General features: G+C 36.0%; 1 protein-coding gene, 1 long non-coding RNA gene and 2 other non-coding genes across 4 annotated transcripts; 2 read left to right on the forward strand and 2 right to left on the reverse strand.

Annotated features, from left to right (window-relative positions):
* Positions 1-29,667: 29,667 nt before the first annotated feature.
* LOC121231100 (small nucleolar RNA R71) lies at positions 29,668-29,774 on the reverse strand. Its single transcript, XR_005929168.1, has one exon. It is a non-coding gene; the product is annotated as a small nucleolar RNA R71 (small nucleolar RNA).
* A 29,169-nt stretch (positions 29,775-58,943) lies between these two features.
* LOC121231182 (small nucleolar RNA R71) lies at positions 58,944-59,050 on the forward strand. Its single transcript, XR_005929249.1, has one exon. It is a non-coding gene; the product is annotated as a small nucleolar RNA R71 (small nucleolar RNA).
* A 4,850-nt stretch (positions 59,051-63,900) lies between these two features.
* On the forward strand, positions 63,901-64,962 carry LOC107963589 (uncharacterized). Its single transcript, XR_001701985.2, has 2 exons — positions 63,901-64,387; positions 64,644-64,962. It is a non-coding gene; the product is annotated as an uncharacterized lncRNA (long non-coding RNA).
* Positions 64,963-66,997: 2,035 nt separating this feature from the next.
* Positions 66,998-69,397, reverse strand: LOC107962927 (deSI-like protein At4g17486). Its single transcript, XM_016899495.2, has 3 exons — positions 68,915-69,397; positions 68,294-68,581; positions 66,998-67,472 (listed from the first exon to the last, which is right to left on the reverse strand). The coding sequence occupies exons 1-3, from the start codon at positions 69,051-69,053 to the stop codon at positions 67,216-67,218; spliced, it is 684 nt and encodes a 227-aa protein (XP_016754984.1). The 5' UTR covers positions 69,054-69,397; the 3' UTR covers positions 66,998-67,215.
* Positions 69,398-72,089: the final 2,692 nt, after the last annotated feature.

Below are 72,089 nucleotides of genomic sequence, written 5' to 3' on the forward strand. Positions count from 1 at the left end.
ATGCCACCAACCTTTGACTTTTCAATTTTTTTGTCTCCATGTTCAACCACTAATAACTTTGGGGTCTATTTATTCAATAAGGACCTCTAATTTAATGCTTCATAGCCATTTAACACTTTTAGCTAGTAAAACAAATCTTTCGCACCTTATGCGTTTAGTCCCTTTTTTTTCGAAATTAAGCAAGCAATCGCTAAAATTATTTCACCAAAATTTTCATGCACTCATATAATCATGCTATAACACATAAAATAATATTAAAAATAATTTCTCCAGTCTTGGATTAGTGGTTTCGAAACCACTATTCTGATTAGGCCCAAAATCGGGCTGTTACAATTCTCCCCCTTAGGGATTTTCGTCCCTGAAAATCTTACCGTTAAAAAGGTTTGGGTATTGGTCTCTCATAGTCTCCTCGGGCTCCCATGTGGCCTCTTCTATCCCATGTCTATGCCATAATACTTTCACAAGTGCTATATTCTTATTTCTCAATTGCTTAAACTCCCGAGCTAAAATCTTAACCAGATCTTCGCCATAAGTCATGTCTGATCGAATCTCAACCTTTGTTGGTGAAAAAACGTGTGAAGGGTCAAAATGGTAACACGCAATATCGACACATGGAAAACATTGTGGATCTTCTCTAACTCGGATGGCAAGGCTAGTCGATAAGCTACCGGTCTAATTCTATTAGTCACCGCATAAGGTCCAATAAAACGTAGACTTAATTTTCCTTTCTTACCGAACCTGAGGACTTTCTTCCACGGGGATACTTTCAAAAACACCTTATCATCGACTTGAAACTCAATTTCTTTTCGTTTCAAATCCGCGTAGGATTTCTGTCTATCCAAAGCGGCCTTCAAACAATCACGAATTACTTTTACTTTCTCTTCGACCTCTTTAATTAAGTCAACCCCGTGAATCTAATTTTCTTTAAATTCGGTCCAAAACAAAGGCGTTCGACACTTACGCCTGTACAAAGCCTCATAAGGCACCATTTTCAAACTTGACTGATAGCTATTGTTGTAGGCAAACTCTACCAGCGGTAAATACTTTTCCCAACTGCCTTCAAATTCAAGGACACAACACCGTAACATGCCTTCAAGAACCTGGATTACTCTCTCCGACTGACCATCGGTTTGAGGATGGAAAGCCGTGCTAAAATTAAAGTTTGTCCCTAAAGCTTCTTGTAACTTTTTCCAAAATCACAAGGTGGATCTCGAATCCCTATCCGAAATAATCGACAAAGGTACTCCATGAAGTCTCACAATCTCAGAAATATACAACTCAACTAGCTTATCGAGTGAGTATTTAGTACGAATCGAAATGAAGTGAGCCGATTTCGTTAAGCGATCAACTACAACCCAAACAACATCTTTCTTTCTTGGTGACGACGAAAATCCCGCCACAAAATCCATAGTAATCCGATCTTACTTCCACTCGGGAATCATCACAGGTTGAAGTAAACCCGAAGGTACTTGGGGCTCGGCTTTTACTTGCTGACAAATTAAGCATTTCGAAACAAACTCTGAATCGCCTCTCTTCATTCCCAACCACTAATAAATTTTCTTCAAGTCATTGTACATTTTCACACTACCCGGATGGATGGACATACAATTGCTATGTGCCTCATGCAAAATTTTCTGAATAAGCTCATCAGTTTTAGGTACACAAATTCAGTCTTGAAACGTGAAACAACCATCTAAACCAATCCGAAAGTCTGATTCTATACCCATCTTGCACTGAGTTATCTTAGCTTGCAATTATTTATCACCTTTCTAAGCTTCGTAGATCTCTTAAAAAAACATTGGTTTCGCTCTCAACTCGATTAAAATTGGACCATCGTCGGTTATTAACAACTGAGTGTTCATAGCACTCAAGGCAAACAATGACTTCCTACTCAAAGCATCGGTGACGACATTCGCCTTCCCCGGGTGATAGTCGATCACCAACTCGTAATATTTTATGAACTCTAGCCATCTCCGTTAGCAAAGGTTCAGTTCCTTTTGAGTCATCAAATACTTTAGACTTTTATGGTCGGTGAATACTCGACATCTCTCGCCATACAAATGGTGTCTCCAAATCTTCAGTGCGAACACTATGGCTGCTAACTCTAAGTCGTGTGTCGGATAATTTTTCTCATGCGGCTTCAGTTGTCTCAAGACATATTCTATTACCTTGCCTTCTTGCATGAGAACGCATCCCAATCCATTCAAGGAAGCGTTGCTATGCACTACGAATTCTTTCCCGGTTCCGGTTGCACTAAAATTGGGGCTTCAGTCAACAATGGCTTAAATTTCTCAAAGCTCTGTTGGCATTTTTCTTTCCAATCGAACTTGACATCTTTCTGTAGCAACCTCATCATCGGAGTAGCAATCATGGAGAATCCTTTAACGAATCGTTTGTAGTAACCCGTTAAGCCTAGAAAGCTTTTAATTCCCGACACATTCCTCAGCGGTTTCCACTCAACAATAGCCGAGATCTTACTCAGGTCAACTCTAATTCCCTCACTCGACACGATGTGTCCTAAGAATCTGACCTTTCGGAGCCAAAACTCACTTTTGCTAAACTTGGCATACAATTGCTTATCTCTCAAAGTTTACAAAATAGTTCTCAAATGCTCCGCGTGTTCACTTTCATCACGAGAATAAATTAAAATATCATCGATAAAAACAACAACAAAGTTATCCAAGTACGATTGAAAAATACGGTTCATTAAGTCCATAAATACCGCATGAGCATTTGCTAAGCCAAAGGGCATGACAAGGAACTCATAGTGCCCGTTCCTCATATGAAACGCGATTTTCAGTACATCTTACTCCTTAACTCTTAGCTGGTAATAGTCGGATCTTAAGTCTATCTTAGAAAACACTGTGGCTCCTTTCAATTGGTCAAACAGATCATCGATCCTTGGCAAAGGATACTTGATCTTCACAATCACCTTGTTCAGCTGTTTGTAGTCTATACATAACCTCATTGACCCATTTCTCTTTTTCAGAAAAAGGGTCGGGGCACACTACGGAGAGTAGCTCGGTCTCACAAAATTCTTATCCGTTAACTCTTGTAGCTGAACCTTCAACTCTTTTAACTCCAACAGTGCCATCCTATATGGGGCAATCGATATAGGCATAGTACCAGGGACTAATCGATACCAAACTCGACTTCCCTAGTTGGAGGCAATCTGGGCAACTCATTCGGAAACACATCCAGAAACTCACATACCACTGGTACTGACTCAATCTTTACTTTTGACACTGGGGTATTCAACACAAGTGCGAGATAAGACGCATACCCTTTTCTCATATATTTATTAGCTGTCATAGAAGAAATCACTACAGGTAAGCTATTCGATTCACCTGATTCAACCCGAAGAATATCCCCATTTTCACATTTCAGTTCAATGAGTTTCTTTCCACGATTCACTATAACATCATAGGTAAAAAACCAATCCATACCAAGGATAATGTCAAATTCATAAAACGGAAATAACATGAGGTTAGCTGGAAAACAATGACCTCTAATTGTCAAGGGACAATTTCCACATACTTGTTCAACTAATACATGCTTGCCTAATGAGTTTGACACCTTTACCACAAATTCTGTAGACTCAACAGGCTTATTCATACTAGGCACCAGTTTCACACAAGCATACGAATGAGTAGACCCCGGATCAATCAAAGCAACAACAGAAATATAATGAAGAAAAAAGTACCCGTAATCACATCCGATGACGATGCCTCTTCGCGAGCGCAAAAGACCCCTTACATTGAATTCCCTAGGTGCACCTCAGTTGCTATCTTGAGCTCTTCTATGGTATACCCCTCGAAGGGGCATTACTTGCTCTCACATATTGCTTTTTTCCTTTCTCATCCATTTCAGGACGGTTTCGGATGAAATGATCTAGTGAACCACACTTGAAACAACCTCTATCATTTCCTCAACACTTACCGAAATGACACCTACCACACTGCGAACACTTCGGCCTATTTGGCCGAGCACTACCAACACTCGCGGTAGAAGTGGCTTGAGCTTTAGAAGCCATGTACTACTTATTATTATTTCTACTTGAGAATCCCACTGAAGCATTCGATCGAGTAGGAAACTCTCTCGATCTCTTGGATGAGGTCTGATGTGATTTCCCCATCTGCCTTTTCTTTGAGTCACGAGACTCCATATAAACTTTTATTTTCTCTTTGACCAATTCTTCTGCCTTGCAAGCTCTCTCAACAAGCATCAAAAACTCCCTTAACTCTAAGATACCAACTAATTCTAACACCCCTTACCTGAGTCCGAGGCTAAGACAGGGTACGAGGCATTATCAGACTTAAACATACACAACTAAGTAAAATCGGGCCATAAAAAAATTTCGTTCAAATTAAAAATATTTATTCATATACATAATGTCTTTTATACGGGCTTTTGAGGCCTAAAACATACATTGGGAGTGGTTCGGGACTAAACCAACAACTTACGACTTTTTACAACACTTAGAAAATTTTCTAGTTTTGAAGAGTCACACGCCCGTGTGGGTAGGCCGTGTGGTTACACATGCCCGAGTGGCTCGGACACGCCTGTGTCCTCAACCCATGTAACTCTCTGTTTATGTTGTCAGCAATATTTTAAGGTCACAAAACCAAGACACACGCCCGTGTGCTAGACCGTGTCTTCCACACTGCTGAGACACACAGCCGTGTCTCTGTCCGTGTGGCCAACACTAGGCTATTTTCCAAGCTTTGGTCAACCTTAATCCCTTACACACTTATACAACATCAAAAGCATAGAACATGGTATCCAATTAAAGATTAAACAACCTCAATTAAGTTACAAACATAACATTTGAATGTCATCATACTTGTGTTTTCATACTCATTTGGCCTTTTCTATTATAATACCACTTATACTTTTATACCACGATTATTATCATACTAATTAACTTCAACTTAATTATAGCAAACAAGCATAACCACATCACACAAGATCTCGGTACATATAAGCACTTGATCACATTTCAAGGTGTTAGCACGTTGCACATGGATAAATAGATTTGCAAACCCATAACCAATATAAGCCACATCTCATGGCTATATACACTTGAATCAATACAAGCCAATACATTTGGCCCAACCATTAAACACATAACACAAAGGAATAAGTCCCTATACATTCCACTCACTTGAAAACATTTAAGTTTTATCGATACTCCAAAATTGATAATTTGATAGTATGATGCTGCCTCCAACGATCTCCAACCCCGAGCTAACCTGGCAACACTAAAGAAATGAAAAAGAGGGGGTAAGCTATATAGCTTAGTAAGTCCGTATGAAAATAATAAGCAATTTATTAACTTGCTTCTACCAATTCTCACATCATGATCTCAAGGTAAAACAATCATAATTGCACATTTTACCTATGTTCATGTCAAGCCGTTTACTCACGTCGTAGTCACTAAATTATTAATATCTTGAGCTACAGAATTCTAAATTAAGATCCATTAAAATAATTTGAAACTATACTCATATATCTTTCTACCATAAAATTTTAAAATTTATGGATTAGCCAATAAGTACAATTTATTCTTAAAATTTACCCTATTCTGCTGTTTGACAGCTTCGACCTTTCTTTACTAAAAATTAATTATCTCACAGTACAGGATTCGGATAATGTTCCCGTCTATTTATCTTAAAAATAGACTCAGTAAAGGTTTATTCATATGAATTATAACCCGTAATCATTTTCATACAATTTTTAATGATTTTCCAAAGTTAAGACAGGGGAGCCCAAAATCACTCTGACCCTATCTCAAAAAAATTAAAATATCTCATAATATGAAATTCTTTTGCTTACACGTTTCCTTTATGTGAAACTAGACTCAATAAGATTTAATTTCATATTTTATTCAACCTCCAACTCAATTTCTACAATTTTTGGTGGATTTTCAAAGTCAGACTGCTGCTGCTATCCAAAACTGTTTTAGTATAAAGTGATGATACTAAGTTTATAACACTTTTACAAATCATTTCCACCATCATGGTAGAAATACATTTTTTTTATACATCACAAGCCTAGACCCATAATCATAAGGTCATCACAATTTCAATCTCATAAGCATGACTTTCTTATTTGCATCCTTACCAAAGGTGCATCATAAACTGAAATCATTTCTCATGAGTTTTGCATGCATACTGTACCACTTCGTAACATAATAATACATTATCACAACTTTGATATAATCTTTGAACTACCCGTTGAACCACTTGGAATATTAAAGGATAATCGAAAATCTTATACACATGAAAATATGCCAATGCCATGTCCCAGACATGGTCTTACATAGGATCTCACATCGATGCCAACAGCCCAGTTATGGTCTTAAACGAAGTCTCATAACGGTACTGATGCCATGTCCCAGACATGGTCTTATACGAGACCTCATATCGATGCCAATGTCATATCCCAGATATGATCTTACATGGGATCTCATACTAATGCTGATGCCATATCCCATATATGGTCTTATACGTGATCTCTTATCAATGCCGATGCCATTTCCCAGATATGATCTTACACGGGATCTCAATACTCACATGTCGTGATATTCGTATCTTAGCTATTCCTAGGGTTCAACCGAGATTTCTGATACACCAACTTTTGTCGAGTCATCATTGAGACATCATGAATCAATTTCATAAAGAAAAATACATATACATATACATATACATATACATTTCATGCAGTATTTAAGCATTAAACATATAATAATATTATTTCCATACAAACTTACCTCGATACCAAAATGGAAAAAAGGGACCTAACTGTCAATTTCTCGTTTTTCCCCCGTTCTAGGTCTGAACCTCGTTTTCTTTGATCTATAATATCACATTTAGTCTATTTATTAGTCACATTAGTCAATGTGATCCAAAAATCATACTATGACAAAATTACATTTTTGTCAGTAAAGTTCCACATATTTACACTTTTGCCCCTAGGCTCGTAAAATATTTTTTCATTTAATTTCTTTGCACGTTAAGCCTAGCTGAATCATTTTAATAACTATAGCAGCCCAAAATTTTCACTAAATCACACTTTTATGACAAATTTTATAACTTTTATAAATTAGTCCTTTTTAGTATTTTCACCGAAAACTACATAGAAAAAGTCGTTTAACACACAACAAACATTCATATTCCTCCCTTAAACATCAAAATACACACATGTAGCACATGGGTAAATTTTTAAACATCAACCCTAGCTCAAATGATTGGTAGAAATAGATAGATCTTGTTACGGAGATTGCAGAAACGTAAAAATCATTAAAAACGGGGCTAGAACGGACTTACAATCGAGCTTGGAAGCTTGAAAAACCCTATCCATGGTTTCTCCATGAAATTTTCTGCTACGGCTTGAAGATGGACAAAAATTGGCTTTTAATTTTAATTTATTTTATTTACTAAATGACCAAAATGCCCCTAATTTAAAAAATTCTAATTCACCTATTTCATGTCCATTTTTGACCAACAAATTAACCAATGGTTTAATTACCATTTAAGGACCTCCAATTTAAAATTTCATAACAAGTGGACACCTCTAGCATGTAGAACTCAACTTTTGCACTTTTTACGATTTAGTGCTTTTGACTAAATTGGGTGCCCAAACGTCAAAGTTTTCAAAAAAAATTTCCAAAAAATCATTTTGTGAAATTGTAGACCATAAAAATATAGTAAAAATAAATTTTTTTATATCGAATTTGTGGTCTCGAAACTACTGTTCTGACTAGGCCCAAAATCGGGCTATTACACTAATAATCGGATGTCTTCGTTCAATCATTCTTCAAATCTCTTGCACATGATGGCTTCGGTAGATACGCACTCCCTATCATATTTTGTAAGCCTTATGAACTCACGCTCATACTCTGTTACTGTCATTCGGTCTTGCTTCAATTCTAGAAATTCATTTCTCTTCTAGTCTATAAACCTCTGACTAATATACTTCTTTTAGAATTCCTTTTGGAAAAACTCCTATGTAATCGTCTCCTTTGGTACAACTGACACAAGGGTGTTCCACCACTGGTAGATCGAGTTGTGCAGGAATGACACAACACACTCCATGCACTCCTCAAGTGTGCAAGACAATTCATCGAATACCCTAATGGTATTTTCTATATTCGTTCTAAATTCTTTGGCCCCTTGTTTCTGAATTCTATCAACCGAAGGTTTCTCCCTTCTAATCATCTCTACAGCTTGGGGAGCTATAGGGGCAGGTTGGGGGATTGGAGGGGGTGGAGGAGGTGGAGTGTTCAGGTTTGAATGAATAAACTCCGAATACCATGCGTTCATCATGTAGAGGTAAGCTTCTCTAGCCCCTCCGCCCTGACTAAATGTCACGGGCCCACCCTCGACTGGCATGGTCCCTTCAGTGGGAGCTGGCATATTACTCTCTACATCGTCCGTCACTGCTCCGTCGGGATCCATTTACTATATGAAAACACATTTTAAAAGTCAAGAGTCGTCACACTATCACAATGTATTTATGGCATGTATAGCCAAACTTGTACACTCGCTATGTTAGTCTGAGAATCGACTAAACCGTAGCTCTAATACCACTAAATGTAATACCCCTTACTCGTATCCCACGCTAGGGCAGGGTACGATGTGTTACTAGACTTAAACACATGCATACAAACATTTTCGGGACATAAAATTTTGCTTAAAATTAAAAAATTTCAAACTTCCTCTTAACGTCCCTAACATGGACCTACAAGGCCCAAAACACGCTTTGGAAATAGTTCAGAAATAAACCAAACACTTTTGAAAACTTTGAAAATTTTCAATGCAACCAGGGGCACACGCCCGTATGTCCTCTTAACATGGCCATGTTGAAGGCTCGTGTAGCTCACATGGCCTAAACCTATTAGGACACGCCCGTGTCCCTATCCTGTGTAGATTTATTTCTCAATTCGAACATACAAGGGTTTTCACACGCTTGACATACATCCGTGTCCATGGCCCATGTCCTTCACAAGGCCATGACACACCCGTGTCTCAGCCCGTGTACAAAAATCTTGACATTCTGTTTCTGACGTCATCAACCCTTTAGGGGTACACGGCCATAGTACACGTTCGTGTACTAGGCCATGTCCTCCACACGGTTGAGACACACGGTCATGTCTCCGCCCGTGTGGTTACTACTAGGCATTCTGTTTTGCCAAATTTAGGTGCAGGGGACACATGGCTGGACCACATGCCCATGGGGTAGACCGTGTGTTATCTAGACACACGCCCGTGTGTCTACCCGTGTGGACAAAACAAGGCTATTTACCAAGCCTTTTTTTCACCCCTACTTACACCCACCTACAAAAACATAAAACACTACCAATACCACATAAACACATGACCAAATCAGCCAATACCTAGGCATCCATACATCAATTCCAAGCTATTTCCTATCACATACAACATCTCCTACTTATCAACACAAGCCATGAGAATTTTCATCAAATGCATTTAATAATAATCAATATTAACCATCATCCATGGCCTTATACAAAATGAATCACCCTTCATGACAAGCCAACATGTTTGGCTAAAACAATATGACACTTAGCAAAAAGACCAAGTCCCTATACATGCTATGCTCAAAACATTTAAACTAACTATACCAAAAACTTGAGGTGATAGTGTGATCAATGCCTCCAACATCCCTTGATTCTTGAGCTAGCTTGGTGGCGCTATAAGAAAAATGGAAAAGAGAGGAAGTAAGCATAAAGCTTAGTAAGTTACAAGTAAATAATTAACATCACTTTGCCAAGTAACATCATACTCATAACATATCATACACTTGCACAAGATTCTTGAATGGCTATAGACATAACTTACTCATTTCATCCTTACTATTCATACACATAACCCGAGCTCATTCTTATGAGTTTTATGTAGGTACTTGTACCACTTGCAACGTAATCATAACTTTTTTCAATCATGATACAACCTTTAAATTACCCGTTGAACCAGTTGGAAAAATAAATGGATACCCGCTAAGCCTCATACAAAAGGGTAAGATGCCTATGCCATTTTCCAGACATGGTCTTACACTGGATCTCATGTATAAGTGCCGATGCCATGTTCCAAACATGGTCTTACACTAGCCCACATGTCGAGGCCGATGCCATGTTCTAAACATGGTCTTACACTAGCTCTTATATATCGAGGTCGATGCCATGCTCCAAACATGGTCTTACACTAGCTCTCGTATATCGAGGTCGATGCCATGTTCCAAACATGGTCTTACACTGGCTCACATATCCCTAGTATCACGGCATGGATATCTGATCTATTCCTACGGTTCAACCGGGAGTTTCACCACATCAAATTTCGTCATGTATATTCGTAACAAAATCAAACATTTCATGCAATATCAATAATTTAATGCATAATAACAATAGAATTGTAATATTTACGTGCAACTTACCTCGGTATACAAAAAGTGAACGACTAGATTGACTTAGTCTACTAGCTTGGTCTTCCCCTGGTCTAGGTCCAGATTTCATATTTCTTGATCTAAAATGATAAAATTCACTAATTTAATCATTACATTAATCAAGACATTTCACAAACCATATTTTGGCTAATTGACCATTTTGCCCCTAGACTTTCACAAAATTACAATTTTACCTTTAGGCTTGTAAATCGATTTTCATCAAATTTTCTCACTAACCAAACCTAGCCAAATTCTTTGTATGTTAGAAGTATCCCACAATTCCAATTATTTCACACATTTACCACATAATTTATAACTTATACAAAATGGTCCTTAGTTAGGGTTTTCATGAAAACTACTTCACAAAAGTTGTTTATTTAACAACCATAACTCATTTTCTTCCATAATATTCCAGCAAAAAACACAAAAGCTTTCATGGAAAAACCCTAAACTTTCAACCATTTGCAAAATAGCCCCCATTAGTTAGCTTATGCTACAAGGGTCCCAAAAGTACAAAAATTATCAAGAAAAGCCATCAAAATCACTTACTTGCAAGAGTGAAGAGTGGCTGAAATTTTGAGCTCTCAAAACCCCTATGTTGGCTGAAATTTTTGGTGGATGGAGAAGGAAGATGATGGCCTTTTTCTTTTTGTTTAATTTTATTACTAAATAAGTCACCTAATGCCACCAAACTTTGACTTTTCAATTTCTTTGTCTCTATGCTCAGCCACTAATAACTTTGGGGTCTATTTATTCAATAAGGACTTCTAATTTAATGCTTCATAGCCGTTTAATACTTTTAGCTAGTAAAACAAATCTTTCGCACCTTATGCAATTTAGTCCTTTTTTTTCGAAATTAAGCAAGTAATCGCTAAAATTATTTCACCAAAATTTTCATGCACTCATATAATCATGCTATAACACATAAAATAATATTAAAAACAATTTCTCTAACCTCGGATTAGTGGTTCCGAAACCACTGTTCCGATTAGGCCCAAAATCGGGCTGCTACATGTTACACCATTTTTACAAATGTAACTAAAAATTTCTTTCTTCTTCATTGATGTAAACATCTATCTTTATATAACAGAATCTCTGATGGGTGTACATTGTATAGTTACACTTACATTTCGCCTATGTACAAATTGCTATATATGGTTACTACAGAATTTCTTGTAAAAATACAATGTATGGTTACTATCTCGACTCAATAAAATTTTAGGCTTTTCTACTTTATCTCTTTTAGTCTATTGAGTACATATTTCTTTGCTACTTATTAACTTATGTGTAGACTTTAGCTTGCCACTTATTTATTTTGGGATACTACTTAATGAACTTCAGCGTAGACTTGAATACACCATTTTACTTCCTCTGTATGCATAACTGCCCAATGCACCACTTCCTTGGCGTAGCCCTAACATCGTTAAATCACATAGGCTGCGCACAATACTTATCACTAGTCTTATCATTATCTTCGGGCGGGGTAGATTGCGCCCAATACTTATCACTAATCTTATCTGTAATAGCCTGATTTAGGGCCTAGTCTGAATAGTGGTCTCGGGACCACAAATTCAGAGTCAAATAAATTATTTTATAATTATTTAGATGTTGTAGCATGTTTTTAAGAGTGCATGAAAAATTTGGTGAGTTAATTGTGACGTTTGTTAGCCCAATTGTGAAAAAGGACTAAATCGCAAAATGCCAAAGTCCTATTTTGATAGCTAAAAGTGCCAAATAGCTAGAGAACCTAAATTGGGGGCCTTTAAAGGGCAATTAGACCCTTTAAGGAGGCATGCCCGGCCATAGGAGACAAAGGTAGTCAAATTTTCAAAGTTTGGTAAGTTAGGTGGCTTATTTTGACTAAAATAGGAGTAAATAAAGGAAAGATGATATCATCCCTTTTTCATCTTCTTTCTCCATCAAAAATTAGACATTGAAGAGGGTTTGAAAGCTTGATAATTTTAGCAACTTGTAACCCTCACAAGTAAGTGATTTTGATAGTTTTTCTTGATGATTTTTACATTTTTGAGACCCTTGAAGCATGAGCTTTCAAATGAGAGAACTATTTTGTAAAATGATTAAGAGTTTAGGGTTTTTCCATGAAAAGATTTGTAATGTTTGCTGAGTTATTAAGGAAGAAAATGAGTCTTAGGTGTCTAATAAACAATTTTTGTGAAAGGTGTTAGCATGAAAACACCTAAAAGAACTATTTTGCATAAGTTGTAAAATAGATGATAAATGTGTGATATAATGGGAGTTTGGAGTTGCTATAAGAGTAAAAAGGGTTTGGCTAGACTTAAGATAAGAAGAAATTTGATAAAAATCAATTTTCGAGTCTAGGGGCAAAATGGTCATTTTGTCAAATTCTAGGGGCAAAATGGTCGTTTTGCCAAAGATATGAATTTTTGATTGCCTAATTTCAATTAGTGACTAAATAAGTACATTTTGCTATTATAGATCAAAAAATACCGAATTCGAACCTAGAGCGGGGGAAAAGGCAAGCAAATCGACTAGTCGCCACATTTTGTAATTCAGGGTAAGTTGTATGTCAATAGTACAACTACATTAATAATATATGTATTTGAATTGTACTGAAATTATTATAGCATAAATTTCTTGATTGTGGAAATGAAAAAATGTGATGAGAATAGAGATAGTAGAATTCCCGGTTAAACTTTAAGAAATAAGTCGAATATTCATGCCATGACGTTTGGGTCACTTGTGTGAGCTAGTGTAAGACATGTCTGGGACATGCATCGGCCTCGAGACGTAAGCTAGTGTAAGACATGAATGGGACATGCATCGGCTACAAGATGTGTTAGTGTAAGACCATGTCTGGGGCATGGCATCGGCACAGATTTGCTAAAACTTGTGTAAGACCACGTTTGGGACATGGCATCAGCATCCGACCCCATGTTTGAGGCTAAATGAGTATCCAATAATGTTCCAAATGGTTCAACGGTGAAAGTATAATTTCAAGTTAACAAGGAAAGTATAACCATGTTGTGAGTGGTACAGGCACCTAAATGGTATGTATGAGATGTGAGCTCAGTATATGCTATATGAGGTGTATTGAATATTGATGAGTAAGTTTTGCTTATGCCACTTGTGTATTATGATACTTGTTGACGAATGGTAAAGTTATGTTGTATATTTATTTATGTGCAACTTACTAAGCTTTATGCTTACTCCCTCTCTTTTTTCATTTTTTTTATAGTGTCACCTATCTAGCTCAAGGACCAAAAGAAGTCAGAGATATCGATCACACTATCAATCAAAGCATTCGGTATAGTTTGATTTATATTTTTGAATATGGCATGTATAGGGCTTAGACTTTACTATTTTTGTGTCATTGAGAATTGTCCAAATATGTTGGCTTGGGTTGGAAACCCTTCATTTTGTATTAAGCCTTGAACGATGGAAAATATTCATTTTGATATAAGCAAATGAAGTGGCTCTCATAAATGAGTAATTGCTTAATTGATATGTAGTCTATTGTGGCTGATTGGTTTAAATAAGTTATTTTTGTATTGGTTTGGTTGCTTTTGTGTAGGTTGTGTAAGTAAGGGTAGCAAAGAGGCTTGGTAAATAGCCTTATATCGTCCACACGGGTAGACACATGGGCGTATGTCTAGGCCATGTGTGACACACAGTCTGCCCCATGGGCGTGTGGTTCGGCCGTGTGTCCTCTGCACATAAAAAAATTCAAGTCAGTATACATGGTAGTAAACACATGGGCAGAGACACGACCGTGTGTCTCAGTCGTGTGATGAACACGACCTAACACACGGGCGTGTGCCATGACCGTTTGACATTTTGGCGATGCTGACGTTAGAAATAGAATGTCCATGTTTTTGTACACGGGCTAGGACACGGGCATGTCATGGCCGTGTGAAGGACATGGGCCAGGGACATGGGCTTTGCCAGGCCGTGTAAAAACCCCTGTAGGTGTGCATTTAGAATTAATTCCATGCGGGTGGAGGACACGGGTGTGTCCCTGTATTTCTTAGGCCGTGTGAGCCATACGGGCCATCAACACGACCATGTTGAAATGGCCACACAGGTGTGTGCCCTGTTCCAAAGTCAAATTTTTTATAGATGGTTTAAGGACCTGGGTTGATCCAGAATAGTTTCTAATAGTCGATTTGGGGATCGTAGGCCCATGATAAGAAGTTTAAAGTAGAAATTGAAAAAGTTTTAATTTGAACGGAGTTTTGGTAACTCAAAAATATTTGAAAGCATGAGTTTAGTTAGGTAATGCCTCGTACTTCGTCCCGACAAAGGGTACGAGTGTGGGGTGTTACATTATCATTACCTTAAACCCTTTCTTTGAAACCTTTTTCTTGATGGTTATTGTTTTATCAATTAGGTCACTTATCACAGCTTTTATATGAGAGTTTGTCAAATCATTCCTTTGTGATGCCATGTTAATGTTCAGATCCTCCATAACCACCACCGCCTTGTTTAAGGTGTTATCCAATGAGACTTGTTGTTCAAAAATAACCTTTTGCTGGGCTATTGTATAGTTTATTTTTTTCATGGTTCACCATCAAGTCCTATGCAGGCTTTAAATTTTCACTCTTTTCAGCTATTTAGTTAACCATCCATTTCCCTTTGGCTTAAGTCTTTACACTTACTACCTCTTTATTCCTATTATCTTGGTTCCCAAAATTAGTTTCCTATTTTTCATGTGTAGAAGGGGAATCATCATCCATAATATCCTCAAAAAAATCTCCTCGTCCATATTTTAAAAGGCATCAAAATGATTTTTCTGGGATTTATCCATATTTCCTATCTCATTATTTTTGCTTTTGGAATATTTTCTCAAATTAGAAGGTTTCCTTTGTCGGTTGGAAGCTTGCGTCCATGGTACGAACATGGCCTCCTTCCCCGAGTTTCCTGAGTTACCATCATTTAACTTACTCACTTTTTAGCCCCTTGTGTTGTCGCTACTTAAATCCCTTTATTTATACATATTTCCTTAGTATGACCATAATGACCACATTCATAACAAATGGCGGGTAATCCTTTGTACTCAATAATTTGGGGCCTGCCATCGATCCCTACATATGGAATGGGAGGCTTATTGATATCCACAACGATGACAACATAAGAAAAATTCTCTCGATTCCCCATATTAACATTGTAATCAATACGAATAATTGTTCCAATGACCGTCGCAATAGCTTGAATAAGTTCTTTTGTATAATACTGATACGATAGCCTCCGCAACCTAATCTAAGCAACAATTGGATGGTGCATTCCCAATAGTCGAAAAATCTCTACTCCAAGGCTAGATGATCAAATAGTGCCCGTAGATCATCCAAGGACCTTCAGAAAGAGATTTGGTATAGTCCTTCACACAATTGAACTTAACACCATAGTAGTTGTTATCCAAGTCCACCACTTGGAGGGATCCTTCTGGTTGCCATAATAGAGTTAAACAATTCATTGAATCCTTGTATCCAATCGCCCTACCCAAAAGATAGAGTATGACAGCATTGCCCATAGTTTTATAAATGACGTCGTGTACTCAATTTGAGAAATAGATCTCCATATAGGGTTCATCTATATCCATAAGCACATTCTCAGTAGAAAGAATTAACTCATCCTCCATCACCCTTTCATCAGAGGTGTGACAACCCGTTTTAGACCCTAATCGAAATGGTGGTTTCGAAACCACAAAACTGAGTCAGAAAAATAATTAATTATTATTATCTGTGTTTATTATATGTGAATTAGCATATGTGAAGATTTCGTATGAAAATGTGATCGTTTGGGTGTTTAATTAATAAGAAAGGATTAAATTAATTTCTATGTTTTATTATGTGAATTTCCATGTGTGAAAAAAAATATAATAATAATAAATTAAAATAAAAAAATTGATGCTTTAATTTTGTTATTTGGATGTCAAATTATAAAAAGGGACTCAATTAATAAACCATAAAAATGTGATAGGTAAAAGTTGAAGTGGCCAAATTGTATATGGATAGCATCATAGAGGACTTGCATGTCAAATGGACCACTATGATTATAGTGGATGGTAATTATGATGAAAAATTTGGCATTTTGTGTATTGTATATTAGTGAAATAATATTAAATAGTTTTATATTAGAAAACCATGAATTAATAATAGAAAAAGGGTGATAAAAACAAAGTTTCTCATTTTTTTCTCCCCTTTTGCCGAAACTAAACAAGAAATGGAAGAAAGAACACCTAAGGCATTCGACCATCTTGTGTTGGGAATTAAGGTATGATTTCATATGTTTTTCTTTGGATTTGAGAAATTTAAATTGGTTTTGAAGCTCCTAACATGACCCATGTGCATGATTTTGTGTTTGTGATGCATGAAGCATTCGGTCATGAGCTCAATTGGTTACATTGTGTATGTTTTGATAATTTGTAAGGAGAAATGTTTCTAATTGAGTATGAACAAACTAAATTACTATATGTGGCTCAAATGAGCTTGAGTAGTCGGCTAATGAAGTTAGTTGAGTTATAATACTTGCTTAATAATGAAAAGAACATGAGCTTAATGCTCAAATAGCATTCAGCTTTGGACTAAGTTAATTTAGTTAGAAAATGAGATCCAAGATAGTGAATTATGTGTTAAAAGAGGGATTTAGGTTGTATATACGTGTTTAGATTGAATACAAGAGGCTATGTTAGCTAATTGAGGGATTCGGCCATAGTATTATAGTGAATAATAATTTGAACAAGGGTTTTAATTGTATGATAGGTTTTCGGCTATGGTTGATTGGATAATAAATTGGTGTGGATGCTTTGAATGAGATATGTACAATTATAAGTTAAATTTAAGGTTTGTTAAATTTGTCCTTATCATTGCCGAATGAGTTTAATGGCTAAAGAAAATTGTTAAGTGCTTAGTTAATGTGCATTCGATCATTTAGGATGAGTATACATTTGATAATGTTTTGATGCTTTGAAATGGAATTTAATTATTAAATGAGTTCTAAGCTTGTTGAATTTTGAGATGTGCTTGGGTGTAAATTTGACATGAGCATATTTTTCTAATGACATATTGATAAATGTAGAGTTATGATACCATGATATTAACTTAATTATCAAGTTGCCGAATGTGCATATAAGTAAGTGAAGTTATGTTATAATTGAACTAAGTGTGGCTAGTAAAGCCTATTTAGTTTTCTTGCTATGTTTGACCATAAATATGTCTGAGTGATTCTGATTATAGCTTAACGTTTAGTTAAGCATAATTGATGCTTTAAATTATATAGTTGTATAATCGAATTTGTTTTGGTTGAGTGTTACTTTGTTAAAGGATTTTTATTATTAAGCTTAAAGGCATTCGATCATGAGATGGATTAAGGTGAATAAATGTTTATTTGCTTGTTTGAATTAAGCTCAAGAGAAAAAGGAGCTAAATTCGGAAAGGGGGAAAGAAAAAGTAGTTGATTAATCAATCCGTAATTGTGCAATGACATTCAAGGTAAGTCCTTAAGTAATTAAATTTGATTTGCTGCGCGCTTAAGATTTTATATAATATGGTAAGTAATTATTTGACCTTTACAAGTTCGATTTGCAATAAGTATATTGAATTTAGGCTATAATGCCGAATATGAAATGGATGATTTATGTATATAATGTGGCCGAATGACTATTAAGTAATGATGTGAAAGTGTGTAATATGTGTATACAATTTTATTGTACTTGTTTGTATAAAGTCGAATGTGAATCAAATGGTATATATGTGATGACCGAATAGCTATTATGAAACAAAGTCAAGGAATGGGTTATTTGTATAATAGATGAATTGTGACTATTGTTCCTACTTGATCGAGGTTGTGTGTGAAATAATTTGTGAATATGGCATATAGCCGAATGGTTATTAAAAGTGAAACTGGGATAGTGAAAAGATTATGTGTTCTTTGTGTATGATTATTGAACCGAAAGTTAAAGGGTAGGTGTACATTTTGTGCTTATATTCAAATGAAGCAATTGAATTACTAATGTGATATGTTATGTGAAATGTGTTAACATGTGAATAAATATTCAAGACACTGCAAATGTATCCGGGCTAAAGTCCCGCAGGGTTTGTGCTAGAAATGTATCCGGGCTAAAGTCCCGCAGGCTTCGTGCTGAAATGTATCCGGGCTAAAGTCCCGCAGGCTTCGTGCTGGTAATATAATTTCGGGTTTTATACCTAGCAAGCCAAGTGCCGATGAATTTGATAAAAGTATACAATTACAAGATCCTACACTAAGATGACAAATTGAAAGTGTATTACATATTAAGTTGGCCAGGTATGTATCATGTACTCGTATGCGATTTTGATTTGAATTAAATTATAAATGTATAAAGTGATGCATCTGTGAATAAGTGCTATGATTATAAATATGATCGTGATACATTCGGTAAATGTGTGAAGTTATGTGAAGTGATTCTATGTTTATATTCAAATATAAACACTTGGTCCTTGTGGAAAGGTTTGTGGAAGTATATGATTTTATTTTTAGGTGATTACGATCATGGAAAATTAAATGTGAATATGATATTGTATTTTATTCGTTTCAATTGAACTAAAGTTGATAGTGAAGCATTTTTAATGCCTATGTTATATGAGTTCGATCTTGAATGACATGATATACATGTTTAAATAATTTGAATGCAAGGAATGTGTGAAAGAGCAAATTTGTAATAAATCTGCTTAGGACAACAATAGTAGCGTGATTTTGGAAAATAACCGTAAATTGTGGAAATTGAATTAGAAGATGAATAAATTATGTAATTAAATCTTAATGAGTCTAGTTTCTTATAAAAGAAACCGTGTAAGCAAAAGAATTGTAGATAATGAGATATTTGAAGTGGCATGAGATAGAGTCAAAATGATTTCGAAATCCCCTGTTCTGTTTTCAGAAAATCATTTTAAATTGTACAATGATGATTATAAGATAAAATTTATATTCTTAGACTCCTTAATGATCTAGTTTCAAATGAAATAAATGAGAACATATTTTGAATTCTGTACAATGAGAAATCTAATTTATAGTGAAGAATGGTCAGATTAGTCAAACAGTGAAACAGGGGAAAATTTAAGAAAAATCTGGTATTGATTGGTCAAACCAAAAATTCTTAAAATTTTAGGGATATAAGATATATGAGTCTATTTTCAGGAAAAATTAACGGCACATGATTTGGAGTTTTGTAGCTCCAGTTATAAATAATTTAGTGGCTGTTGCTCAGAAAGACAGCTTGTAGTGATTATGTGATTATGTTGTGAACATTGAATAAACTTGGTCAGATGTATGTAGTCCATGTGAAAATGAGACGTAATAAATAACAGATAAATATATGCTATATGTGCTTGACATGTGACCTTGTGGTTCCATGAATCAAACATGGAAAAATATGACATGTTTTGGTTGGTATGTAATGGATATGTGCAAGTTTTGTTCATACGAATGAATTGACAGTTATCACACGAATTTAAAATCATATTCATAAGTTATTTGTAAATATAAATAAGTGAAGTTGCTTAATAAGGTTATATGAACTTAAGAGTACTATGAATGTATATGTAATTGAGATTATTATTTTTCAATTCGGATTAGTGATATGAAATTTCCATAATCATTGAAATGATTTATTTGCTTAAGGCTTACTAAGTTTTCAAAGCTTACTCTGTGTGTTTTTCTTATGTCTATAGGGCTTCAGAGAAATTGCTTGGGTTGGAAGTCGAGGAGATTTCATCACACTATCGAGTTATCATGTGAGTAGATAAAGTTTGTATATCATTAAGGTTTAAGGCATGTATAGAATAGACTAATAGTGGAAGGATATTTTGGTTAACGTATTTAAGCCATGCGAATATGGCATCTTTTGGATGTTTAACTTTATAAGTTTGAAATTCGATCTCTGGTTGTGTCTAGCATTTATTTAAATAAATAATCTTTATTTCAAGAGAATGTTCAAAATTTTACTGTTAAGATCTGTTTTCTAATTTTCGGTAACGCCTTGTCCTATTCCGGCGACGGTTACGGAATAGGGGTGTTACAAGAGGAATTGTTGTAAACCCATGAACCATTTATTACAGTGTCGTAGAACGAAGCCTTAGAAACAACAAGCCTTAACATGCTAGTACTCTCCTCATTGAGGGTTCTATCATCTCTATTTTTGACTTTTTTTCATCATTCTTTCCTCCTCTAGCGTTCCCGAATCACCATGGCGTTCATTAGTTGACTTTAGCATCAGCAAGATAAAATCAATTAAGGCTTTTGATCGTTAAAGTTTATAGTGAACCATTACAAAGTAACCATAACTATTTTTTTGGTGTTTTCACCACATGACACGTCGAGATTATGCCATGTGGCAAAAATTGGTATTTTATATTTAAAATATATCATAAAAATTACACAAATTTTTAAAAAATTGTATAAAATCATAAATTTATAATAGTCTTTTAAAAAATACTAAAAAATTATAATAAAAAATCAAGTGCAAAAAAATATAATAATATAGAAAATTATAAATAAATTATTATAAATAAGTTTTTTAAAATGTAGAAAATATTAAAAATTATTTAAAATAAAAAATTGTAAAAAGTGAATTTTTTAAAATATAGAAAAGTGTAAAAAATTATAAAAATATAGAAAATTACAAAAAAAAATATTATTACAAATTATTCAAAAATAAAATAGAATTATAAAAAGAATAAAATTATATAAAATATAAAAATATAAAAAAATGTTTAGAATTTTATATATCATCGATTGTCACTTGCCTTCTCAACCCATTTTGCCACCTTAGTTTACATCTCAAAACACTCTCTTGTCAACGATGATGGATAAAGAGAGTGCAAGCTTTGGGGAGGTCTACGGTGGATGAGTACAACAAATAACTTTATGGATCAAATAAATATTTTATAAAATTTAGTAGTTATTGTAGTGTAAATGATGGTTAGTGTGCAAATGAAAAGTAACTTATTTTTTGACATAATGACTTATTTAGCCTCCAACTTAAAAAAAAATCATTTTAGCCTTTGATTTAATTTTTTACCTCTTTTAGCCCTTAAATTTACCTTCTTTGTCAAATCACCCCAAAATAGATTGAAATTTTAACATTTGTTAACCTTGCTAACGTGACGTAAACGTGATTGCCACGTTAGCAATTAATTATTTTTTTAAATATAAAAATTATAAAAATTATAAAAATATTTTTTAAAATTAATTAATTACTAACATGGCTTACACGTGGACTTCCACATGGATGCTACGCCTGCAAAGTTAATAGATGTTAAATTTTTCATCTATTTTGGGGTGATAAACAATGCAAGTTGTTGGAGAGCCAAATTAGTCAATATGCCTATTGTCAAAACCATTTTAAATTTGAAAAACGGGAGTCGACTTAAAAACAAAAAATGGAGTCGCCACCGATCTTTTCTAAGGTGTGATCGGATCACCTTGATTTGATCATTTTAATAAAACATTTTGATTTACTAAAACGATGATTTTGATCTACTAAATACGAGAATAAAAGTTCGGGAGTCGGTTACGCACGAGGAAGGGTTAGCTCCCTCATAACGCCCAAAATTGGTACCGAATTGATTAATTATTGTGCTAACGTCGAATGTTTGAAAAGATTTTAGAATGCGATCCTTTTATTTTTTTGAAAAAATAAAAAAGAACACTTGAATAAATTAAATGGAATGCTAAGACCCTCTTATCTCGAAGAAATAAAATGTCACATCCAGTAAGTTAGGATACAACATCTCGAATTCCCGAGAATAAGCTTTTATTTGAAACCCATTTGTTTTGATTTAAGAAAGGGTACTCGATTACTTAGATTCGACGAGGAAAATCGAAACCAGTAAGTTAGGGCTTAATCTTCTCGAAGATGCCAAATATTGAGTATTGCCTTATTTTGAAAACTTTGGAATAAAATGATTTTAAATCTTAAACGATATTAAAACACGACCTTCTAAGCAAGTAAAATGTGATGGAATAATAATGTACAACACTAAATAAGAATTCATAAACAAAATGTTATAATAATGAATCACAAATAATAAATAAATACAAAGAAGAATTACAAGACACCTAATAGTAATAACCACGTAACATGTTGTCTTATGCAAATACTAATATTAATATTCAAAGACTAATGAAAAACCATTTTAGAAGAAATATGAAACAAATTAACATAAATAAAATGTAACACGTTTTTAAATAATGGTAAATAAATATAAAATAAATAATATGAAAAAAAAAACTAAAAAGGGAAATCTAAAATCAACCATATACAAAAATAATAAATTATATGTATATAAAAAAGAAATTGAAATATGTAGACGTACAAGTTTGAAATGAATCGTAAATAAAAAGAATAAATAATATGTAAAATAATAATATATAAGTGAATTTTAAGATAAGTATTATGTAAGAAGAAATTTAAAGTAGTAATATACAAAACAATATATACATCAACATACCAAAAATAATATACGTAAGATAAAAACAACTAAATATAAATTATATATACATATATAACAATGTAATTTTTTTTAAAATAGCCATGATATAAAGCTTTAAATAAAGAATGTACATAAAAGGGAACTGTAAAATAAGTAAGTTATATTGACATAATATTTCAAAAATATACGAAAGAAAATAAAAAGAATACGAGTAATATAAAATAATTTAAAGTACCGAATAAAAAGTGGATAATAATTTAAAATAAATAATAAAAACAATTTCAAAAAAAATGGAATTAAAAAGAAACGGACTCAATTGAAATAAAAACAAAATCAAAAAAATAATCCATAAATAAATGAATCGTTAGAAGCTAATTTAGGACTAAAATACAATGCGGCCGAATCAATGGGGATTAAAAACGAAATTATCCCAGGCTCCAAAACGCAGCATCCAAGTGAGGACCACATTGAGTTTTCGTGCAAAATCCAAGGGAAATTTTTTAAAAACAAATAAAATTCAAACAGGGCCAAATTTAAAGGCAGTGCGAAGGGGAAGGACCAAACGCATAAATTACCCACTTTGAGAGAAAAAGCCCAGATTCCCCTTCCGAAGCGGCACCGTTTTGTTTGCCATTTAAAAAAAAACCCAAAAATCATTAAATGGCGTTCTACCATTTTTCTTAAGTAAAACCCTAGCCCCCTTTCTATTGTTTCATCACCATAAGCAGCAGAGAACGTCAAATCCGACTCTATTTGGAGTCGTATCCTCCTAATCCCAATCCAAACTTCAATTTCAAAGAAGCAAACAAGGATTTGAAGGCTCTTATCAAGGTAAGTCCCTCCCTCTTTTACACATTTATGTGAAAGATCTATGTGTAGGAACAAAGAAAGGAAAAAAAAATCGAAAACTCGAAAAAAATTCAAATCACCTTTTAGGAACTGATTTTGGACTGCCTGCTATTTTTTAACCTGTATACGTATTTTCTTTCTTATTGCATTCGTAAAAAAAAAACCTCCTGTTACAATTAATTTTCAAAGGCTTTTATAACCCTTTTACAACCGATTTTCTACATGTTTGCAGGTGCGTGGGCGAGCACGCCACTGAAGTGGCGTGATGGAGCGGCGCACGTTGCGAGGTGGTGGCGTTTGGCAGGCGAGGGAGGCATGGGGCGTGGCGTGAGCTCTAACGGTGGCTCCTAGGGTTGTTGCTGAAACCTGTTTGAGTTTTGGGCCATTTGGGCCTTGTAGTTTGGGTCTTAAGATTTGGGTTGTAAAATGGACATTTTAATATTTTTGTTTTATTTCTGGTTTGGTTCTAGTACAGGCCCGGGCGAAATGGGCCTACTACAGCTGCCCCTCTTTGCTAATTGTTGTGTAACGAGAATGGAGCAAAGACTTTAAAAGGATTGATTTTGCCCGGTCTTGCTGAATCTCGACTTCTTTGGTGCACCTCTTCTTCAAGTAGTCTTACAGCAACTTCAGGAAGGTAATGTTTGTGACTTCAACTTGCTCCACTGCAACTTCAGGGAGAAAAGGTTGATAGCTAAAATCTGCTCCTATTGCCGATACGTGAAGATAAGATCTGTAATTTTCAGTCTGCTTCCTTGCTACCTCAGGAAGATAAGACTTGTATCTTCAACCTGCTTTCTTGCTACCTCAGAGGGACAAGGCTGATGGCAAAAATCTGCTCCATTGCCGATACGTGGAGATAAGACTCGCCATCTTCGATCTGCTTCACTACTGCTTAGGGAGATAAGATTTGTAATTTTCAGTCTGCTTCCTTGCTACCTCAGGAAGGTAAGACTTGTATCTTTAACCTGCTCTCCTGCTACCTCAGATAGATAAGGCTGGTGGCTAAAATTTGCTCCATAACTGATACATAGAGATAAGACTCGCCATTTTTTATCTGCTCCACTACTGCTTAGGAAGATAAGATCTGTAATTTTTAGTTTGCTTCCTTGCTACCTCAGGAAGATAAGACTTGTATTCTCTTGCTACCTCAGAGAGATAAGGATGGTGGCTAAAATCTGCTCCATAACCGATACAGGAGATAAGACTCGCCATTTTTTATCTGCTCCACTATTGTTTAGGGAGATAAGATCTGTAATTTTTAGTCTGCTTCCTTGCTACCTCAGGAAGATAAGACTTGTATCTTCAACCTACTCTCTTGCTACCTCAGAAAGATAAGGCTGGTGGCTAAAATCTGCTCCATAGCCGATACATGGAGATAAGACTCACCATTTTCGATCTGCTCCACCACTGCTTAGGGAGATAAGATCTGTAATTTTCAGTCTGCTTCATTGCTAGCTCAGGAAGATAAGACTTGTATCTTCAACCTGCTCTCTTGCTACTTCATAGAGATAAGATTAGTGGCTAAAATTTGCTCCATAGCCGATACATGGAGATAAGACTCGCCATTTTCAATCTGCTCCACCACTGCTTAGGGAGATAAGATCTGTAATTTTCAGTCTGCTTCCTTGCTACCTCAGGAAGATAAGACTTGTATCTTCAACCTGCTCTCTTGCTACCTCAGAGAAATAAGCCTGGTGGCTAAAATCTGCTCCATAACCGATACATGAAGATAAGACTCACCATTTTCAATATGCCACACTACTGCTTAAGGAGATAAGATCTGTAATTTTCAGTCTGCTTCCTTGCTACCTCAGGAAGATAAGACTTGTATCTTCAACCTGCTCTCTTGCTACCTTGGAGAGATAAGGCTGGTGGCTAAAATTTGCTCCATAGCCGATACATAGAGATAAGACTCGCCATTTTTGATCTACTCCACTACTACTTAGGGAGATAAGATCTGTAATTTTCAGTCTACTTCCTTTCTACCTTAGGAAGATAAGACTTGTATCTTCAACCTGCTCTCTTGCTACCTCGGAGAGATAAAGCTGGTGGCTAAAATCTGTTCCATAGCCGATACATGGAGATAAGACCCGCTATTTCTGATCTTCTCCACTACTGCTTAAAAAGATAAGATCTGTAATTTTCAGTCTGCTTCCTTGCTATCTTAGGAAGATAAGACTTGTATCTTTAACCTGCTCTCTTGCTACCTCGAAGAGATAAGGCTGGTGGCTAAAATCTGCTCCATAGTCGATACATGGAGATAAGACTCGCCATTTCCAATCTGTTCCACTACTGCTTAGGGAGATAAGATCTATAATTTTCACCGATGTCGCTACACTGTCCTCTGGGGAACATGCCTTGTAGACTCGGTTGCATATGTCTATGTTTATGCCAAATGATTAGAATGCTATGACCAAAATGAATCAAATGCTCCTAACCAAATGTGTTATGAATGATATGAACGTAGAAATGTCATGAAAATGATTCCTTTTTTAAAACTTGGGATGTCATTGTTCATTATTCACCAGAGTATCACTGTAGTATTATGATGCCTTCCTGCTCGGCTAGCACTTCCTAACAAAACCTGTAGAAACAACCCATTTTGCTCAATTGGTTTGCCCCATTGCAACTTTAGGGTCTATTTCACTATACTTCTAAACCCTAAGGTTTCTACCATATGCAAACCCCTCCTGTCACTTAGAAACCTTCATCAACTCTGTCCATTACACTGCTCCCTAGGCATCATGACCAGATGTGTTCGCCCGACATTTGCATTAATGAGAAATATCATGATCCCCTCCTATGCTTTGGTTGACATTGCTCATTTCTGTTATTGACACGATATCCTGTTTTCTTATTCAATCGATATCTTTGACTAAAAATCTGAAGAGATAATCTCAATTTGAACACAAATAATTCCAACCCTTAAGTTGGGTAAGTTCTAAACAATAGTCCTGTTTTAGGCTCTTGTACCATTTAGAAACTTCCAAAGTAATATGCAAAACCTCTTTTGTAAAAGTATTATTAGTTCATTAATCGTTATTTCAATACGAGCGCTTGAATAAAAGATAAATAGAAAAAATTGAAATTTATTATGAACAAGATTCAAGAAGAATGGATTAATCAAAGGAAGCAAATATTGCCAGAGTACAAAAAAGAGGTAAAAGGGAACAAAAATGAGTGCCCCCGATATCGCAGCCTGAGCTCCTCCGCACGAGATCTACAATGACCACTTCGAGCTTATCATATGTCTAGGAGAACTAGTGTACTTTGTCAATGCTCTAAGACGTAGCGTACTTCCTCTTCATTAATTCCAGCATAAGACTACCACCTGTCCCATCTTTGGTCAAAATTTGAATCGCCCTTCTAGGGTTTTCAATTCAAAACCCTTTTGGTCTCAAAGCGCCCTTTGTGGGTTTTCACCTTGGCCACTCCCTTTTTTTTGGACGCCCTTTGTGGGTTTTCACCTTTTAAGCGAAGTACTTCTTGACTGAATCTGAATTTACTAGGTTGGGCAGACTCCTACTGTCCATCTCCGTTAATATCAGCGCTTCTCTAGAGAAAGCCTTCTTTACCACATAAGGACCTTTCCAGTTTGGCATCCATTTCCCCCTGAAATCTTTTTGCATAGGGAGGATCTGTTTTAATACCAAATCCCCCACATGGAATACTTTGGGGCGAACCTTTTTGTTGTAAGCTCGCATCATTCGCTTCTGGTACATTTGACCATAACGGATAGCCTTTAACCTTTTCTCTTCAATCAAATTCAGCAGATCATACCGGGACTGAATCCATTCTACTTCGTCAAGCTTTAACTCTGATAAAACCCGAAGAGAAGGAATTTCGACTTCAATAGACAAAACTGTCTCCATCCCATAAACCAATGAGTAAGGTGTTGCTTGATAAATCATAATTTATATATATTTTTACCTCATGTTTAACGCATTTTATGGATGATTTCCCATTAGAATCGGTGAATTTGATGCTCCTAATGATTTAATTTCATGTTTTATACTTAAGAGAGTATAGGAGAGCGATACGAACGAGAAACGGGCCAAAAACAAAAAAAAATGGGCCAAAGTACGAATTCAACGTGGCCTGGACCTGCTCACATGGGCAGACCACACGGCTGTGTCAATTTGGCAGATTCGAAGCACGACTCACACGGGCATGTCCCTGCCGAGCCCAAGTTTAGTCCAATTCGAAAAAGGCCAATTTTGAGGGCTTCTAGGCATTCTAAAGCCTATAAATACACCCTAGAGGAGGAAAGTAAAAGGAGGCACAGAGAGGAAGGAAGGAATTACTCGAAGGAAGTCGATTAATCTATCTCAGAAGCCGGTTTCATCATCAAGACTAAAGATCTCCCCTCAACTTCCCTTAGGAGTTTTGGGTTTTCTTTATGTTTTGTATTCGTTATTCTTCTGAGATGTTTTCTTTTTTAGTTATGAACTAAATCCCTAAATACCTAAGGGGAATGAAACCTAAGACGAATCTTGTTATTATTTTCTGAATTGTATGATAAATATTTAACTTATTCTTAATTATGTGTTCTTAATTCTTGTTTTGATATCCCAAGATACTGATTCAAGATAAGATCTTATTCAGAGGAGGAATAGACCTGCCTAAGAGTACATTTGTCATAATTAAGCGGAGTTGTTTGCGCGCCTATACATAGGGTGATAAGATTTTTCCAGATTAGGGTAAAACCTAATAAGGGGATCTATAGTTCGAGTTAATGCAACCCTAGGGTGTTAATTAGAGAAAAGTCTCAATTATTCAATCTAGGGATTAGACGTTATTAGTCTTGAATAGGGATAATAACATAACTTAAGGATTTCTATGGAACAAGTTAAATGAATAAATCGTCTGATTTCTAGGTGGTTTTTTCCTTAGGTATTGTCTTAATTCAACCGTTTTCCAAAAGTAATCCCCCAATTCCATTCTCTATGAATTCTTAGATTGGTTAATTAGTTAGTAAAACAAAACCACCTTATTCTTAGGCTAGATAATAAAAAGACAGTCATTACTAGTACTTTTAGTTCCTTTGGGTTCGACAATCTGGTCTTGCTAAAACTATACTACTGTTCGATAGGTACACTTGCCTACATCGCACTAATAGTTAGTTTCAAGAACGATTAATTATAAATATTTAAAACCTATCATGAAATCACGCGATCAAGTTTTTGGCGCCGTTGCCAGGGAGCTAAGATAATAGGAATGCTCAATTTTATTACTTTAGCCATTTATTTTTCTTGCAATTTAATTTAATTTATTATTATTATTATTTATTAATTTACTTTTTCTTTCTCTTGGCAAGTTTTTATAGTTTATGACTAGAAGAAACCCGTTAGGACCACTACTTTTTAACGAAGAAATTGATTGCACAGTTCGCAGAAACCAAAGAGAAATAAGGCGAGGCTTAAGATACACAGAGAATGAGCAAAAGGACAATACTCAACCCCCAACCGAAGAGATGGCTGAAAACCAAGACAATCAGCTACCTCCTGTAATTGCGGTTAATCAAAATCCTGCTCCATGCACTATATATAATTATGCTAAACCTTCTTTAACAGGAACTGAATCGAGCATAGTTAGACCTGCTGTAGCTGCAAATACTTTTGAACTAAAACCTAACACTATTCAAATGATACATCAATTTGTTCAGTTTGATGGTTTGCAGGATAAGGATCCCAACGCTCACTTAGCAAACTTTTTGGAACTATGCGATACATTTAAAATTAATGGTGTTTCTGATGATGCCATTCGTCTTCGGTTATTCCCTTTTTCATTGAGGAACAAAGCTAAACAGTGGTTGAACTCATTACCACGAGGGTCAATCATTACTCGGGAATAAATAACCGAAAAATTTCTATTAAAATATTTCCCGCGGGCTAAAACAACCAAATTATGTAATGATATCTCTTCGTTTGTGCAGATGGACTTAGAAACTCTTTACGATGCATGGGAGAGATACAAGGACTTACTGAGAAGGTTCCCTCACCATGGGTTACCGCTTTGGCTTCAGGTTCAAACGTTCCATAATGGCCTGAATCCTTCGACTCGGCAAATGGTTGACGCAACTACTGGTGGAACCATCAATAATAAAACACCTAAAGATGCTTATGAGTTTATAGAAGAGATGTCACTGAATAACTATCAGTGGCAAGTCATGAGGGCAAAACCAACAAAAACAACCGGTGTTTATAACGTCGACTCGGTCACCATGCTCTCTAATTAGGTAGAACTCTTGAATAAGAAAATTGATGGTTTTCTTATTTCTTCACATGTTCACCCAGTAATGCAGTGCGAAGCAAGTGGAGGTGGAACAAGCCATTCGAAATACCAACCTTATGGCCACGACATGGATAACGAGCAGTTAAATTACATGGGTACTAATCATCGATCTCAAAACAATCCATATAGTAACACTTACAATGCAGGTTGGAGGAACCACCCAAATTTCTCATGGGGAGGCCAAGGAAATCAGAGACCACCTCTAGGCTACCAACAACCACCCTACCAACAGGAAAAGAAGCCGAACCTTGAAGAGATGCTCTCAAAGTTTATATCGGTGTCAGAAACTCGTTTCCAGAACACTGAGACAGCACTTAAAAATCAACAAGCGTCAATCCAAGGGCTCGAATAGGCCAACTTTCCAAACTAATCTCCGAACGACCACAAGGTAGCTTGCCAAGTAATACTGAACCCAACCCAAGGGAACAACTCAACGCGATTAATGTTCAAGATGAAGAAGGATTCGTTGAGCCTAAGCCAGGATCGAGGCAAGAAACTATGGTAAGCAGAGGCCAAGGTGAGGTAGGTCATAAGAAAAACAAATCAGTGAATGTCGAATATAAACCTCATGTGTCATACCCCAACGCGACAAGGAAAGACCGCTCAGATGAACAATTTGGTAAATTCCTTAAACTCTTTAAAAAATTACACATTAACTTACCGTTTATTGAAGCTCTGTCACAGATGCCAAACGCAATGAAATTTTTAAAGGAGCTTTTAGAAAATAAGAAAAAGTTGGACGAGGCATTGCATGTAGAGCTAAATGTAGTTTGCTCAGCTATTCTGCAAAATAAGCTATCGAACAAATTAAAAGATTCAGGGAGTTTTACAATTCCTTGCTTAATTGGTAGTTTAGATGTTAATAATGCATTAGCTAATTTAGGAGCTAGTATTAATGTCATGCCCTACAAAATGTTCAAACAATTAGGTCTTGGGAAACCCAAACAGACTAGGATGAGCATTCAATTAGCAGATAAAATTATAAGATTTTCTAAGGGTATTATTGAAGATGTGCTACTTAAAATCGATAAATTTATATTTCCCGTGGACTTCATTGTTCTAGACATAAAAGAGGATAGCAACACTCCTTTAATTCTAGGAAGGCCCTTTTTAACAACTGCTAAAACGATCACTGATGTTGGCATAGGTGAACTCACACTCCGTGTGGGAGATGAAACAATCACCATTTAAGCTCGAAATTCTGGCGACACATCAGAAATTGAAGGTGACCGTTTAACCCATTCTACTAAAACTGACAATATGGAGAAACCTACTTTGCAGGAAATGAGTCTGAAGGAAGTACATGAGCCATTCTCAAGCAATGGTAGAGGACCTATTCATGAAGAATGAAGGCTACAAATTCAAAGAGCTAGATGAATGGCAGACGCATAAACTAAGAACGCATGATAAACCAGAACTACGCCAGAACAAGCTCAACACCTTCCCACATCAACCTAAGGTTGGAGATAAAGTCTTATTAGATGCCGCAGATCCTCACATTGTCACTACCACACCGAATGAAGAAATCCCTGTTACGGTACTTGGCATTTACCCATTCGGTACAGTCGAGGTAAATCATCCCAAGTTCGGTACTTTTAAGGTAAATAACACCCGTTTGAAACCTTATTTTAATGAGAACGATAGCAGGAATGAGGAGTATAAACTCCTCGAACCACCATGACCATTAAATGGAGAGGTAAGTCGAGCTTAAACTATAAATAAGTGCTTCTCAGGAGGCAACTCGAGCACTAACTGTATTAACTTCTTTAAAATTTAGTCTTCAACACCTAACTTACTAACAGAGCTCTTGAATACAGGTTTTTTACAGAGACATGCCCAAGCACACGGGTGTTCTTAGGGCCGTATGAAAACAGGGCAATAATTTTCCCAAACACGGGCTATGATAAAACGCGACAGCCGTGCGACAAAGCTGTGGTCGAGCCTGCCAAAACAACACGGGCGTGTGACACGCCCATTTGGAAGAACCATGGGTGAACCTATTGAAACAGCACGGGCGTACGACACACCCGGTCTAGCACCTGTGGTCGAACCTATTAGATTAACACGAGCGGGGGTCTACATACACGGGCATGGGAGAAGCAAACAATGCCAGACATGGTCGTACAACACGACCGTGTGCACCCACACACCCAAGGAACATGGGTGTGTACTAAATGTTAGACGTGCCCAAACTCAAAATTCGCGAATCACACGGGCTGAAATTGGGGAACATGGGCGTGTTACCTGGCCGTGTGCCCCAAAATCTATAAATAGGCTGCACTATTTATTGTCTTCGTCACCCAAAAAACCCTAACCCTAGCCGCTGCAAGTCCACACGCCCTCCTTGCCACGCCCGTGCGCCGCTCCCCGCTTCGTTCTTGACGCTCAATCTCTTTCCTTTAGCATTTGTTTACGCCTTTCTCTTTTATTTCACTAATTTATAATGCTATTTATCATAGTAATCTATATTTTTGATGTTATTTTCATCTCTCTATCACACAAATTTCATTTATAGAACAAGTTATCATCTTTTTCATGCTCAAATTCTTAGTCATTACATGATTTCTCTACTTCATTTAATTAGTTAGAAGTGAATATTCATGGTTAGGATAGTTGAAATAATCATGCCTTTTATGCTGACATTTCTATTCATTCATATAGTATGTTGCATTCCATTCTTTGTCATTTTTACTTATATCACCATGCTAATGCCACAAAAATAGGTCATTGAACTTATTTTTTTAGTTAAACTTAGTAGTTGTGGCTGAACATATTTATGCATTTTTCTTTCGAATTTAGTCGCAATTTTTTTCCTTGTCTACTCATCAACACGAATTGATGTTTCCACTTGCAGGTATACAATGTCGTCTTCACGTGGTAAAAAGGCCGCTGTCCCTACTTCAAATAAAAGGAAGAGAATGTCATCTTCCTCGGGTTCTACCGCGGAAGTTCGTCACCCTTTCCTGAGGTTCCCTATCAGGCCCCAAGAAAAACTATTCCAAATACTCCGGGCCCGACCTTTAATTGCGGGCCGTTGCATCGACTGGGCTGCGGTAGAACCAGTTCAGTTGGCTGAAGCGATTCGGACCCTCCTAACCATGGATCCTTATGAGCTTTTCTTTGGGATCATCGAGCCGACGTATCTCGAGATTACGATAGAATTATGCTCCATATTTCATCTTCAGACCGTGATGACGAACTACGATGATCCCGGAACGGTCTAATTTCGCCTAGGCGGATTAGTCCGCCAGCTCAGCATCCCAGAATTCAGTACGACGCTGGGTTTATATACGGAGGAATTCAAGTAGGAGAATGACTTACATGCTCTCAACCACCACATCCATCATTCTCCTTCACGGTGCTGCGACGCACTAGTAGTAGGTAGGGCCACTTACAATCCTAGCCGCTCCAAGGCATCGGCTCTCCCTCCATCTCTGAGGTACCTACACGCTATTTTGGCTCACACGATTATAGGAAGGCCAGAGAGTACTGGCGTCGTCAACACTCACGACGCATACTTTTTATGGTGTATGTCGCACGAGCACGTCATCGACCTTGCCTATTTCATCACCCTCGTGATTCAACACCAGATGAAGCGGCATAGGAAGGGGATCATCTCCATTGGCCCCTATGTTACTCGGTTGGCTCGACACTTTGGGCTCCTCAACACCACAGCCCAAGAATCATCCTTAACCCTCCTTGGCCAGATGTCTCCACAAGGCATCTCGAGCATGCTTAGCATGAAGATGATCGAAAAGCACCGAGGAATCTACCCTCCTCAATATCATCTCTCCCAATCTACCGAGGAGGAGGCCTATGAGGACATTCCTGATGATGTCCCTCCACAGCACGAGGACCCACCGTCTCAGCCACCACCGCCCTCTCGTCCAATTCATGCGGCGGCTTCATATGCTGACATCTCTAAGCACCTCACTCGATTCGAGTAGCAGTGTTTTCAACGATTTGACAACATTGATGCTACTCTACAGCAGATTTTTCAGCACCTCTACATCTCATCGCCAGTCCCACCTCGTAAACCATCCAGCGATGAAGATGTTTAAAGACATTTATTCATTATTTTATGTTTTTAGTTTTTATTAAAACTACTTTTTATTTTTATTAGACTTTAGAATTTTATTTTTTTTAACCATCAATTTCGGTTATTTCTTTATGAGTAATTATTCTTCCTAATATCCCCTAAAAAGTTCCTTATTTTATCATAGTTATATAGAGCTCCTAAGGTCATCATCGCATAGGAACTAAAAACTCCACCAGGGAAGGTTCTCCACGACTGCCATGTCCCGATCGACAACGACCATAGCTACCACTAGATATAATATTCTTTTGGTGCAGGACTTATGGACTAATGAACCTCTACCACCGCCGGAGTATCCTCCTCCACTCCCGCACCGATTACTCTCCAAAACTCCCGTTCGAGGAATTCATCATACAGGAAGTTTCACTTCTCCCCCTATCTTATGATTACAAATTTATTTTTTTGTCTATCTTTGTACATTGAGGGCAATGTACATCTTAAGTGTGGGGGGTATTTATTTCATTATCAGAAAAATCCCTGAATGATTGTCTTATTCTTTTGAAAAGCTCTCATATCATATTTAGGATAAAATTTGATTGATTTATGATTTTGATTGATATATCTTGAATTAAAATATAGGCATTTATGCATTGATTGTTTAAACTTTAAGACATTAGAGAATCAAGCATGATAAGTTGATTTTTAATAATTTAAAATATTAGGTTGTTTCCCAAAAGTTTAAGTATTACTTTGAGTTGGAATTCACAAGTTTTAAACATCAAAAAGCCATAATTTTTGTGAGATTTTTGAGCCTTTTGAGCATCTATTAATTTTTCATGCTCACTTTTATTATTGCTTTGAGTGTGTCAATATGGAACTGTTATTCTAGAACTTACTTGATCATGCATGTCAAGACCACACCATTTGATTTGATATGTCAAAATGATTAAGGCACTTAGGATTAACCCACTCATGCCATGAAAAGCCTACCTCCATAATTAACCCCTAGTAAACCCCCTTGAGCCTAACAAACTATTTCTTGTATTACCCTTAATATTAACCCTTAACCCATTATTGTTGAAATCCCCTAAATTAATTTGATCCCGATTTTTGTCAAGATTTGAATTGAAATAGTTTCTTAACTATGTCTTATTCTATTTTGTAATTTAACTTGTTCTTAAAAAAAAAGTATACATATTAGTAGTAGTAATCTTTTGTTTTTGAGCTTAAGTATTTAATTCCATATTCTGAGAAGAAGCTCTATTGTACGCAAGTGATATTAAATTTTTTTCTAGTCAAGTGATTTTTCAATTCAAACTCGATTCTAACTTTTGCTTTTAGCCTGTCACCACACCCCCTAACCAAGCCTCATTACAGCCCTTTAAAGACCTTTTAATTGATGTATCAACTCAATTTATAGTGGTGGAGATTTGATTTTCATGCAAGCCTATGGTAATAATTTTTCATTATTGACTATTGAGTGCTTCAATTATTGTCCTTAAACACCTCCAGTGATTTGAGTGAATCTTTAGTGAGGATGTGAAACTCTGTGATATTCTGAATCAAAGGTAATTACTTAGATGAGGGGAGACACCTATGTTTGCATGATTAAATACTCAACTTGGAATGTTTGAAACTTTTATGTTCTTTTAGTTGAATTATCAATGTATGACTATTACCTATGGATTATTTTGAGATATTATCAATAGAAATTATAAATTGAGAAGAATTTATTTTGATTATGAGTAGAGAATTTTGCTTGAGGATAAGCAAATTCTTAAGTGTGGGGGTATTACAAAAACTTGATCGCGTGATTTCGTAATAGGTTTTAAATATTTATAATTAATCGTTCTTGAAACTAACTATTAGCGCGATGTAGGCAAGTGTACCTATCGAACAGTAGTATAGTTTTAGCAAGACCAGATTGTCGAATCCAAAGGAACTAAAAGTACTAGTAATAACTGTCTTTTTATTATCTAGCCTAAGAATAAGGTGGTTTTGTTTTACTAAGTAATTAACTAATCTAAGAATTCATAGAGAATGGGAATTGGGGGATTATTTTTGGAAAATGGCTGAATTAAGACAATACCTAAGGAAAAATCCACCTAGACTGTACTTGTTATTTTGGCTTCGAATCTGGCGATTTATTCATTTAACTTGTTCCGTAGAAATCCCTAAGTTATGTTATTATCCCTATTCAAGACTAATAATGTCCAATCCCTAGATTGAATAATTGAGACTTTTCTCTAATTAACACCCTAGGGTTGCATTAACTCGATCTATGGATCCCCTTATTAGGTTTTACCCTAATCCGGCAAAATCTTGTCACCCTATGTCTAGGCACGCAAACAACTCCGCTTAATTATGACAAATGTACTCTTGGACAGGGTCTATTCCTCCTCTGAGTAAGAGCTTATCTTGAATCAGTATCCTGGGATATCAAAACAAGAATTTAAGAACACATAATTAAGAACAAGTTAAATATTTATCATACAATTCAGAAAATAATAACAAGATTCGTCTTAGGTTTCATTCCCCTTAGGTATTTAGGAGATTTAGTTCATAACTAAAAAGGAAAACATCTTAGAAGAATAACGAATACAAAACATAAAGAAAACCCAAAACTCCTAAGGGAAGTTGAGGGGAGATCTTCAGTCTTGATGATGAAACCGGCTTCTGAGATGGATCAATCGGCTTCCTTCGAGTAATTCTTTCCTTTCTCTTCGTGCCTCCCTTTACTTTTCTCCTCTAGGGTGCATTTATAGGCTTTAGAATGCCTAAAAGCCCTTAAAATTGGCCTTTTCCGAATTGGACTCAACTTGGGCTCGGTAGGGACACGCTCGTGTGAGTCATGCTTCGAATATGCCAAATTGACACGGTCGTGTGGTTTGCCCATGTGAGGGTCCAGGCCATGTTGAATTCGTACTTTGGCCCATTTTTCTCTATTTTTGGCCCGTTTCACATTCCTTTTTCTCTCCTATGCTCTCCTAAGTATAAAACATGAAATTAAAGTATTAGGAGCATCGAATTCACCGATTCTAATGGGAAATCATCCATAAAATACGTTAAACATGGGGTAAAAATATGTATAAATTACGGTTTATCATTGCTCCAATAGAAGTTTTGACAGATGTTTGATAGGCATAAAGAGCAAATGGTAACTTTTCATGCCAATCTTTATAGGTCTCGGTCATTTTCCCCACAATCTTCTTGATATTTTTATTAGCTGCCTTAACTGCACCATTCATTTTTGGGCGATATGGTGATGAATTATGGTACTTAATCTTGAACTGACTGTAAACCTCCACTATTACGCTGTTATTCAAATTTAACGCGTTGTCAGATATGATCCTTTCTGGCATGCCATATCAACATATGATCTCCTTCTTCAAGAACTTACTGACCGCCGACTTTGTGACATTAGCGTATGAAGTAGCCTCTACCCACTTAGTGAAGTAATCAATGACCACAAAGATAAAACGATATCCATTCGAAGCCTTCGGTGAAATCGGCCCAATGACGTCCATGCCTCACATTGAGAAAGGCTACGGAGAAGTCATGACATGAAGAGGTGAAGGAGGCACATGGATCTTGTCTCCATAAATTTAACACTTATGGCATTTCTTGGCGTAATTGATGCAATCTCCTTCCATCGTGAACCAGTAATACCCGAATCTCATGATTTACCTGGCCATTGTGAACCCATTGGCATGTGTCCTACAGACACCTTTGTAGACTTCTTCCAGGATTTTTTTAGCTTCAACAGTGTCAACACATCTTAGCAGTACCTGATCTTTCCTCTTTTTATACAGGATTTCCCCGTCTAAGATAGTCACTGGCCAGCCTCCTCAACGTTCTCTTGTCATTTTCAGTTGCCTAATCAGGGTATTCACAATTCTTCACATATCGTAAAATATCATGATACCATGGATAATCATCTCTCTCCTCCTTTTCGATGATATTACAACAATGAGCTAGAGCCTCACAAATACTCATATAGATTGGCTTCATATCCTCTTGTTTATCTACTCTAATCATAGAAGCTAACGTAGGCAAGGCGTCAGCCATCTGATTTTCATCTCGCAGGAAGTAAGGAAAAGTGATATCATCAAACACCTTAATTAAATCCAGAACTAGCTCTTAATAGATGATCAACTTTGGGTCCCTTGTTTCCATTCACCTTTGAGTTGATAAATCACCAGTGCAGAATCCCTATACACCTCAAGCACCCTAATTTTACGCTTTATGGCCACACGGATTGCCATGATACATGCTTCGTACTCTGCCATATTGTTTGTGTAGTCAAAATCCAATTTGCAACTGAATGGATAATGATCTCCACCTGGGGATATCAGGACTTCCCCAATTCCATTACCAACGGCGTTTGGTGCTCCCACAAATTTTAATTTCCAAGGCAGATCTTCAGGAGTGTCTTCTTCGGTAGTTGGCACATACATCAAGTCTTCATTAGGGAAATCAAAGTTCAAAGGCTCATAATCTTCTAAAGCTCCACTGGCTAGAAAATTTTCTATTGCACTCTCTTTTACAGCCTTCTGGTTCACATAAACTATATCGAATTCGGAAAGTAGAATTTGCCATCGAGCCATCCTTCTACTCAAAGCAGTTGACTCCATCATGTACTTTAAAAGATCCAATTTCGAGATTAACTAAGTCGTATGGTACAACATGTACTGCCTCAATCTCCGAGTAGTCCAAACTAAGGTGCAACATAGTTTCTCAATTGGCGAATATCTCATTTCACACTCAGTGAATTTCTTACTGAGGTAGTATATCACCCTTTCTTTCTTTCCTGTCTCATTGTGTTGGCTGAGCACACGTCCTATTGAATTGTCAAATACTGTCAAATATAATATCAATGGCCTACCAGGACTAGGTGGCATTAGCACTGGGGGCTGGACAAATATTACTTAACCTTGTCAAAGGTTTTTTGACACTCATCATCCCACACACCTGGGTTGTGTTTCATGAGAAGACGAAATATGGGATCGCATTTCTCAATTAGTTGTGAGATGAACTGGGCAATATAATTTAGTCTTCCCAAAAAACCTCGAACCTCCTTCTGAGTGAGCGGTGAAGGTAATTTTTGTATTGCCTTGACTTTGTCGGGGTCGACCTCAATTCTCTTTTCACTGACTATGAAACCGAGCAGCTTTCCTGACCTACCCCCGAAAGTACATTTTGTTGGATTGAGCTTTAGCTAAAACTTTCTCAGCTTCAAGAATAATTTCCTCAAAACCTGTACATGCTCATTTTCTGTTCGGGATTTTGCGATCATATCATCGACGTAAACTTCAATTTCCTTGTGCATCATGTCATGAAACAAGGTTACCATGGCTCTCTAATACGTTGCTCTCGCATTCTTCAACCCGAATGGCATCACCTTATAGCAAAAATTCCCCCATTAGGTTATGAATATGGTTTTTTCCCTGTCTTCAAGATGTATCTTTATCTAATTGTATCTAGAGAAGCCATCCATGAAGGAGAACAGCGAGTAACCTACTGTGTTATCCACCAAGGTGTCAGTGTGAGGCAGTGGGAAGTTGTCCTTTGGGCTAGCCTTGTTTAAGTCTCTGTAATCTACACACATCTGCACTTTTCCATCTTTCTTAGGAACGGGGACAACATTGGCTATCCATTCTGAGTAATTAACTACTTGTAAAAACCCAGCATCAAATTGCTTTCTGACCTCTTCCCTTATTTTTACTGCAACATCAGGTCTCATCCTTCGAAGCTTCTGTTGAATAGGCTTGCACTCTTTTTTTATGGGGACGCGATGCACCGCAATATCAGAGCTTAACCCAGGCATGTCCTGATATGACTACACAAAGATATCTTTGAACTCTTACAGTAATTCAATGAGGTCCCGTCTTGTTTCCTTGGCTATGTAAATTCCAATGTTCACCTTCTTCCCCTCCTCCAAGGTCACACTCTCGATTGTCTCTTTATTGGGTAGGATCTGTTTCTCTTCCTACTCTACCGTCCTTAACAAATCTGGAGGTAAGCTACAGTTTCCATCATCTTCAAAATCCTGAGATCCCTCCAAGCACATGTCTCGCTCAAAAAGAAACTCTGGGTTCGTGACAGTGTCACTCATGTCCTTCATATTTAAAGGTCTATTGTAGGCACGAAACAATATCCAAAAAAAATGAATCTAAGTATAGATTTATTTGTATGGCATGATTATAAATGAAATGCAAGAAAAGAAAATTTCCACAAGATAAAGAATAAGACATGAAGATGTATTTATATTGAAATAAACATTTTGAACATGAGCCTATTTCACAAAAGATTCTCATTGCTTCTAGGCTTTAAAACAACAAGTGTGTTTTGAACATTACTCTGTATTAGCTCTAAAACTATAGGAATTTCTTCCATAATCCAGTTGTTCAAAACACTTCCCGGCTCATAAGGGCAAATGTTCGCTAAGTCACTTCTCATCATTTTCTCTTCAGATATGACATTGATACTCAAATTTCCCATCGTGTCTTCAATCGTTCCCTCTCTTTTCATCTTCAATTCAGGATAGATAATTCCACTTGACAAAAATGTATTGGATATATAAGGAAAAGTCAATGATTCCCACTTGACCTCTGCCCCACTCAATTGTACTCATCGTCTCTCCTATCTCCTTTCCATCTCCTTTCTTTTTTGTCTTGCATCTGGCCTATACCCTAAGCTAAAGTGATCTTGTTTATCAGCCAAAATCGGAACCTCAACTCGTCCATAAAGATACTTTCCAAGTCCCCTTCCAAGCAATGCCCCATTTCCCACTGTTAGCTGTAAGCTTATCCTCGTAGCCTCAGATATTTTTGGCATTTGGACCCTGCCCCCTTCAATGATGAAAGTTGTATTTAAGAACTCTAATGACCAAAAGGAACACTCTATCGCCTTAGTATCATTTTCTATATACAGCGTATCACTAGTGACAGACGCAATAATATCCTCCTTCACGTTTATTGTTATCAGCCGGCCCTCAGTCACCAACTTTAACTTTTGATGCAATGATGACGATACTGCCCCGCCGAGTGAATCCAAGGTCTCCCCAACAAGAAATTATAAGAAGGCGTAATGTCCATCATAAGGAAATCTACCTCGTATGTGTTTGGTCTGATCAGAAAATGTACCTCAATCCTTCCCATCACTTTCCTCTCGATGCCATCAAATACCCTCACTATGCTCTGGCATGTCTTCATATGAGAGCTGTCTATTGGCAACCTATTCAATGTGGACAAGGGCATGACATTCAATACTGATCCATTATCAATTAATACCTCTGGTAACGTATACCCTTTACAGCAGTTAGTGATATGCAAAGCCTTGGTGGATCCCCTGCCCCCTGGCGGTATTTCATAATCGTTGAAAGAGATAAAATTATCAGCGCTTATGTTGCTAACAAGACGGTCTAACTTATTCACTTAAATGTTATCAGCGACATAGGTTTCGTTCAACACCTTCATCAACGCGCTACGATGTACCTCCAAATTTTGGAGTAGAGCTAGCACTGATATACGCGCTGGCTGCTTGTGTAGTTGTTCCACTACACTATACGCGCTGGCTGCTTGTGTAGTTGTTCCACTACACTATACGCGCTGTGTTTTAAGAATTTCAAGAATTCCTTAGCCTCTTTCTCCGTTACAGGTTCATTTATTGATAATTTCGGCTTCTCTTTCCCCTATTCGACCACCCAAGATTTCCTCTTTATAGGCTCGGTTGTATTTGGCGTGCTGACCAGACTCCCCTCTCCTGATGACGTCACATTACAGTTATATTTCCAAGGCATCCTTTTGCTATCCTTATAAGGGAAAGCCATGGGTTTCTGAATTACAACTCTTGGTGCAATTCTTGCTCCAACTTCATTGACTCTCGGTGGTGAAATGATCACCACTGGGTAATTGACTTCAGCGACCTTCTTTACGACCACTCCTCTGAGGTGCATACATCTTCCTCCTCAGTAAACTCAAAGAACTCCAGCCCTTTGTTGTCCATTAATTATCCTCCTTATTGTCGAACTCACAGTAGTTCCTCGCCTCTCGAAATTTGTTCCCCAAGTCTTGCGTGATTAACCCTCTTTCCATCATCTTCTTCTAAACCTCCCTCAACGGGGTTTTCACTTCTGTAACATTCAACTTAACTTTCCTTCCCATACTTTTAACTATTGCGTTTACCCCACTATCGGTATGATGGGGTAACGGATTTCCTACACCAGGTGCATTATCGAATTTCACAACACCCATTTTAATGAGCCTATCAACTACCTTTTTGAAAGAGGTGCAGTTCTCTATCGAGTGTCCTGTGATTCCCGCATGATATTCACATTGAGAACTTGCGTCATTCCACTTGGGGTATGGGGGTTACAACGGTTTTAGGTAGAACGGGGATACAACGTGTGCATCAAATAAACTTTTGTACAGCTCTCGATACGTTATTATAATGGGAGTAAACTAGGGTTTCTCCGTGTTCTGTTTTGTATTATGCTCTTGCCTTGTTGAAGCTTTCTGGCCCGTAGCTACCACTTTCGGTTGATTTACCGTGATTGGTTTCGCATAACCCATACTCACATTGCTAACTTCATTTTCTCTCTTCTTCGAGGCTGTGCTTTCCCCAGCCTCTATCTTTCCGTACCTTATCGCATTCTCTATCATTTCACCAGACATCACTATGTCCGCGAAACTCTTAGTTGCACTTCCCATCATGTGATTAATAAAAGGTGCCTTCAAAGTATTAATGAAAAGCATGGTTGTTTCTTTTTCCAACAGTAGGGGTTGGACTTGTGTAGCAACTTCTCTCCACCTCTAAGCATATTGCCTAAAACTTTCAATTGACTCCTTCTCCATGTTCTATAACATGATCTTGTCAGGTGCTATGTCGGTCACATGGTCATATTGCTTCATGAAGGCATGTACTAAGTCTTTCCACGATTTAACTTGAGTACGACTCAGCTAATTGTACCATTTGGCCGCAGCCCCAGCTAAACTATCCTGGAAATAGTGAATCAATAACTGATCATTATTGACATGACCAGTCATCCTCTGACAAAACATGGTGATGTGAGCCTCAAGGAAGCTGGTTCCATTGTATTTTTCAAATTCTGGCATTTTGAACTTAAGAGGGAGTACCGAATCTGGGACCAGGCTGTAACACCCCAAACTCAGCCCGGACGCTATGGCCGAATTTGGTGCGTCACATTGAAGTGTTTTAGCGAAAACCTTGTTTTCATTGAAAACCCTTCTTTAAGATATGAAACCTCAGTTAACTTATGAAAACACTCTTTTCAATTACGAAAGCTTTGTTTAAAACATTTGATTTAAGAAAACTTATCATTTAAGAATTTAGTTGCGGAAACGTAGCAAACATGCTATAATTCAAGAAACCATGTTCAACCTCTCATATTTACATTGCATAAAAATAATAATCCAAATAATAACAAAAAAGAAAAAGAAAAAGGGAGGCCTTATCACAATCCAGTCTAAAATCACTTAATAAATTAGAAACTAAATGTTCTTTTTTTTTAGTAGAACGAACAAGTCCAAGCTGTCTCGCTAGCTGGCCACCCAGAGTCCCTCCAGACATCGAACCTCCTATTGAGCATCACTTGAGAAAAATAAAAGAGGGGGTGAGTTTTTGCAACTCAGTGTGTACAACCCTCGAATAAACATTAAGCATTCATCAACCACCATACATTATACATGTAATGCAATGCAGTGCAATCCCATCCCAATAATCCATCTGCTACACACCAACTCCGTCCCCCGATACACATAATGTGGGGATATAAATATCAACCCACCCAACCAATACACATCGAGGGTAGCCCGGTTGCGAAACTACCTTCATTTACATATTGGGCTTAAAAGCTGTCGGTGGATCCATGATTGTCAGGCAACCATGCGATCCTCATATACTTCCTCCGTTCCATAATTTTCAGCCATATGCAACCTAAGCAGAATATCATTTGTATGCAGCAGATATGCATGTCACATCCATTAAACTTACATTAAACATATAGGGGTATTTTCGTCATTTTTGCTCTTAGGGGCATTTTGGTAATTTTCCCTTTATTATGGTTTTCACTTACCTTGGCCCATTAACAAATCCTGTGAGCTAAGATGAATGAATATTATGCACCAGGTAGGATTCCAGAGTAGAAGAGGTGGGTCATTAAGACCGCTTAAGTACCAAGCTCTCCCTAGATCCAATCCTAGACATGCATATACCCGTTGCCACACCTTACCCCTATGACTTGTCTACGGTCTCAACAATTTAATTAAGTTTTATGTAGTCATCATATACTAAGCCCAAAACCCCTATATAATGTATATGGCCCACTAGGCCCAATCTCATTTATATGGCCCGTCCGGCCCAATTCACGTTCATATGCCCATCAGGCCCAATTCATATTCATATTGCCTATTAGGCCCAATCACATTTATATTCATGCTCACATACAAATTTTCTATCACATAGCATCACTTATCAAATTTTGTCTAATATGGGCCCAACAGCCCATCGGGCCCATTTAGCCCATTCTAGCCCATTTGGCCTATTCACAACCCAAGTCCATGGAATCGTCCATTGGCCTCATGAAACCTATCGGTCTCCCCCTTACGAGTGTTCGCGCACTCGCAAGACTACCGTAGCCAAACTTTCGACTTTTCGGCATTTCAGCTTTTGTCGATCTACTTGTGTGTTTAGTGTAAGTACACACCTCGTAAGCAAGCGTGCTATGATTCCCTTAGTCACCAACCTACAAACAATATCACCTTTCCATTAATCATATGCTTAACACATATTTTACCCCAAAAAAATCGAAACCTCACCTTAACCTTACCTTGAACACCAATCCCTAATAGTTTTTCCTTGATCACGTACTCCTTCGATCTGCATTAATCTTACTCGTTAAAACCAAATACTAGGAGACTAGCATCCAACATACTTCACCCCCTTATCTCACTTAAGATCATTCGGCCAACCTTAGTCAATAAGAGAGGAATACTTACCAAACCGCAAAACACCTAATGAGCAATTCGGCATAGAGCTAAAACCCGAGATCCGATACTAATTCCCTACCAAAGTTGAATAGAAAGAGTGAGGGAGGGAAGTAATCGGTATTAACAATACTCGCCGAAAAAGAGACAAGGTACTTACACCAAAAGAGTAATCAGCCCAAGGGAGATTCGGCTTTTCGGCTTTCAAACTAGTATGGTGAATAAGGTTTATTTGGCACAAATTAAAGAAGAAGAGTAAAAGAAGGAATCGGCTAACCCAAAAGTGGAACAAAGAAAATTGTGTAGAGGCAAAGAGGGAAAATCGGCACAAAGAAAGAAAGTAAAACAAAGGGTTTTCGGCTTTTAGGAAAAAGGGTTTCTGGAAACAAGGTGAAGAGAATGCGGTATTAGCCTGGCCACCCCCCATTTGACACCTATTTATAGCCCCTATAACCGAATTGCCTGACCCTCAATTCCCCATTTGGCTCCATCACTTCCCTCTTCTCATCTCCTCGATTTTCTCTATAATAACTCCCCAATCTATTTCCTAAATTTTCTCTTCTAAACACTCCCCTTGAAGTCCATCTTCACGCCACTTCCAACATTCTAGAAGGTCAAAATTAAACTCCTAAAAAAAATACTAAGCTAGGATTCGAACCTTGGATCTCCTTGCTATCTATTAACCCCTATTTCATCTAGGCCCAAAATTCGAGACATTACACAGGCTCAACTCCTTAGCATCAATTCCGCAATAATAATCAGCGCTTTCCAACGCCTTGACATTCTCCTCCAACCATTTATATCGGTCTTTCAGTTGCTTTGGAAGTTCTGCTCTTTCCTTTTCTGCCTCTGCCACCTCATCGAAGTTAGGGATTGCAGGATTTGCCCGATTGTCTTCGGGGTTAGAACACGAGCCTGTCGAGAAATTTATCGGTGCCGAAGTACCAGTCTGATGTTGGGGTTTGATACTGATAGAGACCCTTTTGCGGTGGAATTGGGGTGTTTATTGGGGTGAAACCCAGAGGGTAAGCAAGGATCTCACTATCATCCTCAGTATTGATCATGGGATTCTTCCCTTTTTTCGGCCTTCCAACTAGTAGCTGAGTCAATTGGCTCATCATATTCTTTTGAGATTCCAGCATTTGATCCTTTATATCTTGTTGGATCTTAGCTAATTGCTCATGCATTTGTGCTTGCATCTGTACCAATAAAATTGTAACACCCCGTACCCGAGACCATTTCCGGAGTCGAACACGAGGTATTTACGGACTTATTTCATTATAAAACACAGTTCATTTAAAATTTCCAGACAAGTTGGCTAACTGCGTCACTGTCACCTTAAAAATCATATCTCAAGTTCCAAAACTTGAAAACCAGTTCTGTAAATTTTTTCTGAAACTAGACCCATAATTCCATCTACAAATGTTTTTCTATAATTTTTGGTCGAGCCAATTAGTACAGTTTACTAGTTAAAGTCTCCCCTATTTCAGGGTTCGACTGCTCTGACCTTCATGCATTACGACTTATATATCTTCCTGTACAGGGCTTTATTACTTATGCCGTTTATTTCTAAAGAAACTAGACTCAAAAAGGAATCTATACATATATGGCATGACTTCTAATTATCTCTGGTTAATTTATAGTGAATTTCCAAAGTCAGATCAGGGGATCCAGAAATTGCTCTAGCCCTGTTCCACGAAAACTTAAATATCTCCTAAAATACGACTCATATGATCGTTTCGTTTCTTCCATATGAAAATAGATTCATCAAGGTTCGATTACATAATTTATTTACTATTTAATTCCATTCCTACTATTTTTAGTGATTTTTAAAATTTACATCACTGCTGCTGTCAGCTTCTGCCTTTAAGATAGACTTTACCTATTTCGTAGTTTCCATGATTCAACTAGCCCTTTAGCATATATAGCACAAAATATGATTATGATTAACCATTTCAAATGGCCAATCATTGCCAAGCATATCCACACCTCTCATTAACCATATACATACAAAGTGATTATAACACTATGCTCAAAATATATAAGCCATTTTCGCATGGCTATCCAAATATATACAACACCAAGGTACTTGACTAACAACAAAAGGGTAGTCCTATACATGCCATTTTCAGAGTTCAACCAAAAGTGTACCAAAAGGGCTTTGATAGTGTGGACGACTTCGACTTCGACAATCCCGAGTCCGATAGCTGACGAACCAAAATCTATAAAACAGAGAATCAAAGAAACGGAGTAAGCATTTAATGCTTAGTAAGTTTTGAGCAATGAAATTAGGCACAATTGAAGTATAGCGTTCATATGACTAAACGGATAATTTCATATACACACATTCTCAAAATCATACCTACTTCACATTACCAACCCTTATACTCATACAAGAGATCAACTTAACCAAAAGCCGGAAGCTCATTAATCGACTGAGCGAATACTATTTAAAAGGAATCAACTAAGCCAATGCATATACGAAACATACCTCATCATTGGGATTTTACGAGCATATTAATTGAAATTATTACAGCAAGAACGCTCATTCCCAAACCAAGTACCTTCGGGCTTTAACCGGATATAGCCACTCGCTCAAATGCCTTTGGGACTTAGCCCGGATATAGTAGTTCGCACAAATGCCTTCGGGACTTAGCCCGGATATAGTACTTCGCACAAATGCCTTCGGAACTTAGCCCGGATATAGTAACTCGCACAAATGCCTTCGGGACTTAGCCCGGAATTAGTCACTAGCACAAATGCCTTCGGGACTTAGCCCGGCTATCATCCGAATATTCATGCACATATCAGTAAATCATGACACATCTTTATTTCATTTTCATAACTAGAATTCAAACACAAGTCAATTTTTAAGCATTCCCATTTTCGGCTCAATAGCCACATACAAACAGCATGATTTGGTTTGCTTTATGACATGATCTCTATGCACATACGGCTACCCATCATACGTATAGACTAATTAACTCAACATATAATTCAAGTAGAATCATTATATCACCGTATATTTGTTATGATTATACGTCATGACTTAATCAAATCGTAAACTAAGTTTTATTACTCGAAAACTTACCTCGGATGTTGTCGAACGATTTCGACGGCTATTCGATCACTTTTTCCTTCCCTTTATCGGATTTAGTTCCCCTTTGCTCTTGAGCTTAATTTAACAAATAAATTGATTTAATCATTTGAACATCAAAAAGAGAAACTCAAGGTACTTAACCCATATATACATTAGACATTAGAGTCACATATATATGAAATCATGATTCAACTCAACATATTAGCCCACACTCTCTTTTAGCCGATTATCTAAGCCAAGATAAAAGCATCAATATGCTTGCCTCTAACCGAATACATGCAACATCAATCTACCTCATGTGGCCGAATATGCATGTCTATGTTGAGGCCGATTCTATACTTAATACATTCTACGAATATGGTTACTTGTATTGACTAAATACCATTTTGTTTCAAGTTCAAAACTCGGCTAATACCATATATACACTAGCAATTAAATATTAACATTTGTACTTCACCTTAATAGCTACCTTAGCAAACCTTAATTTAACATATAATTGTTCATAACACAATTAAAGCATCCTCTCCATTCCATCAATTCAAAACACATACATTAACCTAATATCAATTAACTAAGCACTTTAACAATTTTTTCTTTAACTACACACATTCGGCAATGACAAAGACAATTTAACAAACCTTAAATTCAACTTATAACAACATATACTCAATATTCAAAGCATTTAACATCACTTCATCATGCTTTTACATCATGGCCGAATGCTCCTTTTAACCCATTTACCCTCACAAAGCATGAATTTCATCATCCAACTTACAAGCTTACAATCCCATGAATTTTAACCTCATAATATCTATCCAACTCTCACTCATTAGCTTCTATCATCAATCTCCAACAACACTAAATAAAAATATACTTCGTGGGTCTAAGGTAGAACCAAGAAAGGAACTCATAAATATCAAGATGTAAGCAACTACCATTGTTCATCTAGATTTAGCATGTAACAACAACCATCACCCTTATTAATCTCCATAGCCGAAAACCTTACTCATTCGACAATCAAAATTTCAACATGGGTTACAAAAATAACTTGATATCTCACTCCATATCAACTAAAATTTCAAGAACTAGTATAAACTTTCTTACCTTAATATTGACCTAGGATAACCGAATGCTTCACTCCCTTCTTCCTCTTTTCATTTCGGCCAAAAAGAACCGATTTCTTCTTTTCTTTCTTCCTCAAGTCACGGCAATGGGGGGAGAAACATGGATGAGACAACTTTGTTTTCATCACCCCTCAATTTTCATTACTTTATTACTAACCTTTTATTTTATTCTTTCTCCCATAAAACACTAACACCAAATGTTTATAATAGGCTTTAACTTATAGCATGGCCGGCCACCATCTTGTTCTTTGGTTAATTTGACATACAAGTACAATTATTTTGCAACATGCATAAATAGGCCACTTTACATTTGCCTAGCACATTTCTAAATTTTCCCACATAAGTCCTATTTAATAAAATTCACTTACAATTAACAAAATTCCAATATGAAATTTTTATACATGCATACATACATATAATAAGCATCAACTATGACGGTTAATTATTTTTACGACTCGGTTTAGTGGTTCCGAAACCACTTTTCGACTAGGGTCACTTTAGGGCTGTCACAATCTTCTTTTGCATTTGCTCCAATTTTTCTAGCCTTTGGTTCATAGCTTTGGTTTTTTTCCGTGTGTAGTATTGATGTTCCAGGGTAACTATAATATGATTGCTAATTAATTAGGGTTCTTTTGTGAAATTTAATGCACATGATGCGATGTAATGCAAATGCATGAGATGAATGCAAGACTAAAGAGACGTTGATTCTGATCCAATTTCATTTAGAAAACTTTATTAGAAAACAAAAATATTTACATAAAACAGATCATATATACGACTTGGCCTTAATGCTCAAAGTTTTAACTCTCTTAAGAAGACAAGCCAGCTCACAACCCCTGTCTAACTCTAACTCATACTCCACACTTAACACGTCAGCCTGAATTGCTAAAGTCTGTAAATGATCCGCAACCTCTCGTATCTGAGCTATGGCTTCGCCCATGACATAATCCCTATCCCTAACCTAATCTTGTGATCAACGGAGCTATTCCTTCCACTACTCATTGTTTGACTCGAGGGATTCAATTCGAAGTTTACAATTTTGTAGCGCAGTCTCAAGTTCTTCGACATTTGCTTTCAAATCCTCAATCTTGCCTAGGTTGGCCCTTAACTCAATGTTAGAGTTGTGACCACGATGCTGATGCAGTACCTTTTCTAACTCTGCAACCCGAGCTACTAACATCTCCTTCTCATCTTGGCCCTCAACCAAGCTCCATTTTAAGGCATTTTCAAGAGCTCAAGCATCATGGAACCTCTTCTCCCACTGATCAGCTCTAGCCTTTTCTTCTTGAACTTCTTGGCGCCACTACTCTGACGTCTTTCCCAATCTCACAGTTCTTATCGACATTCGCAGCTTCTTGTAATCACTCTTCAAATTTTCCAATTCTTCTTCGGCCTTTCTCTTTCCCTTTCTTAAATTCTTGGCCTCGAGCTTCTGGACATCAGCGTCTAACCTCAGATGCAACTTTTCCTCCTCTAATTGTTCTATCTTTTTCCCTAACTTCAAAGTTCTCTTTTCGAAGACCTGCTTTATGATTTCTTGCTCGGAGGGAATTATTTGCAGGTATTCCTCCATCCGACGAGCGCCATCTTGTCTCAGTCTGGGGATATTATATTTGATTCTTCTACTTCACCACGCATCATATTCGAGGGTCATCATTAGACCTACAGCAACTTTTTTCATCCGGCGAGTCTAATTCCAAGCATTAGAAATCTCTTTAATCATTTTCTTGTAGTTGTCTCCTCCATATGTAAATTCAAATTGAGCTAGCCCATGCGTTGCCAGTATGAACTTTCTTGATCTGTATTGCCTCAGTACGAGCAAAGGAGCATAGCCAATGGCTCTCCAAATTCCTAGCAGAGAGACCCAGTAAAAACTCCTACATCGAAAAAGAATTTCGTCAGGAACCAACCAAGGAGCTCTCCACTCAATATCCCCCTCTTGGAGATTTTGAAGGAGCGAGATCCAATTTTTTTCTGATATGTCGTCTCTCCTGGGCGTGGCTGCTATCTCCTTTAACAGGGAGTAAGTCTCGAAAAAAACTCGATAAGAAACTTTATCCACCTTCCAGAAATGGTTGTGGAACCAAGCTAACAATAACTGCACACACCTTATAAATCTGCCCCCGCCAGCTCTCATGCATGGATTCAAAGATCTAAATTTCTCATCCAAGATTGCAGGAACAGGTGTGACTCCTTTGTCAAGTCGGTCAACGTGATCCGAGACCGCCTCATCTACATACCCTAATGCCCTAGGGAAAATCATTAAACCATAGATGCTCAAAGTAAAAAAGTCAACTGATCGCGTGATTTCGTGACAGGTTTTAAATATTTATAATTACTCGTTCTTGAACTAACTATTATCACGATGTAGACAAGTGTACCTATCGAACAGTAGTATAGTTTTAGCAAGACCGGATTGTCAAACCCAAAGGAACTAAAAGTATTAGTAATGACTGTCATTTTATTATCTAGCCTAAAAAAAAAGAGGTTTTGTTTTAATTAACTAATTATCTAAACTAAGAATGTACAGAGAAAAGAATTGGGGAATTTTTTTTTGGAAACATCGATTGGCTTAAGACAATACCTAAGGAAAAATCCACCTAGACTTTACTTGTTAATCTGGCTCCGAGATTGAATAACCGAGATTTTTCTCTAATTAACACTCTAGGGTTACATTAACTCGATCCATGGATCCCCTTATTAGGTTTCTCCCTAATCCGGCAAAATCTTGTCACCCTATATCTAGGCGCGTAATCAACTCCGCTTAATTATGAAAAATGTACTCTTAGACAAGGTTTATTCCTCCTCTGAATAAGAGCATGTCTTGAATCAGTATCCTGGGATATCAAAACAAGAATTAAGAACATATAATTAAGAACAAGTTAAATATTTATCATACGATTCAAAAAATAATAACAAGATTCGTCATAGGCTTCATTCCCCTTAGGTATTTAGGGGTTTTAGTTCATAACTAAATAAGAAAACATCTTAGAAGAATAAAGAATACAAAACATAAAGAAAACCCAAAACTCCTAAAGGGAAATTGAGGAGAGATCTTCAGTCTTGATGATGAATCCAGCTTCTGAGATTGATCAATCGGCTTCCTTGTAGTAATTCCTTATTCCCTATTCTCTGTCTCCCTTTTCTTCCTTCTCTAGGGTGTATTTATAGGCTTTGGAATGCCTAGAAGCCCTCAAAATTAGCCTTTTCCAAATTGGACTCAACTTGGGCTCGACAGGGACACGCCCGTGTTTGATTACTTCAGGCCCTGCTCGAGCCTGCCAAATTGACATGGCCGCATGATCTGCCTGTGTGAGGAGGTCCAGGCCGTGTTGTTTTCGTACTTTGGCCCATTTTCTCTATTCTTGGCCCGTTTTTCATTCTTTTCGCTCTCCTATGCTCTCCTAAGTATAAAACATGAAATTAAAGCATTAGGAGCATCGAATTCACCAATTCTAATGAGAAATCATCCATAAAATGCATTAAACATGGGATAAAAATATGTATAATTTACGGTTTATCAAATACCCCCACACTTAAGCATTTGCTTATCCTCAAGCAAAATTCTCAACTCATAATCAAAATAAATTCTTCTAACTTATAATTTCTATCGATAATATCTCAGAATAATCCATAGGTAATCATACATTGAGAATTCAACTAAAAGAACATAAAAGTTTCAAGCATTCTAAGTTGAGTATTTAATCATGCAAACATAGGTGTCTCTCCTCATTTAAGTAATACCTTTGATTCAGAATATCACAAAGTTTCACATCCTTACTAAAGATTCACTCAAATCACTCACGGTGTTTAAAGATAATAAATGAAGCACTCAATAGTCAATAATGAAAAGTCATTACCATAGGCTTGCATGAAAATCAAATCTCCACCACTATAATTTAAGATGATACATCAATCAAAAGGTCTTTAGAGGGTTGTAATGAGGCTTGGTTAGGGGGTGTGGTCACAAACTGAAAGAAAAGGTTAAAATCAAGATTGAATTGAAAAATTACCTAACTAGAAAAAGAGTTAATCTTCACTTGTGTACAACAGAGCTTTTTCTCAGACTATGAAATTACAGATATATATACATAGTTTTTTTTAGGAACAAGTTAAAATAATATAGACTAACTATTAATAACAAAACATATCTAAGCAATCCATTCAACTCAAATCTCAAAAAAAATAGGGATTAATTTAGGGAATTTTAACAATAATGGGTTAAAGGTTAATATTGAGCTTAATACAAGGAATGGCTTGTTAGGCTCAAATGGGTTTACTAAGGGTTAATTGTGGAGGTAGGCTTTTCATGGCATGAGTGGGTTAATCCTAAGTGCCTTAATCATTTTGATATATCAAATCAAATGATGTGGTCTCGACATGCATAATCAAGCAAATTCTAGAATAACAGTTCAATACTGACGCACTCAAAGCAATAATAAAAGTGAGCATGAAATGATTAATAGATGCTCAAAAGGCTAAAAAATCTCACAAAAATTATGGCTTTTTGATGTTTAGACTCGTGAATTCCAATTCAAAGTAATACCTAGACTTGGGGAAACAACCTATAATTTTAAATTATTAAAAATCAACTCATCATGCTTGATTCTCTAATGTCTTAAACTTTAAACAATCAATGCATAAATGCCTATGTTTTAATTCAAGATATATCAATCAAAATCATAAATCAATTAAAATTTATCCTAAATATGATATGAAAGCTTTTCAAGAGAACAAGGCAATCATTCAGGGATTTTTCTGATAATGAAATAAATACCCCCCACACTTAAGATATACATTTCCCTCAATGTACAAAGATAGATATTAGAGTATAAAAATAAGATAGGGAGAGAAGTGAAACTTCCTGTATAATGAATTCCTGGAACTGGAGTTCTAGAGAAGAATCGGTTCGAGAGTGGAGGAGGATACTCTGATGGTCGTAGAGGTTCATTAGGCCATAAGTCCTGAGCCAAAAGGATATTATCTCTAGTGGTAACTATGGTCGTGGGCGAGCAGGACATGGCAGTCGTGGAGAACCCTTTCTGGTGGAGTTTTAGTTCCTATGTGACGATGAGCTTAAGGGCTCTATATAACTGTGATAAAATCAGGAACTTTTTAGGGGATATTAGGAAGGAGAATTACTCATAAAGAAAAACCGAAATTGAGAATTAAAAATAAAATTCTAAAATCTGCTAAAAAATAAAAATAAAAGTAGTTTTAATAAAAATTAAAAACATAAAAAATAAATAAATGTTTTTAAACATCTTCATCGCTAGATGGTTCACGAGGTGGGACTGGCAATGAGATGTGGAGGTGCTGACAAATCTATTGTAGAGTAGCATCAATGTTGTCAAATCGTTGAAAACACTGTTGCTCGAATCAGATGAGGCGCTCAGAGATGTCAGCATATGAAGCCGCCGCATGAACTGGACGAGAGGGTAGTAGTGGCTGAGTCGGTGGGTCCTCGTGCTGTGGGGGGACATCATTAGGAATGTCCTCGTAGGCCTCCTCCTCGGTAGATTGGGCGAGACGATACTGGGGGGGGTAGGTTCTTCGACACCTCTCGATCATCCTTATGCTAAGCATGCTCGAGATGCCTTGTGGAGACATCTGGCCTATGAGGGTGAGGGATGATTCTTGGGCCGCGATGTTGAGGAGCCCGAAGTGTCGCGCAAGTCGAGTCACGTAGGGGACAATAGTGATGACCCCCTTCCGATGCCGCTCCGTCTGGTGCTGAATCGCAAGGGTGATGAAATAGGCAAGGTTGATGACGTGCCCTTGCGACATGCACCATAAGAAGTAGACATTGTGGGTGTTGACGACGCCAGTGCTCTCTCGCCTCCCTATAATCGTGTGAGCTAAACTAGCGTGTAACTACCTTAGGGATGGTGAGAGAACTGGTGCCTTGGAGCGACTAGGATTGTAGGAGGCCGTATATAAGCCAGCACTTTGAGGGAGAGAAATGTATGTGGCGACTGAGAGCATGTAGTTCATTCTCCTCCTTAAACTCCTCCGTATATAAGCCTAGTACCGTACGAACTCTGGGACGAATAGCTAGCGGACTAACCCACCTAAGCGAAATTGCACCATGCCGGGATCATCGTAGTTCGTCATTACGGTCTGAAGATAGAACGTTGAGCATAGTTCCATCGTGAGCTCGAGGTATGTTGGTTCGATGATCCCAAAGAACAGCTCCCAAGGGTCAGTGGTTAAGAGGGCCCGAATCGCATCAGCCATCTGAACTTGTTCTACGGCAGCCTAGTAAATGTAGTGGCCCGCAATTAAAGGTCGGGCCTGAAGTATCTGGAAAAGTTCTTCCTGGGGCCCTTGGGGAAACTGTAAAAGAGGGTGACGAATTTCTGCGGTTGGACCTGCGGAAGAGGAAGCTTCCTTCCTCTTCTTTGAAGCAAGTACGGTGGTTTTCTTTCCTCTTGAAGACGGCATTTTGTACCTGCAAGTGGAAACATCAATTCGTCTTTTGATGAGTGGACAATTTATAATATATAAAAGGAATGCGACTAAATTCGAAAAGGAAAATGCATAATTATATTCAGCCACAATTACTAAATTCAATTAAAACAATAAGTTCAATGACCCATTTCTTTGTGGCATGAGCATGGTAATATAAGTAAAAATGGAAAGGAATGGAATGCAAAATACTATATGAATGAAAAGAGATGTCAACAAAATATGCATGATTATTTCAACTATCCTAGCCATGAATATTCACTTCTAATTCATTGAATGAAGTGTAGGAATCATGTAATGAGTAAGATTTTAAACATGAGAAAGATGATAACTTATTAGATAAATGAAATTTATGTGATTATCAATTTGGAAATAATATGAAAAATATAGATTAATATGATAAATAGCATTATAAATCAATGAAATAAAAGAAAAAGGAGTTAACAAACGCTAAGGGGAGAGATTTGGCGTCGAGAATAGAGTTGTAGGCGGCGCACGAGCATGGCAAGGAAGCCATGTGGAGTTGCAGTGGCTAGGGTTAGGGTTTTTGAATAGGGAAGAAAGTGAATAGTGCAGGGTATTTATAGATTTTGGGCCACACGGCCAGGGCACACGCCCGTGTTCCCTAATTTCAGCCCATGTGATTCACGAATTTCAAATTTGGGCGCGTCTGACATTTAGTACACGCCCGTGTTCCTCAGGCATGTGGGTTCACACAGTGGTGTCGCACGGCCGTGTCTAGCTTCTTTCGCTTCTCCCATGCCCGTGTGTGCAAGCCCCACGCCCGTGTTAATTAAACAGGTTCGACCACAGGTGTTTCACACGGGCGTGTCTAATGCCCGTGCTGTTTTAACAGGTTCACCCACGGTTCTTCCACACGTGCGTGTCGCACGCCCGTGTTGTTTTGGTAGGCTCGATCACGGCCATATCGCACGGCCGTGGCATTTTATCGTAGCCCGTGTTAGGGAAATCCTTGCCCTGTTTTCACACGGCCTTAAGCACACCCATGTGCTTGGCCGTGTCTCTGTGAAAACACTTGTATTCAAGATTTCTATTAGTAAGTTAGGAGTTAAATACAAAAATTTAAAGAAATTAATATTGTTAGTGCTCGGGTTGCCTCCCGATAAGCACTTATTTATAGTCTAAGCTCAACTTACCTCTCCAGTGAATGGTCATGGTGGTTTGAGGAGTTTATACTCCTCATTCCTGCTATCAATCTCATCAAAATAGGGTTTTAATCGGGTGTTGTTTACCTTAAAAGTACCGAACTTGAGATAACTCACCTCCACCATACCGAATGGAAAAATTCTGAGTACCGTAAGAAGGATTTCCTCATTCGGTATGGTAGTGAAAATGTGGGGATCTGCGGCATCTAATAAGACCTTATCACCAACCTTAAGTTGATTTGGAGAGGTATCAGGCTCGTTTTGGCTTAGTTTCAGTTTGTCGGGTGTTCTTGATTTGTGCATCCGCCATTCATCAAGTTTCTCAATTTGTAATCTTCGATCTTCATGAACAGGTCCTCTACTGGTGCTTGAGAATAACTCGTGTGCTTCCTTCAGACTCATTTTCTTCAAAATAGGTTGCACCATATTGTTAGTTTTAGTAGGATGGTTTAAATGATCACCTTTAATTCCTGATGTGTTGCCAGAATTGCGAGCTTGAATGGTGATTGTTTCGTCTCCCACCCGGAGTGTGAGTTCACCTGTGCCAACACCAATGATGGTTTTAGCAGTTACTAAAAAGGGCCTTCCTAGAATTAAGGGAGTGTTGCTATCCTCTTCTATGTCTAGAACAATAAAGTCAACGGGAAATATAAATTTATCGATTTTAACTAGCACATCTTCAATAATACCTCTAGGGAATCTTATAGTTTTATCTGCTAATTGAATGCTCATCCTAGTCTGTTTGGGTTTTTCGAGACCTAGTTGCTTAAACATTTTGTAAGGCATGACGTTGATATTAGCCCCTAGATCAGCTAATGCATGATTAACATCTAAACTACCAATTAAGTAAGAAATAGTAAAGCTCCCTAGATCTTTTAGTTTGTTGGGTAGTTTATTTTGGAGAATGGTCGAGCAAACTGCGTTTAGCTCCACATGCGACGCCTCGTCTAACTTCCACTTATTTGCTAAAAGGTCCTTTAAAAATTTCATTGCATTTGGCATCTACGATAGAGCTTCAATAAACGATAAGTTAATATGTAATTTTTTTAAGAGTTTAAGGAATTTACCAAATTGTTCATCTGAGAGGTCTTTCCTTGTCGTGTTGGGGTATGGAACACGAGGTTTATATTCGACAGTCACTGGTTTGTTTGTATTTTGATCTACCTCACCTTGACCTTTGCTTACCACAGTTTCTTGCCTCAATTCTGGTTCAGGCTCAACGACTCCTTCGTCATCTTGAATATTAATTACGTTGAGTTGTTCCCTTGGGTTAGGTTCAGTATTACTTGGCAAACTACTTTGTAGTCGTGCGGAGATTAGTTTGGAAAGCTGGCCTATCTGAGTTTCGAGGCTTTGGATCGACGGTTGTTGATTTTTAAGTGCTGCCTCGGTGTTCTGAAAACGGGTTTTTGACACTGATATAAACTTTGAGAGCATCTCTTCAAGGTTTGGCTTCTTTTCCTGTTGGTAGGGTGGTTGTTGGTAGCCCGGAGGATATTGTGGTCTTTGATTTCCTTGACCGCCCGACGAGAAATTGGGGTGGTTCCTCCAACCTGCATTATAAGTGTTACTATATGGATTATTTTGAGGTCGAGGACTATTACCCATGTAGTTTAATTGCTCGTTATCCATGTTGTGGCCATAAGATTGGTATTCCGAATGGTTTGTTCCACCGCTACTTGCTTCCTACTGCATTACTAGGTGAACCTGTGAAGAACTAAGAAAACCATTAATCTTTTTATTTAAGAGTTCTACCTGATTAGAGAGCATGGTGACCGAATCGACGTTATAAACACCGACTATTTTCGTTGGCTTTGTCCTCATGACTTGACACTGATAGTTATTCAATGACATCTCCTCTATAAACTCATAGGCATATTTCGGTGTTTTATTGTTGATGGTTCCGCCCGCCGCTACGTCAACCATTTGCCGAGTCGAAGGATTCAGACCATTGTGAAATGTTTGTACTTGGAGCAAAAGCGGTAACCCATGGTGAGGGCACCTTCTCAGAAGGTCCTTGTATCTCTCCCATGCATTGTAGAGTGTTTCTAAATCCATCTTCACAAAAGAAGAGATATCATTACGTAATTTAGCCGTTTTAGCCGGCGAAAAATATTTTAGTAAAAATTTTTTGCTCATTTGTTCCCAAGTAGTAATTGACCCTCGTGGTAACGAGTTCAACCACTGTTTAGCTTTGTTCCTCAATGAAAAGGGAAACAACCGAAGACGTATGGCATTATCAGAAACGCCATTAATTTTAAATGCATCGCATAGTTCTAAGAAGTTGGCTAAATGAGCGTTGGGATCCTCATCCTACAAACCATCAAACTGAACAAATTGTTGTATCATTTGAATAGTGTTAGGTTTAATTCAAAATTATTTGTAGCTACAGCAGATCTAACTATGCTTGATTCAATTCCTGTTAAAGAAGGTTTAGCATAATCATACATAGTGCATGGAGTAGGATTTTGATTAACTGCAATTGCAAGAGGTAGCTAATTGCCTTGGTTTTCAGCCATCTCTTCGGTTGGGGGTTGAGTATCATCTTCTTGCTCGTTCTCTGTGTATCTTAAGCTACGCCTTATTTCTCTTTGGTTTCTACGAACTGTACAATCGATTTCTTCGTCAAAAAGTAATGGTCCCGATGGGTTTCTTCTAGTTATAAACTATAAAAACCTGCCAAGAGAAAGAAAGAGTAGGTTAATAAATAATAATACTAATAATAATAAAATTAAATTAAATTGCAAGCAAAATAAATGGCTAAAGTAATAAAAATTGAGCGTTCCTAATATCTTAGTTCCCCAGAAACGGCGCCAAAAACTTGATCGCATGATTTCGTGACAAGTTTTAAATATTTATAATTACTCGTTCTTGAACTAACTATTATCGCGATATAGGCAAGTGTACCTATCTAACAGTAGTATAGTTTTAGCAAGACCAGATTGTCGAACCCAAAGGAACTAAAAGTACTAGTAATGACTCTTTTTATTATCTAGCCTAAGAATAAAGAGGTTTTGTTTTAATTAACTAATTATCTAAACTAAGAATGCACAGAAAAAAGAATTGAGGAATTGCTTTTGGGAAAAATCGATTGACTTAAGACAATACCTAAGGAAAAATCCACCTAGACTTTACTTGTTATTCTGGCTCCGAATCGGACGATTTATTCATTCAACTTGTTCCATAGAGATCCCTAAGTTATGTTATTATCCCTATTCAAGACTAATAATGTTAATCCCTAGATTGAATAACCGAGACTTTTCTCTAATTAACACTTTAGGGTTGCATTAACTCGATCTATGGATCCCCATATTAGGTTTCACCCTAATCCGGCAAAATCTTGTCACCCTATATCTAGGCGCGCAATCAACTCCACTTAATTATGACAAATGTACTCTTAGACAGGGTCTATTCCTCCTCTGAATAAGAGCATGTCTTGAATCAGTATCCTGGGATATCAAAACAAGAATTAAGAACACATAATTAAGAACAAGTTAAATATTTATCATACGATTTAGAAAATAATAACAGGATTCATCTTAGGTTTCATTCCCCTTAGGTATTTAGGGGTTTTAGTTCATAACTAAATAAGAAAACATCTCAGAAGAATAAAAAATACAAAACATAAAGAAAACCCAAAACTCCTGAAGGGAAATTGAGGAATCTTCAGTCTTGATGATGAATCTGGCTTCTGAGATGGATCAATCGGTTTTCTTGGAGTAATTCCTTACTCCCTATTCTCCGTCTTTCTTTTCTTCCTTCTCTAAGGTGTATTTATAGGCTTTGGAATGCCTAGAAGCCCTCAAAATTAGCTTTTTTGAATTGGACTCAACTTGGGCTCGGTAGGGACACGCCCGTGGCACACGCCCATGTTTGATTACTTTAGGCCGTGCTCGAGCCTGCCAAATTGTCATGGCCGTGTGGTCAGCCTGTGTGAGGAGGTCCAGGCTGTGTTAATTTCATACTTTGGCCTATTTTCTCCGTTTTTGGCCCGTTTCTCGTTCTTTTCGCTTTCCTATTCTCTCCTAAGTGTAAAATATGAAAGTTTTCTCTGCTTGATAAAGCAATTGTTTTTGCCACCCCTTCTAAAAATCCTATCTCGTATATGCTTTAACAATGCCCTCTTTTTTCTACCAATTGTTTCTGGCAGACCTAGGTGGAACCATAGAAGGAATTCAATCACTACTAATTGGTATCTTTATTTATGCATTAATGACAATAGATGCATTCGCAGCATCGAATTCACCAATTCTAATGAGAAATCATCCATAAAATACATTAAACATGGGGTAAAAATATGTATAATTTACGGTTTATCATCAACTCTCTTCTTCGTATCAGGATGCACTAGAATCAAATCCTCAAATTCCTCCATGGGATGCACTTACATTCCCCCTTTTGCTTGACCCTTGCTGCAATCCACTGCTCACTCATCCTTGTAATATTCATCAATTTCTTCAAAAAGGCTAGAACATAAATAGCTCTCGAACAGGCCTTATCGACTTGGATCTTCGGACAATGAAGTAAAGTTGTATATTCTTCTACGGTAGGTACCAAATCTACCCTCCCGAAGGTAAAACAACTGTAGGTAGGATTCCAATACTGAGCGAGGGCCCGGAATAAATGCTCGTCTACCTTGATGTCAAGTAAGTAAGGCAAATCCCCATAGTTACCATAGAACAACTGCTTAGTCTCTTCATCCCACTGGTCCCATATCTCCTTTAATTCCTGAAGATCATTTTGCGTCACACTAATGCGAGTGTAATCACACAATTCTAATGTATACCCCTCGGCTAGACTGTCCCTTTTCTCTAATTGCATTTTCTCTGGCCATATACGGACAGCCGCATTACCTTCCACTTTATCAAGAAATTCGTTCTCCATGACAAGCTCCCTAAATTAAGTAATCGAACGTGAATTGACACCTCTTTTAAAATGAAATGACATGCGATCATGGCCAAAATAAAACACAACAAGTCAGTATCATATACCAAAAATAAAAGTCAAAGCAAATGAAAAAATAATCAAACCTATTTGGGTGACCGCTAGGGTTTGGCATAGTTCTATCTAGGGTAAGCTCCTATGTCACTCTATATGTGGCGGTTCTAAAGAACAGGGTACTTGAACCGGCAAATTCCTCAATCCTCACCCATTATAGGCTCATATGGATCGAGTTTAGTTCAGGGGAATACATTTCCCCATGGCTGCACGGAGGTGAAAACCTCACGAAGAAATAGGTACGGATGTATCCCGGAAGCGATCTACTATCCTGTACGGAGGTGAAAACCTCACGAAGGAAATAGTTTCTCACTCCCACTTAAAAGGTGTGACCACAACGGTCATGCAACATGATGCAGAAAAATTTTACGAGACTCAAATCATAACAAACATATAACACAAACAAATGCAATAAAAGGAGCATAATTTTCAAATCGGGATTTTCAATTTTCGACAATAGGACAAAAAATAATTAATTTTACTGCTTGACTCTCTTAAGGTCCCCAGTGGAATCGCCAAGCTGTCAAAACCATTTTAAATTTGAAAAAAGGGAGTCAACTTAAAAACAAAAAATGGAGTCGCCACCGATCTTTTCTGAGGTGTGATCGGATCACCTTGAGTTTGATCATTTTAATAAAATATTTTGATTTACTAAAACGATGATTTTAATCTACTAAATTTGAGAATAAAGGTTCGGGAGTCGGTTACGCACGAGGAAGAGTTAGCACCCTTGTAACGACCAAAATTGGTACCGAATTGATTAATTAATATCCTAACGTCGAATGTTTGAAAAGATTTTAGAATACGATCCTTTTATTTTTTATTTTAAAAAGAACACTTGAATAAATTAAATGGAATGCTAAGACCCTCTTATCTCGAAGAAATAAAATGTCACAGCCAGTAAGTTAGGATACAACATCTCGAATTCCCGAGAATAAGCTTTTATTTGAAACCCAAGAAAGGGTACTCGATTACTTAGATTCGACGAGGAAAATTGAAACCCAATAAGTTAGGGCTTAATCTTCTCGAAGATGCCAAATACCGAGTATTGCCTTATTTTGAAAATTTTGGAATAAAATGATTTTAAATCTTAAACGATATTAAAACACGACCTTCTAAGAAAGTAAAATGCGATGGAATAATAATGTAGAACACTAAATAAGAATTTATAAACAAAATGTTATAATAACGAATCACAAATAATAAATAAATACAAAGAAGAATTACAAGACACCTAATAGTAATAACCACGTAACATGTTGTCTTATGCAAATACTAAAATTAATATTCAAAGACTAATGAAAAATCATTTTAGAAGAAATATGAAACAAATTAACATAAATAAAATGTAACAAGTTTTTAAATAATGGTAAATAAATATAAAATAAATAATATGAAAAAAAAACTAAAAAGGGAAATCTGAAATCAACAATGTACAAAAATAATAAATTATATGTATGTAAAAAAGAAATTGAAATAAGTAGACATACAAGTTTGAAATGAATCATAAATAAAAAGAATAAATAATATGTAAAATAATACTATATAAGTGAATTTTAAGATAAGTATTATGTAAGAAGAAATTTAAAGTAGTAATATGCAAAAACAATATATACATCAACATACCAAAAATAACATACGTAAGATAAAAACAACTAAACATAAATTATATATACATATATAACAATGTATAAAAATGTTTAAAATAGCCATGATATAAAGCTTTAAATAAAGAATGTACATAAAAGGGAATTTTAAAATAAGTAAGTTATATTGACATAATATTTCAAATATATACGAAAGAAAATAAAAAGAATATGAGTAATATAAAATAATTTAAAGTACTGAATAAAAAGTAGATAATAATTTAAAATAAATAATAAAAACAATTTTAAAAAACTGGAATTAAAAAGAAACGGACTCAATTGAAATAAAAACAGAATAAAAAAGATAATTCATAAATAAATGAATCGTTAGAACCTAATTTAGGACTAAAATACAATGCGCCCGAATCCATGGGGATTAAAAACGAAATTATCCCAAGATCCAAAACGCAGCATCCAAGTGAGGACCACATTGAGTTTTCGCGTAAAATCCAAGGGTAATTTTTTAAAAACAAATAAAATTCAAATAGGGCCAAATTTAAAGGCGGTGCGAATGGGAAGGACCAAACGCACAAATTACCCACTTTGAGAGCAAAAGCGCAAATTCCGGCACCATTTTGTTTGCCATTTAAAAAACAAACCCAAAAATCATTAAATGACTTTCTGCCATTTTTCTTAAGTAAAACCCTTGCCCCCTTTCTATTGTTTCATCGCCATAAGCAGCAGTGAACGTCAAATCCGACTCTATTTGGAGTCGTATCCTCCTAATCCCAACCCAAACTTCGATTTCCATGAAGCAAACAAGGATTTGAAGGCTCTTATCAAGGTAAGTCCCTCCCCTTTTTACACATTTATGTGAAAGATCTATGTGCAGGAACAAAGAAAGGAAAAAAAAAACAAATTGAAAACCTGAAAAAAAATTCAAATCACCTTTTAGGAACTGATTTTGGACTGCCTGCTATTTTTTAACCTGTGTATGTATTTTTTTTCTTATTGCATTCGTAAAAAAAAAACTTCCTTTTACAATTGATTTTCAAAGGCTTTTATAACCCTTTTACAACCGATTTTCTACATGTTTGCAGGTGCGTGGGCGAGCACGCCACTAACGTGTCGTGGTGGAGCGGCGCACGTTGCGAGGTGGTGGCATTTGGCCCCCGAGGGAGGCATGGGCCGTGGCGTGAGCTCTAACGGCGGTTCCTAGGGTTTTTGTTGAAACCTATTTGAGTTTGGGCCATTTGGACCTTGTAGTTTGGGTCTTAGGATTTGGGTTGGTTTTGGGCTTGAACTGGTTGTAAAATGAACATTTTAATATTTTTTTTATTTCTGGTTTGGTTCTAGTACAGGCCTGGGCGAAATGGGCCTTATACACCTATTTATATATATATTTATAATTTTAATTTATTATATAATTTTTATGTTTCTTACAATATGTTATAATATATTTTAAATTTTTAAATAATTTTAATAAATTTTTTTAAATCATATTTTTTATAATTTTTTATATTTTTCTGGTAATTTATATTTTTATAATTTATATAAAATCATTTTTAATAAATTTTGCAATTTTTACTAAATTTTTATCATTTATATAATTTTTTTGTCATTTATAATAATTTTTATATTTTTATTTTTCTTTCACTTCAAATTTTTGTATAATTTTCATATATTTTTTTATGATTTTAAATATAAAATAATAATTTTTGCCACGTGGCAAAAACGTCCAGAAGAAAACAATTATTGTTACTTTGTAACGGTTGACCTTTAATTTTAATGGTCAAAGAGCTTAATTAATTAAAATTTTAAAGTTCAAGGGATCAATTGAGTGAAATTTTTTTTAACCTTTTATCTATAACAAAGATTTCAACAATTCAAATAATATTTGAAATTTTTTCATAAAATCTAAACTCAAATTTATAAATTTACCTTAAAATTCAAATATATTTATTATTAGTATAAAATTTAAATATAATTGTTCAAATAAAAATGCAAATTAATTGAATTAAAATAAAATATCCAAATTCACTAAATATCGAATTTTAGTATGTCCAAAAGAAAATTATAAAATAAAATTGATAATAGATTCGAATATCCAAACTCATTATTTTCAAAAGTGAATTTGAATTCATTATCTGGAATCTTTATCCGCAAGATGTAAACAAATTTGAATAACGAATATTGGAGAATTAATATAATATCCGATCTGAATATGACACAATAGTAATTAAAATATTCAAATTCAAATATTATCCACGATATTTTAAACAAGTTAGCCTTTGTTGTTAATAAGTTCCTAGCCTGATTGATGCAATCATACCAATTAGGGGTGTGCTTTTTTTTTTTTAATTTTATCCGAATTAACTAATCAAACCGAATTAGTTAATTTAATTGGTCGATCACCGAATCTAATTTGATCGAAATCAATTAAAGAGTTTTAAAATTTTTAATTATCAATTAATTTGGTTCGAAACAACATTTAACTAAAATTATTAATAATATATAAGCCTAATATATTATAGATAGATCCAATATATTAGAGATAAGTCTAATACATTACATAAGCCCAATATATAAAATTAATGGATTTATAAATATTTCTATAATGAGCTTAGAAAAACATTATAAAAACTAAAAATATTTGAAAAAGAAACTAAAATTAAACAAAATAACACAGAATAATTTTTTTTTTAAAATTGATGTTTTTAATGTAAGGTTTGTTATTATGTTTTAATTTAGTGTTATTATCGCGTTATTTGTTGTTTTTAAATTTCAGTTAAACTTTTTTGAATTAAAAAGAAAGAAAAAATTGTCATAGATACTTTTATGTTTTAAATTGTTTGAAAATATATATATTTATAAATTTTGGTTAAGTAAGTTAACTGTCGCTTAATAAATTTAAAAAAAAAATCAATTCAATTAACAGTTAAAAATTTATAAATTTTAGTTAATTAGATTGGGTTATTATTCGAATTCATAAACAAATCATAGCAAGCAAATTTTGACGTTATCAATAATCGGGTTAAATTTAGTAAAAGAAATTCTGACCAAAAGAAAATTCACCCCCGAGGGCAGGGGGTCACTTTCCTGGGATCCTCCTTCAACCATAGCCGACAAGAAAACTTGTTTCCATGGAGTAAGGGACCATCCTCAAATTCATGATAATAAAAGGGACCAATGTTCCCATCCTCACTAACTGGTCCAATGGCAGGGGCCTTCATCATTCACATTCAACATTAGCCAAAGACTACTGTTTCATGGGTCCCTACTCTTTACACTAATAGTTGAGTTCCGTTTCCAAACATCTAACGGCTCTAACGGAACATGATTTTGACGTACGCTTTTAGAATCACAAACTCAATGGCAAGGTTGAGGTCCTACAAGCTTTGAGATACCAAGTTCGATAAGAGTAAATGAAATGGCAAGACGGAGTGCAAGGGTGTGCAAACTACAAGGATCTTTTCCATTCAATTCGACATCAAACAGCATATTACAGAGAAATTGAAATGCTGCAAATTTTCCAAGCACCTGTTTCTATGCATGAACCGAGTACAAACAGAAGTGGGATATAAAAAGATTTGCATTTGTTAATTTCATCTACTAATGTTGGACTTCCCAAAATTTAAAACCTTAAAACTGTACCATACTTGAAAGTTTTAACTAAAGCTTCAAACTCAAACTCGAGGTCGAAGAACTATGAATCAAAGACGATGATGGAATACATCGCCTTTGTCTACTACTCATGGCAGGGCCTGGAGGGCAAGATTTCAATGGAGGTAGAGGTTTAGAAGAAGGTACGAACTTACTTGATTGGCTTCTTAACTTCTTCTCTACCGGTTGAAGCTTACCTTCTGATCTAACTTGGCGAACTTTCGTCTCGTTCAACTCTGCTGGGAGAACACAGTTGCAAAGGAAACCTATACATTCATCACAAGTACCATCATCATCAATAGTCTACAGAGAAAGAACCTATAAAATCCTACAAGATGGTAATAGGAGAACAGATAAAATTCAAACAGGATGCTAGTATAGTCCATATTTGAAAGAACCATGTCCTCATCACTGAAATAGAGATGTTGGATGAACCTAATGCATTCAAGTTATCACAGTGAATTTTAACCAACATAAAATTCCCAACAAGTTCCAGCTCTCTGAGCAAAGACAAGATCAAGTACGGTACATTTCAGGGTTATCGTTTCATACTTGACAAAACATTTCAACGTGAAGACGTTGAAACTAGCAAGTGTTATTAGTACGACCAAACAGAACAAACATCGTTCAGGCTGTAAAAACGAAAGAAACTATGGCGACCATGGCAGTCTTGGTATGAATATGCAAGAGAATTATTGGTTCCGACAGGCAGTGAAGATGATTTACATGGCTGTCCTTTCAAATTTGGTAGACCCACCATGGCATTCGACAAAGCTTGCACTGTAACAGGTTGGTCAAATGCCTCAGTGGGAATGGGGGGTGGAAGCTGATGCCTGATGCCACTTCTTCCTTATCTTTGAAAAGTTGTTTAAAGCAAAACATCATTTATCTTCGGTTTATTGTTACTATTAATTTTCTTTTCGATGTGCTACTTTACTTTAAAATCAGATAATAAGCGAAACAGAGGAACTACAAAAATGCCGCAAAACTTTCCTTTAAATATATTTTCACATACCGATCTTCTGAAGAAACAATGAGATCATGAAGTAAAGTTTTAAGTTTAAAAGGATAGAAGTGGATTTCTTACCAAGTCTAGCAAGTCGATTAACCCAGCTAGGAATTGGTTTCCCTGCCAATTGGATACACACATCATTGCAGAAATGATTGCAGTTCTTTGTGATGAGATGGTAAGTGTTCCCAGAGTAATCTGTAGCGAGTTTCTCCATGAACGAACGGACGTCTTTCGGACCTAAATCGGTCCTGCCAATTAAGATAGATTTCCTAAACGTGAAACCAGGACACTGCGTCGGCTCTACTTCGAAAATTCCAGTCGCCGAATGCTCATGCGCTCCAAAACCATATTCAACTCCATGAACTGCATACAGCAAGAATCAGCATACTCAAAATCAACTTGTACAATAATATACATATATACATTTATATACATACACACTAAAACCATGGATGTATATTCTTACTTCTTGTATACATAAAAAATCAATCTTTCAAGGTAATTAACTTGACTAGTGTTATTAAACCGTAAAAACATTCAAAAACAAGCTTAAGTTTCATATAAAAATTTTCAAAAATTTCCCTTCAATTTCCAGTCTTGTTGATTACTAAAAAAAAAAGTCCATTACTTTTCCAGCAACACCCCTAAAAAGAAAACAAAAACTAGACTAAATTCAAAGGAAAAGAAAAAACAAACCTTGAACCCCAGAATGATAGATCCCAAGGCCAAACCAATAAGCATAACCATTAATCGGAGTCAAGTCATATACATTCAAATAAACCGGAACCGATCCAACTTTCTTCTTCCGGGGCATCAACACCATTGTGCACAGCATTTTTTTTAGGCTAACTTTAATATATAAATAAATAAATAAAAAGAAGGCAGAATTTTTTACAAGGAGAGAGATAATTGAGGTTTCTATGGGGATGGGGTATTGTAGAAAAAATAACTAAAGAGAAACTGGTATGGGTAAGCGCGGAAATTCGATATTAGTTTCCTTGTTTCGATTGAAAATAAATTAATAAAATAATGAAAAATGAAGAAATCTGAAACTTGGGATGTACCGAACGAGAGAGCCGAAAGCAAAGCAAAATAGCATCACCTTTTGCTTTCAAGGATCCTCGTCGTCCTCGTGGTTGATGCTTGCTTTCTCTTTTTATTATATTTAATTAATATTACATATAAAAATATTACTTTTTTTATGTAATAATAATATTCGAAGTTCAAATTTAATTATATGTTATTTTCTAAAATATTAAAGAATCAAAATACTCACATACATGCTTATTAAAAATTTTAATATAATGTTTGGATAATTTTTATTATAAAGACTTTGATAAACTATTAAAAAAATTATTTTCAATAAAATAAAAGAAATTTAATATTTAATATTTTAAATATATTTGATAATTATTTTAAAATTTTACTCAATATAAAATTTTCAACAACAAAATCTTCAACAGGTAGATAACTATTTATGACTTAGAAAATTTTAATTTTAATTTAATTATACTTAAAAAATGAAATATTCAAAATTACCATATTCATCTTTCATCCAAAACTAATTAAAATAATATAAAATATTATAATAATAAAATTAAAATTAAAAATAAATAATATTTTAAAAATTAATATTTACTTTTATCAAACAGTACTTATGTTATTAATTTAACAAACTGTTTTCTAATATAAATTCAACTCTTAAAATTTTATCATACTTAATTTTTTTTACACTTTAAATCTTTAGTTTATAAACATCCCCTTTTTTTAAAAAAAAAAATTAAAACTCAGTTGATGGATGAGATTTGACTCAAACGGCTTTTTAAATAATAATAGTATAAATATAGTTGTTTAAAATTGAAGGAAACCCCCAGAGTTTTGGGAAAATTACTCCCAACTACCATTGTGCTTTTTTTCTTCTTTATATTGAAATCCCGTGGCGTGTATGTATGCGTTTACGGTTGGAGTTCTACTTTTGACAAACTTAGGGTAGAGTTGTGAATTGGACTCTTTGATTTAAAAATCTGAATATGATTAATTCAAGGGTTTTTTTTTTTATAATTGAATGATTTAAAATTTTGATTTTTTTGCCAAGAGTTATAATTATTCTGGATTATTATTTTCGACTTTCAGCTTTTAATTTTTAATAATTAAATTAAACTGAATTAAGTTGAAGTTTAAATTTTCATCTGATTTAAGTAAATATTAGATTATAGAGCTTGAATAACAGAGTTATATAGTAAATATATTTGTAAAAGTTCATATAAAAAATAAATGAGGGTTTAATTGAAATAGTAAACTAGAAATATATTTATTTTTCTATTTTTTAATAAAAAATAAAAATACCCTCAAAAATATATTTTTTACTTTATAAAGTAATGTTATTTTGGCAATTACTTAATTGAATTAGTATCGGTTTGATTCGCAACATTAACTCAATTAGAAATTTAATATATATAAGCCAATTATCTTTATAACAACCACATTTGTCTATCAAGATTTTGCCTGTTATACACCTATAATAACATGTTATGGAGATCTAATTGTTCCAATGAGAGCAATACTTGAAATGGCAATCCATAAAAAAATATTGTTGTTGAGATTAGCTAAAATAAGACGATAGCTAAAAGGAATTACTGAAAAAATTTAGTAAAATTGATATGACTACTATAGCCGATCTAATACTAGATAAACGAGTATTGCCTCTAGATGGGAGATAAGCATATAATAGAATTCATATTACGAATTTCTATAAAACAAAAGTAAGAATTATGTTTAAAAAAAAGTGGAAATCAAATCAACAAAATTAAAAGGCGTATAACAAGTGCATGTATTTTCGTTTTTATGCATATTTTATTTTACATTTTTCCACATGATTAATTATGAAGTTCATAAATCTAACAAGGTTAAATAATCAATGTGAGTTATCACATTGAACTAAATAATTTACCATGAGCTCTTAAATTAAAGTAATCAAATTATAAATTTATGATGTTCCAAATTCATGACAGGGAACTTGACATCGTTAACCCTACTCATAGAAGATTATTTTCATTTACTAAAATATAATCAATAGACTTTCTATGTGAGATTTAAATATTATATTAAAATAATATTTTAATGAAGATCATTTTTATTTAATAAATTATAATTAGACTTCCCAATATGAAATAATAAAAATTTTATATTAATATAATGTATTAGAATTATATTTATCTTAAATTTATATTTAATAAACTAGCAGCAAATAATTTAAATTTTTAAAAATGAATAAGATATTTGTATATATTTGAATGATGGCTATAATATTAAAAAAAAACCTTATATTTTTTCTCAATGGTGATTTATAATATTTATTAATTTATTATATGAAATAAATATATTTACCCCACCAAGAGATAAAAGCTTTTCAACTTCAGACAATAAAAGGCTGAAAAAACGTTAAAAAGGACATGGGTAAAATTGAGAAAGAAAGCTATGTTGAGAAATAAAATTTTGCCCAGTGCGGTGCAGCACAGTTAGCAACAGTCAACTGGTACCACTAAGATTCAACTCAAGAAGTAGTTGAAACACATTAAAATGTAATTAACTGAACATCCAAAGTATGCTTTAATTTGCACTTAATTCAACTTATGCTCTTAATAAAAAATTTTAATTAAGTCTATTTAATTTTTGTTGTTCATAATGTTGACGTTAAAATTAACTGAGGAATCAATCGGATGAAGACATGCTGTAACACTTAATTTAATTTTTTTTTATTCTCATAAAAGATCATTAAAATTTATGTAAACTTTTATAAAATATTTAAAAATTAAATAAACATATAAAAAGATATAAAATCCTAGAAAATAAAAAATATTAGAGATAGTAT

This window comes from Gossypium hirsutum, chromosome A06 (genome assembly GCF_007990345.1).
Source record: "Gossypium hirsutum isolate 1008001.06 chromosome A06, Gossypium_hirsutum_v2.1, whole genome shotgun sequence".
Classification (NCBI taxonomy): Eukaryota; Viridiplantae; Streptophyta; class Magnoliopsida; order Malvales; family Malvaceae; genus Gossypium; species Gossypium hirsutum.

Excerpts from the sequence above, each read along its gene's own strand:
- LOC107962927 (XM_016899495.2), bottom strand. The coding sequence starts at position 69,053 with ATGCTGTGCACAATGGTGTTGATGCCCCGGAAGAAGAAAGTTGGATCG. Across the intron at positions 68,582-68,914 it reads CTATCATTCTGGGGTTCAAG|TTCATGGAGTTGAATATGGT; the intron begins GTTTGTTTTTTC and ends TGCTGTATGCAG. Across the intron at positions 67,473-68,293 it reads TAATCGACTTGCTAGACTTG|GTTTCCTTTGCAACTGTGTT; the intron begins GTAAGAAATCCA and ends ATGAATGTATAG.